Here is a 60948-nt window from a genome sequence, read left to right on the forward strand (position 1 = left end):
AGCCAGCTACTTAGGAAGCTAAGATGGGAGGATCACTTGAGCCCAGGAGGCAGAAGTTGCACTGAGCAGACATGGCACCACTGCAACCAAGTCTGGGTGATAGGGAGAGACTCCATCTCAAAAAAAAATTATGTACATAAAATGGTATATTTGAGGAAAAACTGATTGTGACTTAAACTAGGGACATAGCCTGCTGTTGAGCCGCATTGCCCAGTGCAGTAGCCACCCAAAGTGTGGTCATTGAGCAACTGAAATGTGCTGTAAGTATAAAATACACACTGCAATTTGAAAACTTAATGTGAAAAAAGATACATTTTATGAATGATTTTTATATTGATTAAATATTGAAATGATACTTTAGATATATCAGGTTAAATAAAACACACTACTAAAATTAATTTCACCTATTCTTTTTTTACTTTTTGAATGTGGCTACTAGGAAATTTAACATTACCTGTGGGGCTCATATTATTTATCTATGAGCCAGTGCTTGTTTAGAAATTAGAATACCATGGGCCAGATGCAGTGGCTCATGCCTGTAATCCCAGCACTTTGGGAGGCTGAGGTGGGTGGATCACCTGAGGTCAGGAGCCTGAGACCAGCCTGGCCAACATGGTGAAAACCCCCTCTCTACTTAAAATACAAAAATTAGCCCGTCATGGTGGTGTGCATCTGTAATCCCAGCTACTCGGGAGGCTGAGGCATGAGAATCGTTTGAACTTGAGAGGTGGAGGTTGCAGTGAACTGAGATCACACCACTGCACTCCAGCCTGTGCGACAGAGCAAGACTCTGTATCAAAAAAAAAAAAAAAAAAAAAAAAAAAAAAGAAAGAAATTAGAATACTGTGAATTTTAAGACAATCTATAGGCAGTGGGATCCTTGAGTATTTTTGAGCAAGTAACATGTGTTGTATCTTCAGATCAGTAAGAGCATGATTTCCATTTTTTGTGTACTTGGATCCACTATAGGCATTTAATACTTAACAAATGTCTTTGCTGAATATTTACACTTTATCCAAGTGATTATTGATCAAAATTACCCTGCAAAAGCTTTATTATAACCTTCACTTTAATGCATGTTCATTTCAGAAAACTCAGATATGCAAAATTAGGAAATAAAACTCACCCAGAATTCACCACCCCAGATAGTTACTAAAAATATTTTAATATGCACTCTTCTGGTATAGGAAGTATTGAAACATTGCTGAAATATTGGAGTATTGAAATATTGCTGAAATATTGTTCTTAAATGGCTACACTGAATTTATAGTATGATGTACAGTTTCTCATGAAAATAAATTTTGTCCTACACATGATTTTTGATGGCTGTATAGTATTTCATTGCATGGATGTAGCCATTTATTTAAGTAATCCCTTACTGTTGGACATTTGTTGCTAATTTTCACCATACTAAATTTACTCAGTTCTTTATTTCAGTTCGTTGAAGTCAAGGAGAGAAACAGCAAAGGTAAAGATGTTTACATTTCTCTAAAGACAGCTCATAAAACAAGTGCATAGAAATATCAACTCCCTTAAGACCCAAGGCTAAATTTGGCAATTAAGTTCTTTTTAAGTGTTCTCAGTGGGTACAGCAATCAAAGTAATTCCTGTTATTGGAACACATTGGGGTGTGTGTGTGTGTGTGTGTGTGTGTGAGAGAGAGAGAGAGAGAGAGACAGAGAGAGAGAGAGAGAGAGAGAGAGAGAGAGAGAGAGAGAGATTGTGGGCCATGCAAATAAACATAAGACAACTTTCCTTGGCTGAGTGACCTCTCCACTCTCTTCTTCTTCTTGTTTGAAAGACTCATACACCTTTATAGAAGTTAGAAGTACAGTACAAAGAACTTTTTTCCTGAACCATTGCGAAAAAATTGCTGCTTAGTGCTAAGTCATCACCAAATGGTTTAGTGTCTATTTCTGCAAAGACATTCTTCTATGTAAATAAAATCCAATCATCAAATTCAGGAAGTTAACCTTGATACACAACTACCATCTAATCTTCTGACTCTACCCAAGTGTCTCCAGTTGTCCCAGTAATGGCCTTTATAGTAAAAGAATCCAGTTCAGAATCACACGATGCATTTAGCTGTCATGTTTCTTTAGTTTTGTTTGATCCATAACAATTCCTCAGTCTGACTTTTCTTCATTTTCATGACCTCAACATTTTAAAGATTACAGGCTAGGTACTTTGTAGAATCTCCTTCAATTTTGATTTAATTTTCCTCATGATTACATTCAAGTTACATATCTTTGGCAGGAATATCATCAAAGTGATGCAGTATCCTCATTTCATCCTACTGGGTGATGCATAATTACAATTAGTCCCACTATCTTCACTCTGATCATTTGATTAAGAACGTATCTGTCCAGTCTTCTCTATGATACAGTTATTCTCTTCCCCTTTGTAATTAATAAGCGTTTGTGAGGAAGTACTTTGAAACTATGTAAATATTCTGTTCTTCCTCAAACTCTCAAAGCATTCATTGACTTATATCAACATGAAATCATTGTTTCCTCCTTTATTCATTTGGTTATAAACTCTTACATTATTATTTATTTTGATGTTGAAATTGTCTGTATGTGGCCAGTGGGAGCCTATTCAAGCTGGCTTCTGTGTTCTCTTAATGCCCACATCATTGAGCATTTCCTTGCTTTAAGGCACAATAAGCTACTTGAGGCTCAATTTGTACTTTCCCTGCCCTAGCTCTAGATTCAGCTTGTTTTAGTGGAACACGGTATCTAGTAGCCAGCGTCTGGGTACTAGGGGTGCTGATTGTTTCTGGGGTGTCGTGATCCCAGGTCCTTTCGGTGGACAGAGCTAGAGCATACACATATACACATACAATTGCCTCTGTGGTTATTTCATATACTGAAAACTATGACTTTATCCTGATACATCTAATTCCAATCTAACACCACACAGGGTTCATTTTATTCCTCCTTTCTGTATTTGTAATTCCCTTTTCTGACACTTAAGAAACCTGGCTCCCCTTATTCTTAATATTGCGTGCATGGTCAATCTCTCTGTATATACACAGTTTCCCATCACTGCTGCCCAATCCCATCCCATGCAGAGAGCTTCCTCTCCATGCTTGGGTTCGGAAACCTTACTCCAAATTCCCTTTGCCTTTGGAGACACCCATCTCACCCTCATTATTCTCTGACTTCTGATACTGGGCCACTTACCTCCCCACCTGATTTCATTCCACTTGGTTTCTACCACCATACCAGGTTTCCCATCTCTCTATTTAAGTTTTGACTCCCCACTCTGGGCTGCTGAGGCTCCCTTTCCCCTTCTGAAATAAACACCTGCATAATGGCTTTAGGAATGAATCATTCAAGAACAAAGAAAAAGGGAAGGGGAAGATGAAGAGCTCCAGTTATTGCTGACATAAAAAAATTCCCTGTTCCTTCTGATTCCAGTGGAAATTTAGTACCCAACTCAACATATGGAGAAAAAAAATCCCTTCTCAATTGACAGGCATAATAATAGTCCTTAAAACTGCCCTTTGAGACTCTGTACCTCTTTTCTCTGTCACTCATGATATACAATAAAATTTGTTAAATAAAATGCAGGGAGAAGGTTTAAATTCCCATGTGCTGATGACAGCAAAGGAGAGAAAATGTTCAGTCTAAACACACAAAAGAAAGGATAACGAGGCAAATACACTCCAGCCTTGAAGACAGCAGATCTAATATTTTCATTGATTATTGAGCAATCACAAAGGAACACTCATTGCTTGAAATCTTTGCAATTTGACTTAAAAAAAATAAAAAGAAAAATAAGAAGCCTCTTTGCAGGCTTTCAAGGGTTCCCAGAGCTATTCTAAAAGGCCTTTTCCACCTCAGATTCTGCAGGTCATAGACTTCTGGCTTTGGTTTTTTTGCTGTGGCTGTGCCAGCTGGAATGTGCTTTCTCACTCTCTTTCACGACAGTTGATAGCTCTTTTATCTCACAGGCACTGGCTGGTCAGAGGAAGACATTCTTGCATATTTCAGAGGAATTGGAGATCACTCTAAGCACAACCAATGCCATTTGTCATTCGCACCAAGGGTTGCAAGCACAGCCTCTTGCCCCCAAGTTCCCATCCCAGGCATTCCTTCTCAATGCTGAATTCAGAGGAGGTAGCCTGAAGCAGGCAGCCTTACAGCTCCCCACTATAACCAGGTCAATGTCTACAATGCAGGGCCTTTTAAAAATTGACTGTGGTCAAGTTCAAGCATCAATGGATATCAGTATGGGAATCTAAAAATAAATCAAGCACAGGAAGCTTCAAAGAATTCCTGGAAGTTAGAAGGAACTGGAGGTTACAGAGGGCAGTGGGATGACTTCTAATGACCTCATGGATGCCATTAGGAATTCTCAAATTGCCAGGAATGTCATTGAGTACTGCACCATGCTGTCTTAAATGGAGGCAGAACTGAACAGAATAAGTATAATAGGTCTTCAGTGTTCAGAACAGAAGTGGGTGGTGGGAGGCTGCCGTGGTGGTGTCTGCTTTCCCCTGAGGGCTTGATGTAGGCACATTTCAGGCCCTGATCCTTCAGAGGCCAATTTTTATAAAGAAATGGCATGCCCATTCATATCTGGTAAATGTAGGATGTCCGATGCAGCGTGCAATTCCACCTGCTTATTAGGGTTTTCCTTTCATCCCTTTATGTTAAATTCAGTATGTCTACACCACACTCATAGATTTTCCTTACAAAAACTGCATGGATTCTTGGTTATTCTTTTGGCAATGACAGTCATGCACACTTAAAACTCTGAGGCTCATGTTCTATTCTTCCTTCTCCCTTACTTCTCCTTCCCTGCCAAGGCCTCTCAGTTACCAAGTCCAGAAGATTCTTTTACAACATCTCTACCATCGATCCCTTAATTTTCTACTGCTTGGTTGGTAGTTCAGGTGCTAATTGCCTCACCCCGGTCTGCTCTATTTAGCCTCATTTTTTTTTTTTTTAGTGAAATGTTTTTTATTTCATGCATGAACAACTTCAAGTCTCTTTATTAGAGAAATTCTATATATTGGTAATATAAGCCATGGGTCACTGTGGGTTAGTTCTTTAAAAATTAGAACCAGGCCAGGCGTAGTGGCTCACACCTGTAATCCCAGCATTTTGGGAGGCTGAGGCGGGTGAAAACCTTGAGTCTAGTAGTTCGAGATTAGCCTGGGCAACATGGCAAACCCTGTCTCTACAAAAAATACAAAAATTAGCGAGGCATGGTGGCGTGTGCCTGTGGTCCCATCTACTCAGGAGGCTGAGGTGAGAGTATTGCTGGAGTCCGGAAGGCAGAGGTTGCAATAAGCCAAGACCACACCCCTGCACTCCAGCCTGGGTGACAGAATGAGACCCTTTCTCAAAAAAATAAATAAAAGTGAAAAATAAAAATCAGAACTACTAATTAGCATCAAACTCTTCTCTCTGTTATTTTGTGAAGTGTTGTGTGCAGTCATATTCTATTGCTGCAATGACAATTCATACAAATTTTAAGAAAATCATAAGATGCATAGGAATGCCAAGTTTTCCCACTCAGTGGCTTTCTTCATCATCTCACGCAGTCTGCATGGATGAACTGAACCATAAAAGGAGGTGGGAGGTGAGAGAGATTTCCAATGGTCACTGTTTCTTCATATGATCTTGACCCATATCTTTATATATGTGCCCACAGTTAAAGGTTGCTGCTGGACATTTTAGCCCAATGACCACGCCTTGCTTGGAGCCTGGTAATGTTTATCACAAACTACATAAAGATCAAAAGTTCTGATTGTAGGCCATGCCTAGTGGCTCATGCCTGTAATCCCAGCACTTTGGGAACCCAACGCGGGTGGATCACCTGGGGACAGGGGTTCAAGATCAATCTGGCCAACATGGTGAAACTTCGTATTTACTAAAAATACAAAAATTAGCTGGGCATGGTGTTGTGCACCTGTAGTCTCAGCTACTTGGGAGGCTGAAGCAGGAGAACTGCTTGAACCCGGGAGGCAGAGGTTGCAGTGAGCTGAGATCATGCCACTGCACTCAAGCCTGGGTGACAGAGCAAGATTCTGTCTCAAAAAAAAAAAAAAAAAATCTGATTGTAAAATATTACCTTTCCCTATATACTCTGCTTTAGCCTCACTAAGTAGCATATTTAGAAAAATATGGAGAGAATGGATTTTTGAAGGCAAGTCAGACTACCCTAAACACACAAGGAAAAAAATACAAGCTTCCTCCTCACACAGTGCTGAGCATCTAATATTGTTAAGAAATATTTAGGTGGCAAAATGATAGTGTGTGGAAATGGAATTGACTGGATAACACAACACAGAAATTATTTTTTTTAAATATTTTAACCTAAAAAACAATAGTGAATCATCATAAAAACAGAAACAAATTTGTCTGGAAATCAATCAACCCATCCAGGCAATTAAATGGTGTAATAGAGTAAAAAAATCTCATTCTTTCTAGCTCTGCCACTGTAAGTATCTTTGGAAACATGACTAATTTACCTTCCCATTTGAAGATTAGACATAACATATTCATATTTGTCACAGATATTTTTACAAAATTTTGTGGCCCCCTGTGGAAGTTCTAGTGAAGTACAAGAAATTAAACAGCCTGGAGTATACAAACAGAATGTCTAGACTATTTTAAAAAGTAACCATTTGACACACTTTAAAAATAGTCATCAATGCGTTTATTTCAAAAATTATAATAAGCTTTTTTAATAACAAAAAGATATTTTGTCCCTAGGTATGTAATATTCAAGAAATGTACCCTTTTATCTTTATGTAAAGACAGCATGTATAATGTAATGGAAATTTTATGTAGGTACTTTTTTAAAAAAAAGCTGTCTTTACATGTTAGCTAAATGTTTTTGAAGTTTAACTGGATGTTATTGTAAGCCTTAAAAATAAAAACTGCTTAAACATTTTGGAATGTTCTATTGAAATTAGTTATCACAGTGAACTTTAAGGGTATGATTTTGTTACCTATTATCAAACATTTCTTTCTTCCAGCCTCATAATAAAAAAGTAACAGTCCTTAGCTCCAATCACAAATAGAATAAATATGACTATAATTTCACAGAGAGAGAGAACATCAAGGTCAAATTTTCAAAGCCACACGGAGATTAGATTGGCACAAATGAATGTATGCATGTATTATAGTCAAGTGAATAAAGTGAAAGTACATATATTGTGTATTCATATCAACGGATACTGTAGGGAAGCTGTTCTCTTAGGCAGGAATTAGCTGTAGTTGACTGAGTTTGCAAAGTACAGCAAGGTTATTAAATAAACAATACAGTAAGACATTCCACTTAACCCAGATCATAAATGAAATCAATCGCAGGCTGTTCATGTCTGTGCTGTGGAAGGCATAAACTGCATTTCCTCTTTCTGTAAGTGGACTGATAAAGAGAAAGGGTGTGCAGTGGATACTGCTCAGCCTGCCCTTTAAAATTATTCTACAGAAAGAGAGAAAGAAACAGAGACCGAGATTGCAACTGACTAACAGTGTGCTGTTCATTGACTCAAGGCACCCAAATCACACGGGCTGCCTCAAAGGTTCCCCACAGGTGGCAAAAGAGACAAACGACCTTCTGGGGCTCTACTTCCAGCAGACAGCAGAGTACATGCAGAAAGAGAATCACTGCAGAGCAAGACCAGCCAGATCGCACTCCCTGCTCAGGCAGCCTCTCTGGGACTGTGGAAATGCTTTGAAACACCCAGCATTGAATAAATGAATGAGTGAGCCCCTGTGCAGTTCATTCACAGGACTTGCACTGAGATGGGGTTGTTTGAAGGAGCTGGGGCGCTCTTCACAAGGAGGAACCTGAATATACCAAATGGCCTGCCTAAGGCCTCCTGCAGTCCTTTGGTTACATGGTCTCTTGGGAGGAGTTTATTGAGATGAGCTTTGCGGCAGTCAAGTTTCCTTTTGTTTGTGGGAAGTAAAACGCAAGAGCTTGTTGAAGAGACCCCTGAGTCAACTTTCCTGAAGCCCACAGTGAGGGAGTGGGGTGGAGGAGGGGATCCCGATAATGGAAGCTCACATTCAATTGTCTGATTTGTGTGCCTCTCCTCAGTGTGGGAGCAAATCACCTTTCAGTTCAATAACAAATGCAATTCAGACCTAGGTGTCAAAGAAAGGCAGGACTTGTCAAATCCTCATCACAGAGATACTGAACACAAAGACCCAGCATCTAGGTCTAGCCACTTCCAGGTTTGCTCATGGCTGACTTCCGGTCCGGTTAGACTGCATCCAGATGAAAAGTCATTCTGATTGGTTGCAGGTTCTGTAGCGACCATAGTTCTTTTGAAGATGGCCTCTGTCTAAATTCTCAGCAGTCCACGGCATTTAAGGAGCCCAGGAAGTTCACAAGAAACAGCTGTAATTACAACAGAGAGAGGAAGGAGGGCAGGGAGGGATCCAAACATGCGAACAAGTTAGCCATCTTTTTTTCTGGATGGAAAATTAAGTGTTTTCTTTAACCCAGAGCCAAAGGCAAGAGGGAAAAAATTTGGAAGAAGCATTGTTCATACCACTCCTGAAGCTGCCCTAGGGAGGCATACTTTTTACTCTTTCTTCTGCCCTCATCTGTAAAACACTTTCCTTAGTTCTAGTCCTTTACTCCATTTCATATTATGCTTTACACTACTAGTCGTAGCTTTTACAATATGTGTGATCCTTGAAGGTAGAGAGGAAGCATATCACACTTTTTGTCACCTCTATTATACCTTGCATGTTGCATAGCTTTTCTTGGCCTGACGAATTAATGCAAATAAGTGTGGTCTTGCTCAGTGGGTTCAGTGCTGTCTACTCTAAACTAAGCAAGACTCTGGAATAATATGAGACTTTTATCCAGAGAAAAAATGATCTGCCTCAACCCACTCTTATTTCCTACTTTTTCAGAGAGGTGAAGACTCTGCCAGTGGCCTCAGTAGGCTCCAGTTGTATGTGAATGTGTGGGTGTGTGGTCCTGCATGGGTCAAACACAGCTCCCACTTCAGGGAGGATGTGGGGACAACAACATGGCTGCTGATTCATAGTTGCCCACAGGATGACTCTTCTTTCCAGGCAGAGAAGGGGGTGGATGAGTTATTCTTTGCTTAAACATCTCTGGGTGAAGAAAACGACTGACATTCTTCAGTGAGCTATTTCAGTTTTCCTTTATACAGAAAATTCTTTTCCATATTCACTCAAAATCCTTCTGCCACAAATTAAGCCAAATTTTCCTGGTTCTCTTCTTTCCAGAGATGGATCACAGGTAGACACCTTCCTGCATTCTGTAACTGGTTGTAGTTAAAAATGTTTTTGAAAACAATTTTTTAAAAAGGCATTTTTACCTATTTCAATGGGTAAAAAAGTGTTTATTTAATGAAATGTTATTAAAATGAATACATTACTAGGAATCCCATTTGAAGTCTACAGGGCTTAGAGAGGAGAGAGAGCTGACGTCTTGCTGTGAAAGTGTTTTGAATTCAAAGTGGAGACAGGGTGGTGTTATGGGACAATCTTTTCTTTGTACAAGGTCCTGGGTGCTCTGTTTTGTGTTGATTGGGTGGGTTGTGTGGGAGATAGGATGGATGTGTTCAGCTGGCTCAAGTGTTTGAGGTGGGAATGTAAGAGGAATTCATTGAGATTTCTATGTGGTGACAGACAAAGAATCTTAAAGCTCTTGCTTCCTTACCTACCTTTATTGAAAAATGCACCCAGTCAAACTCTGTCATCAAGGCAGGAATGATAGGAACTATTTACACAAGACTGTCTGTTGAGTGGGTTCTGTGGAAACCAGACCACCCTTCCTATGGATCATGTGCCAAACTCCTAAAATAACTCTGAGGGTCAGGGCCCTCCCATTATGGTATTTTGCTTTTCTCTGTTGCACAGAACTGCAGGGGTGGAGGGGCTGGGGCAACAGTTTCATTGTCATCGTGCTTCACTGCAGCCTCTCCCACTCCTAATTTATTACCATCCTTTTACTTCCTCTCACACCCTCTCACCTACTTAAAAACGGAAAGAGGAAAGGAGTTACAGGACAGCCCTTTGACTGAGAAGGCAGCTGCCTCTGTTGTGTGCTATCAACAAGTCCAAGCCTTCGTGGCCTATCCAAATACCTCTTCCAAATACTAACTGATACAGAAAATTCCATCTTATTCACTCCCAAGTTCAGATCTCTTCCATGGATTTTTGTATTCATTTTTTCATCTTTATGCAATTACTTTATTTTCTCCACATATCCCTCACACAGGCACAAAAACATTCTCCTAAAATAGTTTAACAATATTTTAGAATCATAACAGAAATGCACAACACATCAGTGTATACTCCTTAGGAATGTAAACACTAGCTGGGAATTTAGAGATCATCTAATCCAACCCTCTTACTTTTCAATGGAAAGGTCAGAGGGTTCAAATCACTGACAAATCAGACAGGTAATTAGTAAGGGAACCAAAATTAGAAATCAGTACAAATGCTTTGTGTAGGACTCTGCATAGGACATGTCACTTTCAGTCAGTCAATGCCCAATATAAATAACTGTGATGTGACTTTGAAATAAGGTATTAAAACTCTCTAATAATTAAGACGGATGAGGACTAAGATGAGGAAGAAAAGAGTTGCCAGAGGCTCAGGTATGCTCTGAAATGTTATATCTGTTGAAACCCAAAGGAATATTAATTAAGGGAGTTTTATTCTGGGGCAAAAGCACATAGATAGCTGTTGTAATTGTCAAGACAAACTCCTGACCTTTCCGTCTGTCAAGTGTCACTGCCATGATTTAAACATTATGGCGCTTGCATGAGCCATTATCTGCATTGCTCTTTGTTATAAATTATACTCAGAATGTTCTACAGCATTACAAGAAGAAAAAAGAGACAGTGCCAGTAGAACAGAGTCTTGTTGGGGCCCAGGGGGTTAGATAACAATGGATAAAAATTAATTCTCCCCCAAATCACATGTATCCCTGCTAGTGTGCCTTATTGCCTTCTGCCTACTCTTGCATTCAGTGGATTATCTACCAATGACAACTAGTAGTCAAGTTCAAATATGGCATGTTAAAAATCAGTCAGACTGTCTTACAGTTTTCATAAAATTGCATGTGATTTTGCAGAAATGCCAGATGATAAAGGAAATACCTATTGGTAGGTGCTTATTTCTTTAGAATGCTAATGAGAATTTTATTGCTAACAATATTTAAAATTAAAACAGTCCACTAATTTTTTAAAAATGCATGAGCAACAATGAGAGTCAGCGGATTCCTCTGACACCACAGCTGTATTAAGAAATACAGTAAGACAAAATTATACCGGGCTTCCTTCACCCTTTAAATGGTTCAGAAATCCTTGAACTTAAAAATCATAGAAAAATGTTCCAGTAATTTGGTTTTATCAGTGACCGTGCTGTCTTGTGGAATGTCTTTCATTTTGGATACAGTTTCTGCTTACTCAGTGTCATGAATGTTAAAGAACAAATTTTGAGTTTAACCACCATACTCTACTCTTCACAGATAACTGAAATTCACATTTTTTTCAACTTTCTTTTATGAAGTATGCAGGAAGTACTGTCAATGAATTAATGTATCTTCTGATCATCATATATTTCCCATTGCTTTAAATCAGTAGTTCTGACCAATGATAGTTTTTATATTCCTAAGCCACCTTACACACCTTTTGTCAGGTTCATAACAGCATAAAGAGGTTATTATTTAAAGAGCCAAGGCATGAGTTCAACCCTGAAATTTACTAGGGACCTCTGGCAAATCACTTAATCTCTGAGTCTTGATTCCTTCATCTGTAAGTGAAAGCATTAGATTAGACAAACTATAAAGTTTCTTCACGTTCTCAGGGTCATTGTATCTTAAATGGTAAAAAGAAGGCCAAGAGAAGGGAAGAAGAGGGTGGGAGGGGCCGTGTTCTCGATCTTAATGTCTGCAAAGTTAGCAGCCAGCAGCACCAGTGAATTCAAACCCTGCCTGCTGGAATCATTTAAAACAGTAGTGAGAGCACTCATTTCCTTGCTAGAACAAGATCTTATTTCATATCAAATGTTGCAGTTCCTTTAGAAGCCAAATTTGAATTAGTCATAATGCAAGAATCCCAAGGTATAATCAGGATTGGATCACAAATCAATTACAGAGTAAATCACTGTATCTGACTTCTTATAAGATCATTTTCTATACTTGCCCATGAATTCTTATCTCTCTTATTGTTCACTTTTAGACCATCACTTAACTAGGTTTTAAAGCAGAGATGAACAAACCTTCTGCAATTGCACATTGGAATATGAGAAACAATTTAGCCAAGGGCATTTTTTCTAATCACTTTGCACTCCAGTAAATTGTGCTCATGCATATTTATATATAAATGCTCAGTCATTCTACACTAAGAAATCCATACCTACCCATTTCCTTGGGGAATGTCTATGAAATCAATTTTTCACATTAGCTGTATTACTGGCAATGCAACCCATAATAGAATGCTCTTTTGCGGGATATGAAGGAAGAGATTAGGGCAGGTGGTATCTAATAGGAGCTCAAAATCATAACTGTTTAGGGGAAGCCCAAGAGAGAACTTGCCTTTGGCATTCAAGAAGAGAGAACACAGCACATTTCTGCCAGTGGCCCTGGGGCCTTTTTATTATGGAGCCCAAGAGGCTTCTGTGGAGAGGCTGTGATAATTAAAACAAGAGTCAGAATGTGGCCCACTCAATCCCGCTGACTAAACTCCCTTGGATGGGGTCTAAGTCAGGCCTGGCAAAGTTAATTTTGCTTGGCAGGAGGTCACATGCAGTGAAGCTCTAGTGAATTTGCCATGAAAGTTCTCAGCAGACCATTCCTACACCACTGGCAATTACGTTTTTGACAGCAGCACGATGTAGCAGTGCATATCTCGTTGCACCAAACCAGCCAACGTAATTGAGTACCTGTTTTGTATCAGGAAATGTGAAGGCCTTGAGGGTACTAAGTTAATCACACATTTTATATCCCTCAAGAGCACTGAGTTCAATCTGGGGTTCAAGGAAACCTTCCTGGAGCAACTGATGCCTGCAGTGAACTTTAACAGAGAGAGAAGAGTTAGCCTTGTGGAGAAGCAGGGAAACCAAGAAAAGAGTAGAGCCTTGGGAAAGCTTGATAACTGCAGTGAAAGGCAATCAGGGTGGTGTGAGCAAAGCACAGCTTGGCAGCCTTTTTCTGCAAGGACCAGATAGTAAATATTCCAGGCTTTGTGGCCCTCCAATACTTAACTCTGCTGCCATAAGATGAAAGCACCATATATGATTGGGCATTGCAGTGTTTTAAGAAGACTTTAATTTTAGACAAGTCAGGTGGTGATATTTGGCCCGTAAACCATAGCCTGCAGGCCCCTGGAGGAGAGCACACAGAGCAAAGCAACATGGTGACTGGGAAGGTCAAGGGCCTGTGACGCTGGGACTCCTTGGCCAGCCCAAGCAGCTTGTGCTTGTGAAACATGAGAGATTGCTAAGGCCTGGGCTGCCCGTATAAAGCCAAAGGCCAGATGGTCTTCACGTCACTTGCTAAAACTTAGGAAGGAAGACCTACTCCAAGCAAAGACATTGGCAGTTGTATCTCTTCTCACAGAATGCCCAGTGCTCCTCGGAGGCCTTGCCTAAACATATGCAAACCAGAGGTTCCCAGCTTGGCCCAGCTCCTCCCTGCACATCCCTGTGAGCATCAGTATCTCTTTCCAGTTCTATCCAAGGGCCTCTGGAGATGAGACCGCTTTTCACGGGCTTGTTCAGGAGCAGAGGAAAGGGACAGGGGCCCTAAAAAGCACCAGTGATTGTCTCAACAGAGTCCATGGGTTTTCTAAACCTACAGGAAGATTTGGGAAATTATACACATTTATGCAAATATATTTTCCATTTCATTACCATTTCCTGTCTCCTTTATTTCCAGACTCCCACCCCAACTGAATTTGTTATGAACCCAACTGAGAATAATTTGGCTCATTCCTCTCATTGTATGACAAATGGGCTGGCTCCCTGCCACACATCCAAAATGTGCCCTTAAGTGAAATGGTGTCTGTGCTCCTCTTGCAACTCCAGGTAAGAGACGAACCCAAGGGTTGCCACCACTCAGAGGAGCACAGCAGGATTAGCCCCACACAGGTGAAAAGAAAGTGAATGGTTCTTTCTGTGAGCAGATTTTCTTTCTAAAACAATGCCTCCTGCAGCTAAAGGAGGAAAAGAGGAAACCAACAATACCAACAGCTAGGGGAAGAGATAGGTGAGGTCTCTGTTTTCTGATGAGGAAGCTAAGCCTTGGAAGCCAGGCTTCAAACCTAGCGGGGGCATAATGATCTTTCCAGTGTACATTTTTGCTTTTGCAAATTAGAAGAGTTATTAAGTTTATGAGTCAGTATCATGAAGATCAAGATGATATCTAAAAGGTTACTGGCATGCAGTTTCCATAATATTGCTAGAAGACAAGACTGAATCATAGCCTCCCAGGAACAGAAGAAACCTCAAAAGTTATCGAGGCTGTTGTTTGGCAGCAACTGGAGCTACGTCCAAGCTGGTGGGTATGCAGCGATGGGCTGGGAACTCATCTCCTCTTGGAAGTGGTAAGTGGTGATATGGAGGCAGTCCAACTGACTCCGGGGTTTGAAAAACAGAAACATGGCTGAGTAAAGCCACCAATTAAAACAGACCCTTGTGAGCACTGCAGAAGATGGTAGTTTTCAGCACATGGTGCTTGTAAGTATCTGACAATTTCATAGCTTGAAACAATTGGGCAGTCAAATAATCAACTTGAAATCTCTGTGCAGTTCGCAAGGTTATTGCCCACAAAATATTAGCTCTAAGATGGTAAAAGGCTATCATGGTGACCTGACTCCAAAGTGAATTCTGTCTTCAGGAAAATCCCAAGTCTTCAAAGGAGCCAAACTGTTGTGGATAAATAGAAGGGAAGCATGAGTATTGTTGTGAAAGAAAACTCTAAAATACAACAGTGTCTATAAATAGTGAGGGCTCCCCAAAAGACTAGAAAATATTTCTTGGAACGAAGAACTGGCTACTTCCACAGAATTTGCCCTTAGACTTTGGATTTATACTGTGGCCACTGCAAGTTGAACATTTTCCCAAATACTCAGAGCAGATGCTCACAACTCATTCCCAAGGCAAAAGCTTCCTCAAATGTCGAGGATACTCTAACCCTTGTAAATTATAAAATGGTCTATGCATGAATATAATTAGATTCAACAATTACAAAATAAAGAAAAATGATGGCTGGGATAGATGCATAAGTTTAATGAAACCCCAAGCATCAAATAGAGGTCAAAAGTTTCTCTTTTTATTAATCTTTAAAGTATGAGTCAGCTGTTGAGTTCATTGTGACAGTTATGGAAATATTTAGTCATCAAACCAAAAATGCTTTATGGCAAACTCCAAATATTAAGTATTTATTTATTTATTTATTTATTTATTTATTTACTTATTTAGAGATAGGGTCTCTTTTGTTGCCCAGGCTGGAGTGAAGTGGTGCGATCATTGCTTACTGCAGCCTCTACCTTCTGGGCACAGATGAATCCTCCCACCTCAGCTTCCCAAGTAGCTGGGAGTACAGGTGTGCCCCATTATGCCCAGCTAATTTTTTGTACTTTTTGTAGAGATGGAGTTTCACTATGTTGCCCAGGCTGGTCTCGAACTCCGGGGCTCAAGAAATCTGCCCGCCTCAGCCTCTCAAAGTGCTGGGATTGCAGGTGTGAGCCACTGCACCCTGCCTAGTCACTGATTAATCTACTTTTAAAAGTCTGAATCAATTGGGGCAGATCAAAGAGGATAAACTGATGTTAAGAAATGTAAAAGATCAGCAGAAAAACTGGACCCTCTGCCAAACTACAGGTAGTGCTCTCTAGCCTTTCCTGAAGGGCCTTGGAATACAGATATGAGAAGCACGTCAGTGTGTTATTAGCAAGGTTCTTAGCAGGCTGTGCTTTGCCACTTCCTTGAGAGTCAGCTGTCCCAAGGCAGAGATCTTTACAATTCGACCCAGACACTGTCGGTCATACCAGGAACTCCAGCACAGAACTTTCTGGAAACTCAGATGTGAGCACTCTACTTTCACTTTGTCATACTCATTTTAGAAGTAAATAAAATATACTGTAAAATTTATATACCATATGTCAGCTATGGGCAAATGATGTTATTGGAAAAAAAATCAAATTATGAATACAACATTCTTCCAATTTCTGAAGATACTCAGCTTAGTTCTTTCTCAATGGTGGGATTATAGATGGCTTTTTTTTTCATGCTTTTCTATATTCAACAAATATTACTTTAATAGTTAGAAAACATTTTAAAATACTCTATTCTCAATAAAGCATGTAAAAGAAAATAAAGATGATAAGCATAAAAAGTATTTAAGCTGGCTAGAAATTATAAGATAAAAATTAAAATAATCACTTTATATTATCAGATGGGTTAACAGAAAGAAAACCTACTAAATCCAAATATCAGCAAGACTACCCAGGAACTGACCCATCAGACATTGCTGTCAACAGTTTAAATTGATAGCATAGTTTTAGAGAAGAATCTACAATAAGTGAAAATATTCTTCCCATTTGACTAATTATAATGATAGTAATTTATCCTAAGGAAGTACTTCAAAAATAGAAAAACAAACCATAAGCACAAGGCTTTTATTATTTTTAAAAGCAAAAAAAGTTTGTGAGAAAAACAATATAAAATAATAAATTGGCTAAGTAACTTGTGATATGTAAATTAATATGATTTTAAGTACCTATTAATATATGAAAACCATATGAGCATAAAATTGTTTATAGCAATGCTAAGTTTAAAAAGAAGGAAAAGTCTACATATAATATGATTAAAATGCATAAAAATATGTAAAATGTAACTAAAGACTAGAAGGAAGCCATGGAGAAATTAGAATAATTGTGCTTGAGTCATGAGATTTTGAACGAAATTTTCAAAAAAAGTACAAGATTTTATTTTTAATGGAAATTTCTTTGTAATAAAGTATTTTAACACAAAGTATTCTCTTCAGCAACATAAAATTATTCTAAATAGAGCAGATTATGTGTTTCTTCAGACGCAAACAGGGTTTTCACCTCCTTATTTTTACCCTCAATCAGATAGGTAGCATTGTGTGTGTATTCTTAGCATCTGTATTCTTACAATTCTTGCAGTTCAATCTCCCTAGTGTAAAAAGTTCCTTTTTTAGTTTCTCCCCCAAATATGAAAACAATCAAGAAGCTATAATAATCAAAACAGTGTGGTATTGACATAAGGATAGACATACAGATCAATGGAATGGAACTGAGAGCCCAGAAATAAAATCATACATCTGTGTTCAATTGATTTTTGACAAGAGTGCCACCAAGACCATTCAATGGGGAAAGGATAGTCATTTCAACAAATGGTGCTGAGACAATTAGATAACCACAAGCAATAGAATCAAGTTGGATCCCTAACTCACACCATCTACAAAAATGAACTCAAAATGAATCAAACACATAAATGGAGGAGCAAAGACTATAACTCTCCTAGAAGAAAACATAGGGGTAAGTCTTCATGGCCTTGGATTAGGCAATGATTTCTTAGATGTGACACCAAAAACCACAAATGCAAAAGAAACAATAGATAAATGAGACCTTTTATCACAATTAAAAACTCTGCTTCAAAGGACACCTGAGGTGGGCAGATCACCTGAGGTCAGGAGTTTGAAACCAGCCTGGCCAACATGGTGAAACCCTGTCTCTACTAAAAATATAAAAATTAGCTGGGCGTGGTGGCACGTGCCTGTAGTCCCAGCTACTCAGGAGGCTGAGGCAGGAGAATTGCTTGAACCCAGGAGGCAGAGGTTGCAGTGAGCCAAGATTGCATCACTGCACTCCAGCCTGGGTGACAGAGTGAGACTTTGTCTCAAAAAAAAAAAAAAAAAAAAGAATATAAAAAGATAACCCAGAAAATGGAAGAAAATACTTGCAAAGCATATATCTGCTAAGACACTTGTATCCAGAAGATTCATTTGGAACATTACTAATCTAAAATTTCAAAATCCGAAATTCTCCAAAATTCAAAGCTTTGAGTACTGATATGAGATAGTGACACCTTTGCATTCGAATGGGTCAGTGTAGACAAACTTTGTTTCATGCACAAAATTATTTTAAAATATTGTATAAATTACCTTCAGGCTATGTATATAAGGTGTATATGAAACATAAATAAATTTTGTGTTTAGACTTGTGTCCCATCCCCAAGACATCTCATTATGTATATGCAATTATTCCAAAAATCTGATAAAAATTTGAAATCTGAAACACTCCTGGTGCCAAGCATTTCAGATAAGGGATACTCAGACTGCATAAAGAACTATTACAACTCAACAACAAAAAGACAGATAATAAAATTTTAAAATGGGCAAAGAATTTGAATAGTAATTTCTCCAAGGAAGATACACAAATGGTCAATAAATACATGAAATAAATGCTCAGCACCACTAGTCATTAGGGAAGTACACATCAAAACCATAATGAGATACCACTTCATATCCACTAAGAGAGCTATAAAAATAATAATAATGAGAATAACAAGTGTTAGTGAGGATGTGGAGAAAGTGACTCCCTCATACATTGTTGGCAGAAATGTCAAACAGTAGTTCCGGTAGTTCCTCAAAAAGTTAAACATGAAGTTACAGTTAAGACCAAGCAATTCCACTCCACCTAGGAATATACACAAGAGAATTGATAACAGATATTCACACAGAAACTTGTACATAAATGTTTATAAGAGCATTATGCAAAACAGCCAAAAAGTTGAAACAACCAGCCGGGCGAGGTGGCTCACACCTGTAATCCCAGCACTTTGGGAAGCCGAGGTGGGCGCATCATGAGGTCAGGAGATTGAAACCATCCTGGCTAACACGGTGAAACCCTGTCTCTACTAAAAATACAAAAAAATTAGCTGGGCGTGGTGGCGGGTGCCTGTAGTCCCAGCTACTCGGGAGGCTGAGGCAGGAGAATGGCGTGAACCTGGGAGGTAGAGCTTGCAGTGAGCCGAGTTCATGCCACTGCACTCCAACCTGGGGGACAGAGCGAGACTCTGTTTCAAAAAAAAAAAAAAAAATTTGACACAACCCAAATGTTCAAAAGATAAATAAGGCCCTGGGCGCAGTGGCTCACGCCTGTAATCCCAGCACTTTGGGAGGCCAAGGCAGGCAGATTACTTGAGATCACGAGTTTGAGACCAGCCAGGCCAACATTGCGAAACTCCTTCTGTATTAAATTAGCCTTCTGTACAAAAATTGGCCAGGCATGGTAGTGTGTGCCTGTAGTCCCAGCTACTCGGGAGGCTGAGGCAGGAGAATGACTTGAACCCAGGAGGCAGAAGTTGCAATGAACCAAGATTGTGCCACTGCACTCCAGCCTGGATGACAGAGTGAGACCCTGTCTCAAAAAATAAAAAAGAAAATAAAAATAAAATCAGAAAAGATAAACAAAATGTGGTGTAAACGTAAAATGGAATATTTTTAGCAATAAAAATGAAGTGCTGATATACACACTACAATATGAATGAACCTTGAATATATTGTGCTAAGTGAAAGAAACCAGTCAGAAAAGACCTCAAAGTATCTGAGTCCATGTATATGAAATGTCCAGAACAGGAAAATCCACAATGAGAGAAAGCAGATTAGTGATTGCCAGGGGAAGGGAGGAGGAGGAATGGGGACTGACTGCTTAGGGGTAAAATATACCTTTTTGAAGTGATGAAAATGTCCTGGAATTGGATATTAGTAGTGGCTGCACCCCATTGTGAATAAAGATAACTGATTTGTACACTTTAAAATGGTTAAAATGGTAGATTTTATGTTATGTGAATTTTATCTCAATTTTTTAAAAAGCTTTCTAAGTATCTGAAGACTACAAGAGGTGCATATTTTTTATTCACAAAGAATTAGTAAGTCTTTCAATGACAGAATTTCCATCTTTGAGTATTGTGTTTGAAGGTTATTTTGTCTCACTGTTTTTCCCCCAGATACTTCTAAAGCTGCTGTGCTCATAACTAGGGAAGCAGAAGAGGAGATCGTCCTCCTGCCCTGGCAACCAGGGATGATGGCACGTGCCTAGGCTCAAGCATGGCAATTCTCCCATCCAGAACTTGGAATCTTCGGGGTATGTCACAAAGACCCAGGGTCAGTTTGCAAATTATTCCCAGAAGTTGTGGCAGCATCAAGAGTCAGGCAGGGGCAGCAGCCCACGTTCAGCTGGAATTCTGTGGCTTAACCCAGGGGTTTTCTATGTGTCATGAGAGATAACACAACACTCTCACCAACGAAGTTGAATAAATTATATTTAGGACTCACAAGCTGGTGAGTTCTAGGAGGGAACAGCTTATGTTGGAAGGCAACTAAGGTGGTTTAGGGGCGGCTTTGGGCTTTTATTATGGCTAGGGGATGAAGTTGGGCTGGGGCTGGCACATGGGCTAGACGGGGTACTATCTGAGGTTCCTGGACATTGACAGGGGCACAGAACATCCACGGTCTTCTTAACTTGGTTGCCCAGGTGTGGGGCAAGCAGGGAAGGGGAGTGGAAACCTACCAGCTGGCGATGGACAAATGTCGCAAATGGAGTGAGCTCCTTTATAACATGCCTTGTGTGTTATTCCAGGTTCTCACTTCACAGAGCTGATAGTGTGAGATCTCAAAGAAACTGCCATGAGAGTCCTTTTCATATTAAGTTAACCAGACTTGATTTCTGTAGCTTGCAATCAAGAATCTTAACTGATGCCAAAAGAGTGAGGAATTTTGAAAAACACTGACATGCCATTTCAGATTAAACAAACAGACATGCAAACAAGCACAGAAGAACTGTGAGCACAGTTCCAAAGCAATGAGACAGATTTTCACAAATGCGTATTCTTTCTGCAGTGAGGACTACAGCAAATCTCAGAGGTCACAATGTTGGGAGAGCTCTTAAGAGGTCATGTACTTTAGGCCCGGCGTGACGGCTCATGCCTATAATCCCAGCACTTTTGGAGGCCGAGGTGGGCTGATCATTTGAGTCCAGGTGTTCAAGACCAGCCTGGCCAACACGGCAAAACCCCATCTCTACAAAATATACAAAAATTAGCCAGGCATGGTGGCAGGTGCCCTGTAATCCCAGCTACTCAGGAGGCTGAGGCACAAGAATCGCCTGAACCCGGGAGGCGGAGGTTGCAGCGAGATGAGATCCTGCCACTGCACTCCAGCCTAGGTGACAGAGCCAGACTCTGTCTCAAAAAAAAAAAAAAAAAAAAAAATTGGTCATGTACTTCAGTCTTCGGTGCAAAGATTCTTCAGACACCTAGCATTTTAGAGTGTGAAAAGAAACAAGAAATCGTCAGGAAACAAATAAACAAAAAACCTTCATTTGCTGATAAGAAAACCTCTGCCGAGAACAAAGTTCTTTTCCCGATCATATCAGGAGTAATAAAGGATCAGAAAGCAGGCATTTAAACTTGCAGTCGAGGGACCCTTTTATCATAGCTGGCAGCTTCTTGGAATTCAGTTCAAGAGGCTTTCTCATGCCTTGGTTGTAGGAAGACCAGACTCTCCCTTCACAAGGTATAAAAGTTTTATCCTGTATCAATGCCACAGTGGTCTGAGGCTGTCTGGCTCATTTATTGAGACTAATGTATTGATGAAGCCAAGGTCATACACTTGAGTCAGGAAAGAGCTGTCCATTTGGCTCAGGATGCATGGTAGAGTGTGGAGATGTTGTCCAGCCATGCTGTAAAAATGGGACCCTGCCAGGGGTTGGGAGGGGCTGGGGAGGAGTATGTGAATATCTCCGTAAATCCATTACTGCTGCTCAGAACACAGGGCAGAAGCACGCTCCCAGCGGGGCTGAGATGAAGGCAATGGCGTCAGCTTTATGTAGAACAGCTGTAATTTAGACTCTGCTTTAGAAAACAAAGTGTATTTGGCCCCAAACAGTGAAGAATTCTATTTTGCTAAACAAAACAGCCTTGCCGTTTAGGAAACATCCTTTCTCTTAGGGTAAATGCCAGATGCTTCTTCACGTAAGAACTTTCCTATTCCCCCTCTGCTCTTCACTCCTGACCAGGCCTGACCTATGAAAGGGAGAAGGGGGCCAGCCCATGAATATTCCTTGCCATGGGCCACCAGTTGCCAATGCTCACTCACCAATTTCTTATTGTTGTAATAAATTTAGAGAGAAACTGCAGCCATAAAAAAGAATAAGCTCATGTCCTTTGCAGGGACATGGATGGAGCTGGAGGCCATTATCTTTAGCAAACTAATGCAGGAACAGAAAAACAAATATCACATGTTCTCACTTATAAGTGGGAGCTAAATAATGAGAACACATGGACACAGGGAGGGGAACAACACACACTGGGGCCTATTGGAGAGTGGAGGGTGGGAGGAGGGAGAGGATCAGGACAAATAACTATTGGGTACTAGGCTTAGTACCTGGGTGATAAAATAATCTGTATAACAAACCCTCATGACATGAGTTTACCTCTGTAACAAACCTGCACATGTACCCCTGAACTTAAAAGGAAAGTATTTTTTTAAAAAAGTTTGGAGAGAACCAGGAGCACTAAATGAATGCCTGAAACAGACAGTAAATTCAGAGCAGTGAAAGACATCCCTGTGGGCTGAATGAATTAAGAATTAGTTGGAGAAAGAGCTGACACTTGAAGAATGGGGAGGATTTCACGGGGAGAGGGGTGTGGGGGTATTGGAGGAATCATTCCTAAACAGAGACACCGGGGAAAAGGTGTTCTAGACACACTCTGAGCAACCTGGAAAGAGAATTGAGGGAAGAGGAAGGTTTATTTAGGAGGGACGGAGGGGAAGAGGGTGAAAAAGCAGCTTGAGGCCCTATTGTGTGGACTCGGGGACAGGTTGAGTAAGTGCGGTCTTCCTTCCTCTGTAGGTAGTGGGAACTATTTGCAGCTTTTTGAGCAGGGGAGGAATGACGATCAAAGCTGTATTTAAGGAAGAAGAATCTGACAGTGCTGCGTGGGCTTTGCTGGAACTGGGCAGTGAGAAGGCTAGAAATTGCATTTGTTCCGGTAAAAGTGATAAAAAAGAAATGATCAGAAGTGGAAAGGTGGGTTAGTGAACCAATGTTTCCACCTCTGAAGGGCCACGGAGCCAGGGAGGAGGATTTACTCTTCTCTGTTAAGAAGGAGCTCTGCTGTCCTGACCAAATGCCAGAAGATGTGACTTTGCTCAGACCAAGCTACCAAAGACCACTGCCCTTCGTTCCACGAGCCTGGCCCTGTCTACACAGACAGGCAACCCAGGAGCCTGATCCAGGAGCCGACAGGTAACTCTGGGCCACACAGCACTTGGCAACTGTACGTGCATAAGGAGTCTCTGTAGATGAGAGGTTCTATCGAAAACAGTGTGTTTAGCAGAGAACAGTGTGGAATTCCATGCATGGGTGATGTCATCTGCTTTGTTTGGTACCTGCCCAACCAGATACGAACTGAGGGCCATGAAAGCTGACTCACCTTCGCAGCAGAAGGTGAGCTGAGAGTCCCTGGCCCTGGCTCCCCAAAGCCTGACTTCAACCAACTCTATTTCCCTACTGATGAGAAGCTGAGTGCACCTGTCTCCAGGCCGCCAGGCCTGTGGGTCCTGTCCTAGAGCTCACCTTCCAAGCCCTCAGCCCCATCTCACACACTCACACACCTGGGAAAGGAAGAAAAAGACAGGAGAGATATTCACATTTTGTTGTAAAACCTTTTAACTAGACTACATATAGGTATTAAAAACCTGGGGCTGGGTGTGAAGGCTCATGCCTGTAATCCCAGCACTTCGGGAGGCGGAGGCAGGCAGATCATTTGAGGTCAAGGGTTCAAGAACAGCCTGATCAACATGGTGAAACCCCATCTCTACTAACAACGACAACAACAAAATAGCCAGACGTAGTGGCACATGCCTGTAGTCCCAGCCACTTGGGAGGCTGAGGCACTAGAATCGCTTGAACACAGGAGGCAGAGATTGCAGTGAGCCGAGATCACACCACTGCACTGCAGCCTGGGTGACAGAGTGAGACTCCGTCTCAAAAAAAAAAAAAAAGAAAAAAAGAAAAAGAAAACAACCTGGGCCATTGCCAGTCTGTGTTTATCCAGGGCTACTGGTCAGAATATTCTGCCTGAATTAAACAGCCTACCCAGTCAAAGAAGTCGTCTAATATCTATTTTACAGAACTGACCAAATGTGTGACTATACCGGCTGTTCAGTTCATATTCTCAAAAGGTACAAATATTCTACCATCCTAAAAGTGCATCAGAAGACTTACTCAGACCCTGGCATCTTATCACTACATTTTGAGTAATAATTTTTTTGTTTCTTTCCTGTTACCACCTACATCCAACACATTTATGTGTAGCAAATAAATTATCCTTGTCACAGATATTTACAACTGCTGATTTGTTGCTCCATAAGCCCAAAAGGAGAAAACAGGGGTCAGCCTGACACAATTGGTAAAGAAAAAAATGAGATAAAGGGGATGTAAACATGTCTGTGATGTGGGGATATAATTATGGCTGGTGCACGTGCTGGGGTCAGGACACAGAATGAGGAAGTCCTGGGTTCTTGGATCCCGGAGCCCAGAGCAGAAGCAGAGACCAGGCAAGCCAGGAAGATGAAGTTGCGCTCTGGAATTCCTTGGCCCTTAAATGTACAAGTGCGGCAGGAGCAGTAGTGGCAGCCTCTTTTGCTTGTCTCCTCCAGTTCCTGCTATGGAGGGTCCCAAGGAATCCTCTGTTCACTGGGGCGAGTTGATGAACTTGGCTCAATGGCTTAGATATGAAAGCATTTCTGGCACATGTGTGTAGTCAGGGGAAATCACGATCTGCTGGAGCTTTGCTGGAACGTTCAGAGGACGGTTTCATTTCATGAAAAACTCCATCGTGGTTGGGCCCGGTGACTCATGCCTGTAATCCCAGTGCTTTGGAAGGCCAAGGTGGGAGGATCACTTGAGATCGGGAGTTCAAGACTAGCCTGGGCAACATAGCAAGACCTCATCTCTACAAAAAAACTTTTAAAAAATTAACCGTGCATGGTGGCACCTGCCTGGACGCTGAGGTGGAAGGATCTCTTGAGCCCAGGAGTCTGAGGCTGCAGTGAGCTATGATTGCACCACTGCACTGCATCCCCGGCAACAAAGTGAGACCTTACCTCAAATAAATAAATAAATAAATAAAATTTAAAACTCCATCCTCCAAGAAAGAAGTCAGGTCGGGGAAGCCTGATTCCTAGCAGAATCCCACAGGGAAGGAGAAAGACAAGCAAAGGGTTTCTTACTAAGCAGCGCTGCAATTGGCTACAGGGAACATTGCGTTTTTCAGGCCCCAGTCCAGTCGTGGGTTCTGCGACTGTGCTCTGGGCACAACCCTGCAACCCTCCTGAAAGGCCAAGTGAGAAGAGACTGGAGAAGCTGAATCCTGGTGACTCTTTCTCAGGGGTGTTGTCAGGGAATGTGCTATGCACAGATCCAAGGAGGAACTGTGCTTGCTACTCTGTTATGGGACACAGCTGTTATATGCCCGGTCCATGGTTGGCACTCTGTTCTGCAAAGTCAAGGTGGGAACCATGGCAAGGGCATTTCACAAGGCTCTCTATCTGTTTTGCCCTGCTGCAAACAGAACAGATTCCTGGGCCCACCCAGCCCTTTGAAAGCCAGGTAAAATTGCTAGGATAAGGGGTTTTCAAGCCCAGGCCTTCAGCAAAGCAAAGTCTTCTCCAAGATGCTTTCAGATCCCTGGAGGGCTTACATTGTCATGGTTCTCTCTGCTGAGATGCTGCCTCCTTAAAAGTGCACATAGCTTTGCTGAAGATGGGAAACTTTCCTGATTTCCGTGAGAAAAAAAGAAACTAAACAGCTAGCATGAGACGCACATGTAAGTATAGTAAACTTTAAGAAAGCTGGAAATCACGGTTTCATAGTACACCCAACATGGCAAGAAATCCTAAAAGTCTGGATTAGACATTCCTGTTCCCCAGCACCTTTTCAGTGTCTGTTGCTGGGGGCTGCTCTTTTGGTCCTTCAGTGAGATGGGGGCAAATATTAAAAGTGATGGTAAAAACCGCACTTACTTTCACACCAACCTAATATGTCCCTTCCTACCTGTAGCTCCTCTCTCCTCCCTTTCTCTTCCTGTCTTTTCTTCTTTTCTTTCTCTACTTCATCCCTGTAGGAACAAACATTTCTGCCTACGCCCCTGGAGTTTCACCATCTAACTTAAGCTGCCATCCAGATATTTTTCCAAACAAAGACACAGTCGATTCTTATTATTCATAGTAGTTCTATTTTATAAAATCATAGCAAACACTGAATCAGAGAGTGCTGAACCATTGCGTCTCGGGGAAACAGAGGATTAGGTTCCTGCAAATCTCTGGTCATGACATTTTTATTAACTGATTAATGGATAACCTTGTTTTATGTGTTTTTCTTTTTAAAGACAGTGTGTTTTTTACGTATTTATTTTGAGATGGAGTCTCACTCTGTCACCCAGAGTGGAGTGCAGTAGCACAATCTCAACTCACTGCAACCTTCACCTCCTGGGTTCAAGTGATTCTCCTGCCTCAGCCTCCCAAGTAGGTGGGATTACAGGTGCCCACCACCACGCCTGACTAATTTTTTTGTATTTTTAGTAGAGACGGGGTTTCACCATGTTGGCCAGGCTGGTTTTGAACTCCTGACCTCGTGACCCACCTGCCTCAGCCTCCCAAAGTGCTAAGATTACAGGGGTGAGCCACCACGCCCAGCCAAGACACCATATTTAATATATACTGTTTACTCATTAACATTGAACTCCCGACCACTAGTGCTATAACTCATGCCCTAATGAAGCTTCTTGAACACACGTACTTCTCCGTAAGGCACATCACAGCCTTCTTGTACTTAGGACCACTAGACCGCTCTTCAGCACTATTTGAGGCCATTTTAAACGCAAAATCACTAACAAAAACCATAAAAATGTAAAACAAGTGCCACTAAATAGATTTCCAAAAGGACTCTTGTTTACTGTATAAGAGCTAAAACAAGAAGGCAGAGAGCCACCTTGTTCAGCCTCAGCTGGGAACAGGAGCCTCAGGTGACAATTTTTTCACTGCTCTGTGGATGTATGCTAGTGGTTACAAAAGCACCACAAGTACTGATTTGGAGGTTACAAATTAATTTTAGCAGGTAAGTGAAGTCAGAAATCTGAAATTAGTAAATAATTAGGATCAACTGTATGTCCTATTTTAAGAAGCATAATAGTGCCAACTGCGAAGGTCACAGTTTTTCCTTTGTCATGTATATATTGGCTTTTGTATGATTTTATTTGAAAAATTGGCTCTGCTGGTTGAAGGAGATTTGAAAATAATGGCTTTAGAAAACCTGATTCATAGCTCATTAAAGTTGTGGTTATTAGTCTTGTAACAAGGAACTGATGAAGCTTGTCAACTAAGTTGAATCTTATATCTAAAAAAGAGCAATATTTGTCCACATGAACAGAACAGAGGAGTCCAGAGATGGGAATGTGGTCTCTAAATGGGACCTTAAGAGTGAAACTTTTCCCTCCCTTCAGCCTGAGACACATTCTTCAGGCCTTTCAGAGTTTTCAAGAATATCCTGCAGATCACTGCAAACCTGGGGAATGTCCTGTTGTTTCAATTAAAAGACAAGAATGACTCTAATAAATTCAGGTGTTCGGGTTGAAAATCAGTACCAGTCTCTTCTGAAAAGTTTACCCTGAGGCTGTAGGATCAGCGCTGGGTGAAATGCAGTAAACTCAGACTGATGATAGGTTTACTGCAAGAGATTTTATGTTTTTTGGAGATTCACCAAGATTCCCAGGTATGGCGCCACTAACTGTTTTCACAGCTCTCCTCTGCTTGCTTTCAGCCGTCAGGCATCACTGAAGGATAGATGGGTGGGTATGTGCATGTGCATGTTATTTTCATTTTCGTTACTTGAGCAGCATTGACAAGCCTCAGTCTTTTGCGGTCCGCAGATCATGATTCTTGGCTATGCAAACCTGAGGCTGATGCATCCTCCAGCAGCTGACCACGGACATGTGCAGCATCACAGTGACAGATGGCATTTCAACCACTTGGTTTACACCTTCCTCCACTGTCACCACCATTCTGACAGAAATGAGTTCCATTTGCTCCATTTTACATAAGGGCAAAAGGCAGCATTGACTCACCAAGTTTACACAGTTAGGGAAAAGAGCAACCAGGTCAGGATCAGATACAACAAAGAAGTGATTGCAGATGTTAAATGGAACATAGCTCTGGTCGTTTGATAAATATTCAGTAATTTCTTCAGTTTGTTAAGAAAAATTATCCAAAATTTACAATTACAGAGGAAGCAAAATTTTACCTGTACCCTATTTTTTTTTTTCTGGGGCTAAGAATTAAATTGACTTAAGACAGACATAAGACAGATCAACAGCAGAAGAACAAATTTACTTAATACAAGTTTTACATGGCAGGAGAGACTACATAAGGAAATGCAGACCCAAAGGCACAGTTAGATTGAACACTTACATACAGAATTAAAGAGTCATGAATTGTGAAAATGTCACAAGGCCAAGAAGCTTGGGCTGAGTGGTTAATTGAGTGAAAAAGTGGCTCGGAAGGTAAGTTTAGTCTAACAAGGTTTGTTTGTACAAATTTCCCTTGGCCTCAACTTCCTATCCTTGATGATAAGAGTGATGCTTTCCTTCTGCTATAGGGAAGGGATCTTTCACAAGCGAATTTCATCTCCTACTTGTAAGAAACAGAAAGTCAGAGTGACCCTCTCACACCTGTTGTTTTTCAGGTGCCCTAAACTCAAAATAGTCAATATGTCAGAGCGGCCTATTTTGGGGTGGTGTGTAACCCCTGAAAACGTAGAGTTGTCCTCTCAATGGTATATTAAGGCATCATTTAAAGGTTATTTCATTATTTAGGAAAGCAGTTTTCAAACTTTGCTTCATAATTGGAAACACCTGGGATGTTCGAAAACTATGGCTGCCTGGCTCCCACCCCTAGACATCCTGATTTAATGGTGGGGGGTGATGTGATAGGCTAAACAATAACCTCCCAAAGATGCCCACCACCTAATCCTTAGACCCTATGAATATGTTCCCTTACATGTAAGAGACTTTGCAGATATGATTAAGTTAAGGCTCTGTAGATGGGGAAAATATCCTGGATTATCTGAATACGCCCAAGGTCATCACAATGGTGATTACCAAAAGAAGGCTGGAGGGTCAGAGTCAGAGAGATAAGGCTTAAAGATGGAGGCAGAGGTCAGAGAAGACCCTGTGCTGTTGCCTCACACGGTGAGGAAGGGGCCACAAGCCAAGAAATGCATGCAGCCTTTAGAAGGTAAAAAAGGCAAGGAATGGATTCTCCTCTAGAGCCTCTAGAAGGAAGCAGCTCTTTGGACCAATTTTCAACTCTGACCTCCAGAACTGTAAGAGAATAAAGCTGGATTGCATTAAGCCACGATGTTTGTGGTAGTTTGTAACAGCAGCAATAAAAAACTAATACATGTGGGATCTCGGGTGTCACGATCAAAAAAAAATTTCTCCAAGTGATTTTAACATGCAGAAAAGTTTGAGAACCCATCAATCTAAGGAAAGGTACTTGTGTTTGACTCTGTCATTAACTTGGTTCAGAGCTAGACACTACTGTGAGGTTACATGTTAGTTTGTAGATTTCTATTTGGTAGAGATGATAACCTCAATTTCAGATTGTATTGCCTGTAGGATGTTAACAGTTTTGCGTCTAATCCAGGAATCTTATTCTGGCATTTTTCCCCCTAAAATGCCTCTGAATATTCAGTTCCTCAAAATGCTTTTGGAACCAGCATTACCAACATACTGGTTCCCTCAATGAGTTGAATACATTTTTGATGCCTGTTCATTCTATATTTAGATGACAGTCACGTTTCTAACTCTTTGGATATACACTTTCACATGTTCAATAAGTATTTACAAGGAGGCAAAAACAAAATGACATGAGGATACCAATATTTTCCCATTGAAATAGATTGAAGTAAGATGGAAGAACTTTTTCTGAAGTTAGGGAGATGAGGTCAGATCAATCACTGTCAGTGAGGCCACACAGATTGGCACTGGGGTAAACCCATCTTCTGCAGCCACCTTCCTAATTCTCAGGCCCTGCTGTTGGGCAGGACAGGCTTGAAATCCTTCTCCTCCTTCATAGCTGTATAATCTTGAGAGTATCTTCTTATGGCCTCAATTTCTTCATCTGAAAAATTCTAATGGTATATGTCAGAGCATCGGGAGAGGAATTTCAAGAAATTGCATAGAAAGCATACAGCCGGGCACCAAGGTAGTAGTCCTCAATTTAAACATTACACAGACAACTGAGCAGAATTGCTCACGAGTGGCTGCCGGCAGCAATCCCCACTTTTGTTACCTCTGGAAGTGATGATGATACCACTGACAGTTGCAGGGGCAGGTAGATTCCATTAAACGGCTGAAAGAGTAAATTTGCTTCCAAGAAGATCTAACTTTTGGCTGGGTAGAAATTTCAACACAAAGGAGAGCCTGACCCCATTTACTGTGCACTCAGGCAGCCTGCAGGACTTTGGAGCTGATGGTCTACATATCACACTGGGGATAGGATGCCATTACCGACCTGCTTTCCCTTTGACATTTCTGCCATTTAGGTACTTTCCTCTTACTGATAGGCTGCACCTGGTTTCATGTTACATGTGTGGCAGCTAAATGGGAATTCATGAGCTTGGCATGTCTTCCCATAGCTAGCCCTCAACAAGACTGAAAGAGTGGGCACTATTTGTAAATGAAAAGACTGTGGGCAGACAGGCAGTCAGCAGCAGAAACTACATTCGTTTACAAATCTCCTTTGCTTGGCTCCAAGGGACTACGTGTCCACACACATAAATACACAGAGGTCCTCATCAGGGCCAAAGACGCATGTGCCTCTCAGCCACCTCTAGGAAATTCTCCCCTGGGCTGCTGAGATTGAGATAACCTTACAAAGGCTCATACGTAGAACTGGAAGGAAGTCAAACCCAGCAAAGACAAATGATTGAGAATCCGGAGAGATTGATTTCAGGGATTAAATACCTACTCGGTCGATTGATCCAACCGTGAATCAAGATAGATAGGAGTGACAACCATGCAAGGAATTTTGACAAGATAAAGTGCCAGATAGGTAAGGCCTCATTTAAGGTCACCCAGAGGTTATGTGGGAAGTAAGTAAAGCAAGAAAATTGCATCTATCACTAGACTAGGAGAAAACAAAAGAGAATGTATAACATTGCTAAACATGAAGGACAGCTGCAGCCCTTCATTTGGGTAAATTATGTAGATGAATCAGATATTTTTATTTATAAGTATGCAAAGTTCATTAATTCCATTGATCAGTTGTATAACAAATATTTACTGGCGTTCCACAATTACTAGGCATGCTAAGTATACATGAGAAGTACAACCAGGGCTGGGCACAATGGCTCATGCCTATAATCCCAACACTTTGGGAGGCTGAGGTGGGCAGATCACTGAGGTCAGGAGCTCAAGACCAGTCTTCTGGTCAATATGGTGAAACCCTTTTTGTACTGTAAATAAAAATATTAGCCAGGAGTGATGGTGCACGTTTGTACTCCCAGCTACTCAGGAGGGTGAGGCAGAAGAACCACTTGAACCCGGGAGGCACAGGTTGCAGTGAGTCGAGATTGCACCACTGCACTCCAGCCTGGGCAACAGAGCTTGACCATGTTCAAAAAAAAAAAAAAAGAAAAGAAGAGTACACTCAGCCTCAAGGAATGCATATTATCTCAACGCCACTGTGCAGATATATAGCTAGTAGAATTGTGTCATAGGAATGAGCAGTTCATATAGCTTGGATTTTCTGTCCCTACCAAACCTCACGTCAAATTGTAATACCCAGTGTTGGAGGTGGGGCCTGGTGAGAGATGACTGGATCATGTAGCCAGCTTGCTCATGAATGGTTTAGCACCATTCTTCTTGATACTGTCCTGCTGATAGTGAGTGAGCTCTTGTGAGATCTGGCTGTTTAAAAGTGCATAGTACCTCCTCCCTCGATCACTCTTGCTCCTACTCTGGCCATGTAAGATGTGCCTGCTCCTCCTTCACCTTCTGCCATGATTGTAAGTTTCCTGAGACCCCCCCAGAAACCCAGCAGATGCCAACAACATGTTTCCTGCACAGCCTGCAGAACTGTGAACCAATTAAACCTCTATTATTTATAAATTACCCCATCTCAGGTATTTCTTTATAGCAATGCAAGAATGGACTAATACAGTGAGATATGAGGGATATTTAAAATTAGGATTATTTTATGTAATTTAGTATCTACTTCTATATGGTTAGGTAGTCCTGCTTCGGACATCTGGAAATAAGCTCTTTTCTCTATTTCAATTTTAGGAGACTTTAACAAATCTAGTGTAGTTCACTTCTTAACCAATTAATTGATGTGTGAGTATTTATTTGTCACAGGCAAAATACCACATAAGGAACATTTTCTCTTCTTCCGCCAAAGGTATCTCCGCCCTATGAAGGCCTTGATGGGGAGCAACTCAGGCCTTGAAGGTAAATGTCCTGTCCCACAGGTGCCATGAGCTCCGGGAAGTAGAGACGTGATCAGACTCCCCTGCTACAGCCTTGTACTTGTCACCGAAGGGAGATGTGCAGGTGCAAGCCCGACCAAGGGACACCTCCGTGGCCATGACAGCTTTTCTTCTTAAAAGAAAAAACCGGACCGTGGGTTCAGAAATCCAAATCCATTTGTTTATACTCGATTCATACCAAAGACTACAAAATATACTTGTTAATCTATATTTAATATAGCTACTTAATACATTTAGTCATCTCATTTTTAATATTTTTTATTATTCATTTTAATCTCTTTTCTTATTTACTTAACAGCAAGCTTATCCTTAAAGATCATCTCATTTTTAAATTTTCATTCTATACTTCAGATATAGTTTCAAATTATCTTTTTTAATTGAAAATCGCAATTTGAGAACTACGGAAAGGTATCATTGAACCAGAAACTCCTGAACCTGAGTATAGCTGAGAATGCCTGAATGTAGCTGGGTGTACCTGAGTTTACCTTAGTTTACCTGAGTCAACCTGTGTTCCTGCACAGACCATATAAATTTTCTCCCAGATAAGAATGAAGATGCGGCTAACAGACATAACCTGTGAGGGGCAGCAGTGTCAGCCCTGGTCTTTCCATTAGCTGCAAAGGAAGTCTGAAGCAGGCTAGACTGTGCCAGAACGAACCGTTTCAGAAACTGCTCAGGCCTGAGTGTGAAATGGGCATCGGATGTAAACAGAACCATGACACAGACTTAGGAATGTTTACTAAATGGCATCTCACCCCCGTAATAGAGATGGAGGCAGCCTTGAACCCCAAACCTCCCAGGAGGTGGAAAGATCAGGTAGGAAGGGGAAGGAAGATACCAAAGTCTTTAGCAAGGTGACTCTTCCGCATTACAAATGCAGTTTCAGAATTCATATTCCCGCTGCAAGGGAAAGAGTAGGACGCGGACAGAGAGATTGTGTGTATTTCATCCTGGCTACCTTAGGAATGGCTTCTGGAACATGTTTTATGCTCTAATGAGTCGTGTTAGGCTTCTCACATGGCACCAAATAGAATTTGTCAGTTTGCTACTGATGTATTAGCAAATTCTGAATTCGCCCCCACCCCCTCACACTACTGTTTTTAGGACTTTTATTTTCAGATGCTTTAGTAATGATAAAAGATGAAACATGCTTAATACTATGAAGAATCAGTTACATTAACAAACTCTCACATCCCTGTGTTTGGAAACGTAACTCAGCATAGGGGCACAGTCTGTCAGTAAGACCCAGGTTAACCCTCTTTCTCCCTTCCCTTGTTAGCTGCACAATCATCTGTTGAAAGCCTCTTGTAGTCTCTGCCTCAGTTCTCCGGTGCTAAATGGTTGTTCTTCTCAGAAGAACATAATAAAAATTAAGCAAGACAAAAATAGAACAGTTTCAATGCGAAATCATTTAGTTAGAAAAATATACCTAATTTTTCTGCTTATATTTGCAAAGAAATCCTGCAATAAATATTTTGAAAGGAATGAAGATGAGTCCAATAAATTTATATTTTATTTTTATAATGGACTTTAGAATATAGAGGGACTCAGTTATGTTAGTAAATGCAATACTTTGCAAAACACTTTGCAAATGTGAAGAACTTTAGTCCAACTATTTATACGTCATATCACTTTTCTATTGCTGCATTAAAAAGCTCCAAACCTAGGAACTTGAAATAACAAACACTTTGTTTCACATAGTTACTAAGGTTCAAGAATCTAGGAATGGGGTGGCTGCATGGTTCCGGCTCAGGATGTCTCACTAAGTTGCAGCTGAACTGTCATCAGCGGCTGTAGTCTCTGAAAACTTAGCTTCTGGGGCTGGAGGCCCCATTTCCAAGTTCAGTCATGTAGCTGCTGGCAGGAGGCTTCTGTTCCTTCCTATGTGGGACGCTCCATGAAACTGGTCACAACATGGCTTCCTCCAGAGTGAAACTGATTACAACATGGCTTCCCCCACCCCCAGAATGAAACTGATCACACAACATGGCTTCTCCCCAGAATGAAACTGATCGTAACATGGCTTCCCTGAGGGCAAATATCTACATGAGACAAGGAGCAAGTGTGATGAAATCAAAATATTTTATAATCTAATCTTGGAAGTAACATCTCATTACTTCTCTGTATTCTACTGATCAAACAGACCAGCAACCCTGAGCCAGTATGGATTTCGTCACACTACACAAAGATATGAATCCCAGGGGGCAGGGACCATCTTGGAGGCTTGGCTACCACAGAAAACAAGTTAAACAGATGATCCTTTTTAAAATCCTTGTCCTGTGGCTTTTAACATACTCATATTAAGATTAATAAGCCTATTTTACTAGTAGGGTCTCCATTTAGCCATAGAATCAGAGCCATCAACCTGGGACAAAAAGTAAGATTTTATCAACTAGTATAAAAATATACTAAACTACTCAACTGAGGCACTAAGGTATCCAATATTGAAATTCGTTGTGAGACAAGCATCAATTTTTCAAAAGAAATATCTGAAAAGTGGTTAGACAAGTCTTAGGCTTTGCACCCAAGGGCTATTCCCACATACCAGAAGTATAAAAAGGTCAAGAGAGAGGGAAATCAGAAAGAATGTGTGAGGGGAGTTGGTTTGGAAGGGGTAATTGATTGCTATGAGTTCTATCTAAAGGTGACGAGTGAGAGTAGCTTTAATTGAATTGTTTGGAGGGCTTCAAATGTGTTCTTTGTGGCTGAGGCTGCAGAATGGATGGACATCTGACTCTGTCCAGGAAATCTGGAAGTTAGGAGAGATGTGTTGCTGAGCTCATTGACACTCTGTAAAGAAGAGTCACTGGCTTGATAAAATCATGTCATTTGCAGCAACATGGATGAAACTGGAGGACATTATGTCAAATGAAATTAGACAAGCACAGAAAGACAAATATTGCATGTTCTCACTCACATGTAGGAGCTAAAAAATATTGATCTCACGGAGGTAGAGAATGGAATCATAGATACCAGAGGGCAGAAAGGGTATGTGGTGGGGAGAAGGGGGTTGGATAAAAATAAGCTGGTTAATCAGTACAAACATATAGTTAGATAGAAGGAATAGGTTTTAATGTTTGACAGCAGACTACGGTGACTATAGTTAACATGAATATATTGTATATTTCAAAATAATTGAAAGAGAGGACTTAAAATGTTCCCAACACAAAGAAATGATAAATATTCCAGGTGATGGATATTCTAAATACCTTGATGTGATCATTACACATTCTATGCATGTAACAAAATATCACATGTACCCTGTAAATATGTACAAATATGATGTATCAATAAATAAAAATTTAAAAATATATTTCTTAAATTAACTTTATCTGAAAGACATTCTACATACTGTACTCAGTCAATTGGATGTCATCATTTCATTCCAGGATCCTCTGCTAATTCCTGAGTTTACTGATTGGGATCTCTGCACTAATTTGAAATGATTTCCTAACATGCTCCTGCCCGGGATGATTGGAAAGGTTAACTACTATCTGACTGTTAAGCACCCTATAAATAAAAACAGCATGAGTAATACTAGCTATATAGTAGAAGATTAGTAACTGTGACCTTTTTAGCATAAAAAAGATACTTTATATTTTAAATGCCTTTTACCCCAGTGGGAAATACACAGAGGTGGTGTTGTGGGTTTTTAAAGGGTTGTAATAGGTAGCAGAGTAAGAGCATAGTTATGATAAATAATAGCTGTCAACTGAAGCATTCATGTAAAATTTATGATGTAGTCAAGTAACAATGACCCACTTTTCATCTCTATCACATTCAGCTGGAAACAATGAAGAATCAGTCTTTTGAGCTTTTGCATGTATTCTTTGATTTTTTTTAAAGACAATATACCAAATAAACAACAGTATAATAAAATCTCTCTAATGTGCATTCTGTTGATATGGGACTTGAACTTGACTAAAGTTTACGTTTGTACCACCTATACAAAAGTTATTTGCTCCGTTTAAAGAAAGAAAAGCTGGGAGTAAGAGTGTGTCTAAAAGGAAATAATTATTTTCAAATCTTCAATGTGTTGGTAACTGAACTCAGGTTACTATATTAATTTGGAAATAAAATTATTTAAATACTTTTTAAAAGCCAGGTATTATGGCAAATGCTTGTAGTCCCATCTACTTGGGAGACTAAAGCAGGAGGATCGCTTGAGCCCAGGAGTTGGAGTCCATAGTAAGCTATGATTGCACCAACACACTCCAGCCTGGGCAACAGAGTGAGACTCCATCTCAAAAAAAAAAAAAAAAGAAAAAAAAGAAAAACTTTTTTGAAAAGAGTCGCTGCTTGAGATTTCCTAGAATATGCAGAGTCAGCCTGGGCAGAGAATGCATAAATGTTTCCTATAGAACCAAAAAGGATCCTGGGTGAGAATGAGCTATCCTGGATCCATTTACAATCCAGGTAGAGGCCAACATGAAGGAGGAGAGACCAATGGAGAAATTCTTCATGGCCTAAACCAACGAAAAAACAAGGTCTGAACCTGGAGCGGCCATTGATGAAAGGGAATTGACCACATCTCAAGATCTGCGGTCTGAGGAGCACCGCTAGGAGAGTCTCCAAATATCCCACAAAATGGCTGATGAGAGAAAAAGTTGGTTTTAAAAATCTAGAGATCCCAAGAGAGTGAGTCACCTCAGACCAGTAGCAGTTGAGCAAGAACTTTCCAACATCCCCTTACTCCCTGCCCTCTCCCCTGCCTGCCTGGGTCCCAGTTGGCAAACTATGAGGGTAAGAGGACCTCCACCCCCCGCCATACCACACCCCAGCAACCAGGCAGCTCTCAGTGGGGTCCAGCAGGGGGAGGCAAGAGTTAACGTTAACTCAAGTTTAAAGTGTATTACCTGGGGCTGGACTTTTTTTGTTGTGTTGTGTTGTGTTTTGCTTTGTTTTGTTTTTGAGACCAAGTTTTACTCTGTCTCCCAGGCTGGAGTGCAGTGGCATTATCTCAGCTCATTGCCACCTCTGCCTCCCAGGTTCAAGCAATTTTCCTGTCTCAGCCTCCTGAGTAGCTGAGATTATAGACGTGTACCTGCCACGCCCGGCTAATTTTTTTTGTATTTTTAGTAGAGACGGGGTTTCACCGTGTTGGTCAGGCTGGTCTCAAACTTCTGGCCTCAAGTGATCAGCCCGCCTAGGCCTCCGGAAGTGCTGGGATTACAGACGTTAGTCGCCGTACCCAGCCTGGACGTTTATATTATTGGAATGACACCATGTGTCTTGAAATGTTTGAAGAACTTTTACCAAAGAGTTACCAAACCATGTTGTCAGAGAGTAGTCAACCCAGGGGCAGGGTTATGATGACACACTGTGAGACAAAATAAGGCTACTTATCTGATTATATCATATGATTTCTTGTTCGATTTATAAAGTTTACTAGCAGTGGCCTCTGTGTTTGATATTAGGGCCATTTTTACCAGGAGGATTCTGATGGCTCCAGAGGTGAATTACAGCTAGAACAGCCCATATTGTTACAGGGGAGAGATGGACAGAAAAACAAGTAAACTGGATGATCAATGGAGCCAAAATGTCCATCTTGTTCAAGGCCTGCAGGGTTAAGGCTGTAAGGGCAGTTTTTTCTCAAGGCCTCTGATAGGTCCTTAACCCACCCACATCAGGGTGAAAAACTTAGAAGCCCTTCAACCTTTGGTGCTTCATTTGTTTGTTCATTAAATCACTTATTCATTCAACGGTATTTTCCAGAGGCTCTACCACATGCCTGGAGCCCTTTTACTCTTAGAAAAACTGTCTCACTATCTTTTGTATGGAGCTGTTTTCTCTATCACCAAGACTTCTGAGTGTCATCAGCTGCGTTTAGCCGGGTGACAGCTTTCCTGTAAGGAATATGTGGACGGGGTTTAGAGAAAGTGGGTATTATATGTAAGTGTGATATCAAACAGGGACCCTGGAAACATCTGATACTTTTCTTTCATATATATTATATATTTATATATTTTATATATGTATGGATATATACACACATATCATATGTTCATATTTACATGTATATGTGTAGATATTCTTGGTAGTGCAGTTAGAAAAGACTTGGAATCTGGAAAGTTTACAGGAAAAATAGTATGTTCTATTTTTATAATACTTTGTGGAATGCTACCTGTTTTTTTCTCTTAAAAAAGTCATTCCTTTACAGCCCAACCCTCTCACATGCAAAAGATCCATTATCCATCTTGGCGAGTACCACAAAGGCAGAGTCGTTTTATTCTTAAAAAACACTAAAGTCTTCTGCTGCGTACAACATTTTCTTTCTTTCTTTCTTTTTTTTTTTTTTTTTTAGACGGAGTCTTGCTCTGTCACCAGGCTGGAGTGCAGTGGCGCGATCTTGGCTCACTGCAACCCCCGCCTTCCAGGTTGAAGCGATTCCCCTGCCTCAGCCTCCAGAGTAGCTGGGACTACAGGGACGCGCCACCATGCCCGGCTAATTTTTTATATTTTAGTAGAGATGGCATTTCACCACGTTGGCCAGGATGGTCTCGATCTCCTGACCTCGTGATCCGCCCGCCTCTGCCTCCCAAAGTGCCAAGATTACAGGCGTGAGCCACCGTGCCTAGCCTGTGTACGACATTTTAAATAACATTTTTGGGGTCTTATGTCTTTTGGGGGAAGATTTTTATATATATTTATAAATTATAACATTTAGATCCTTAATATATCTGAACTTAATTTGGGTGCATAGTGGTAGATAACAATGCATTGAATTGTCACTTCAAACAAATAAACAGCCAAATTTCCAAATACCGTATATGAATAATTCATAGCTGCCTACTTATTGGAAAAGAAATCTCTAACATATACTTAATTTCCATGTCTCTGTTTCTGTATTCTATTCAATCTGTATTCATGCTGGTATAAAAATATTTTAATATTGTAGTGTTAAAGTAAAAATTTTTTTAGAGATCGAGGTCTCACTATATTGCCCAAGCTGGTCTCAAACTCTTGGGCTCAAGGCATCCTCTGCTTCAGCTTCCCAAGTAGCTGGGACTACAGGGGTGCACCACCGTGCCTGACTGAAAGTAAATTTTGATATCTGGCAGCTCCTCAGTTCACTGAACACCTGGACTGCTCCAACCTGCCCCCAATCCAAACACCTTCACTTGATCTCCACATCTGCCCCTCTCGACATTCTGCTCAAGCAGGGGACACCTGTCTCAGCAGCAAGTTTAAGTGGAAAAGACTGAAGAGTTTTTTTTTTTTGGTTGATCATAGGTTTGCCACTTACAGTGTGGTAGCTAAAACCCAAGGCAACGTTAGGCTGTATGGATAGGAGAATCATGTTTAGAGAATGATAAATAATGGTTGTAGAATCATCTATCAGAATATATCTGGAGGTGGAGCGTGGTGGATCATGCCTGTAATCCCAGGACTTTGGGAGGCTGAGGCGAGTGGATCACCTGAGGTCAGGAGTTCGAGCCCAGCCTGGCCAACATGGTGAAACCCCATCTCTACTAAAGATACAAAAATTAGCTGGGCATGGTGGCACACGCCTGTAATCCCAGCTACTCAGGAGGCTGAGGCAGGAGAATCGCTTGAACCCAGGAGGCAAAGGTTGCAGTGAGCTGAGATCATGCCACTGCACTCCAGCCTGGGCGACAGAGTGAGACTCGATCTAAAAAAAAAGAAAAAAAAATCACATCTGGAGTCCTAGGCTCATGGCTGGGCACCCCCTGGGGACAGGAGAATTTCCATACTAGAATGAGGCCAGAGGACAGCTAGATTCCCAACCATATGAGGGAAACAGGGAGGGGTGCTTTGTCCTGAGAGGAGAGGACCCGGGAACTGCTGGAGATTGTCCTCAAGTTTAAAGAGGGGCTGTGCAAAACTATCTTGCCTAGAAGGAAAAAAGAAGGGAGTAGAAGAGTTAAAGAAAGCTAGTCCTCAGCTCTGTGTTGAGAATTTTCTAGAAAAAAAATAACATTCTCAAAACAAAAGGGCTGGACTTGAGGAGGTAATGGATGCCTGTAATCAAAAATACTTCAAAAGAAGCTGTGTGCTGCAGAAAGGATTCTGTTTGGATAGGAAAGTGAACTTGGTGCCTCTGTGGATCTTTTCCATTTCCTTATATTCACTTTCCCTTCCTTGAAACTTTTCAGCTCACAGTGCTTGCACCCTGTGCTAGATGATTATAGAACTTCTAGCCTGTACCTGACATTCATCTTGCAACGTTTCTTGAGCTGTTTTTTTTCTTACATTGTTATTTAAATTTCTACACTTTGTCTCTCTTGAGTTCAAGAACTATTCCTTGAAAGTCTTCCCCGCAAACCCCTTTCACAGCACCTAGTCCAGTTCCTTGCATTTAAAACTAGCTTGATACATATTATTTTTTTGTTCAGCAACATGCTGACTAATGTGCCACTCCTCCAAACTCCAGTCACCAAGAAATTCACAATGTGCTTTTTAAGGGTTCTCTTTCAGAAATGCCCACCTTCTTCTTTGATATCTCTAAAACTTTCATCCTCATTCATTTCCCCTTCTCCATTTCCTTTTCTGTTATTTTTTTCTATAATTTTTTTTTTCTCTTTAGAGACGGGGTCTCACTATGTTGCCCAAGCTGGAGTGCAGTGGCTATTCACAGGCGTGATCCCATTACTGATCAGCATGGGAGTTTGAACCTGCTCAATTCCCGGCCCGGGTGGTTTCACTCATCCTTAGGCAATGTGGTGGTCCCCCACTGCTGGGAGGTCACATGGATGCTGAACTTAGTGTGGACACTCTATTGGCATGGTGCACTACAGCCCAGAAGTCCTGGCCTCAAGCGATCCTCCCATCTCAGGCCTCCCACGCCCCTAGTAGCTGGGACTACAGGCACGTGCCACCGTGCCTGGCTCCTTTTCCATTATTTTTAAAGGAAAGAATAGTCTTTTCCTGAAATTAAGCCCCTTTTTTGCGGTCGGAATATAGACAGGAGGGGAACAGATGGCTGACTTTTGAGGAGACAATTCCAGGCTGCTGAGGCTTAACAAAGAGAATAAAGGGTAATTTACCAAAGACTTAGAAAGCCACAGGGCATTTGAGATTGTTTAAAGCCCCAGACCCACTGCCCTTGCCAACTCCTCCACACTGCCTCTCCCCCAGCCCCTCCAGCCTTCAGAAAAACGTGAGGTTGCCAGGCTGCCACCAACATAGCCACTCGGAGGCTGTGGCTCTCCCAAGCACATGCGCGAGGCTGCACTGGCTAAAGGCTGGGTGCCATTGTCTTTCAGCAAATAGCCTTGGTTTGTGCACCTGGCTGCAATCCCAGGACCCCTGCTGTGAGAGCTAAACAGACAGTGTAATGGAGCATTGGGGTCTTTATTTCACTGTAGGGGGAATGCCTTGTTCGGGTTCTCATTTCTTTTTTTTTCCTCCCGAAAAACTCAGCTTGATGCTTCCTGCATCTGCTCTGTTGCGTGAGCCTGTGCGTCCAAAACCCCTTTTTATTCTATTCCTGATTTTCTTTAAGTAGAAAGCTTGCAAAATGGCCCCATCTGCTTCTTTCAGACTTGGGCCACAAAGGGAACCTCCGTTCGCCACAAAGACATGTCCCTTGGTCACTCTGTTGGGCTATCTCCACTGCCATACTAACCCTACACAGAGAAGTCACCAGGACTGCCAGGAGAAAACGCTGTCTGTGCTTTTGTTTCCTTATATTCTGGAGAGAAATGTAAAATGTACAAGATTCACTGCAGAAATACCCAAGGGGCATGTGGGCCCCCTGGAACCCAGGGTGGCTGAAGCAATGCGGAGAGAACCTGAAGTGGGATGGAGGGAAAGTCATTAGCCACATGAGGCACTACACTGACTTCATCTGACCTCTGGGTTTTCGGGGATAAAAGGTAATGCTAGTCCGGGCGCAGTGGCTCAGGCCTGTAATCCCAGCAATTTGGGAGGCCAAGATGGGTGGGTCACCTGAGGTCAGGAGTTCGAGAACAGCCTGGCCAATATGATGAAACCCCGTATCTACCAAAAAATACAAAAATTAGCCAGGTGTGGTGCTGCACACCTGTAATCCCAGCTACTTCGGAGATTGAGGCAGGAGAATCGCTGGAACCTGGGAGGCGGAGGTTGCAGTGAGCAGAGATCATGCCACTGCACTCCAGCCTGGGTGACAGAGTGAGACTTCATCTAAAAAAAAAAAAAAAGGTAATGCTATATTCTGAGTTGCAACCAAAAGCCCTGTGGACTGGGGAGGGATTTGGCTTCATTTAGATTCATGAAGACCCAGACTCCGCACATACAAACCAGAGCAGCAGACATTCATGGAATTCTTTCCACAGTTGAACCTTGAACAGTGTGGGAGTTGAGGACATACCCTGGTGCAGTCGGAAATCCTCGTATAACTTTTGACTCCCGCAAAACTTAACTGTGAACAGCCCACTGTTGACTAGAAGCCTTACTGATAACATAAACAATCGATTAATACATATTTTTTGTGTGATATGTATCATGTACTGTTTCTTAGAATAAAGCAACCTAGAGAAAAGAATATGTTACTAAGTAAATCATAAAAAAGAGAAAATGTACTTTATTTATTTATTTATTGAGAAGGAATCTTCCTCTGTCGTTTAGGTTGGAGTACAGTGGTGTGATCTTGGCTCACTGCAGCCTCTGCCTCCTGGGTTCAAGCTATTCTCGTGCCTCAGCCTCCTGAGTAGCTGGGATTACAGGCACACACCACCACACCCAGCTAATTTTTGTATTTTTAGTAGAGACAGGGTATCGTCAGGTTGGCCAGGCTGGTCTCCAACTCCTGACCTCAGGATCTGCTTGCCTCGGCCTCCCAAAGTGCTCGGATTACAGGCGTGAGCCACTGCACCCAGCCAAGAAAATGTATTTAGTATTCATTCAGTGAACATCAATTATCATAAAGGTCTTCATCTTTGTCGTCTTCAGGTTGAGTAGACGAAGGAGGAGGAGGAAGAGAAGGGGTTGGTCTTGCTATCTCGGGGCGGCAGAGGTGGAAGAAAATTTGGATATAAGTGAATCTCTGAAGTTCCAATCTGTGTTGTCCAAGGGTCAGTTTTACTTTTTGTGCCCAGTAATGTGCCAAGTACTTGCAGGTGAGGGGAGTGAGGAACTTATATTCAGTCCCAAAAGAAACAGACACATTTTAATGTGATGCAATGATTGTTATGGCAGGTGTGCACCAGGAACAGTGGGTACCCACGGGTGGTGGCCAGTCCAGCTTCTAAAGAATGCTCAGAGTCTGGGTCTTTGTGAATCTAAATTAAGCCAAATCCCTCCCCAGTCCACAGGGCTCCAGGTTGCAACTCAGGATACAGCATTACTTTTTTTTTTTTTTTTTTTTTTTTTTTAAGATTGAGTCTGGCTCTGTTGCCCAGGCTGGAGTGCAGTGGTGTGATCTCGGCTCACTGCAACCTCCACTTCCCCGGTTAAATGTCTGATATTGTAGTACAAATAGAATTCCCAACAATTGGGCAAATCAGCAGAAAAGAGAGTTTCAGGAACAAGGTATCACACAAGCAAACTAGGAAAACATAAAACACCATTGTCTAAGAGGCAAAATCATAATCCCTCCTGGAAGTGCAGGCAGGCCCCTGCAGATGGTTTGGAGTACAAGGTACAGAAGCGGGAAACGAAGATGGTGAGGCAGGGCCACCTCAGAGATGGCATCTTGTAACAAATGAAGGGGCTCTAGGGAAAGAGATTCTGCTGAAGTTTTTAAGCAAGGAGAGACAGGTCCAGATTTGCCCCATAGAAGGATTGCCCTGGAAGTAGCAGGGGGCCAGGTGTGTTGGTTCATGTCTGTAATTCCAACATCTTGGGAGGCTGAGGCAGGTGGATCACCTGAGGTCACAGTTCAAGGCCAGCCTGGCCAACATGGTGAAACCCCTTCTCTACTAAAAATACAAAAAAAAAAGAAAATTAGCCCAGCATTGTGGCATGTGCCTGTAATCCCAGCTACTCAGGAGGCTGAGGCAGGAGAATCGCTTGAACTCAGGAAGTGGTTGCAGTGAGCCAGGATCGCACCACTGCACTCCAGCCTAAATGACAGAGTGAGACACCGTCAAAAAAAAAAAAAAAAAAAAAAGGAGGGAAGATGAATTTCGCAGAGGAAGTACTGCTGCACCGGGAGAAGCCATGGGCAGGTAAACCCTTTGGGTCACTAAACTCCCTATCCTTGGCTCCTGTACTTCTCTCACACTGCAACCCAGTATTTCCAGAAACTCTGTTGTCTTTACTTTCAAAATATTTCTACAACCTGCCTTTTCTCACCACCTCCACTGCTACCACCCTGTCTCAGCCACCAATATCTCTCACCTGGATTGTGGCTACAGCTGCCAGCCTTGTCTCCCGGTTTGTCTCTGGTTTCTTAAGTTTGTTCTCAAGGCAGCAGGCAGAGTGACCTTCTTAAAACAAACATCAGGTCCCATGATTCCTCTGCTCAAAACTCCACAATGCCTCTTCGTCCTGTTCAGCTGAAGTTCACATAGTGAACCCTCATCGCACTTCTAATCACTCTCTCCTGGCTCCTGCGCCTCCAGCTGTGTTGTTTCACTTGCACACTAGCAGCCACGTTCCCAATTGAAGGCCCCTTCCCTCTGTCTGCCATGTTTTCCCCCAGGGAACACGTGGCTTTTCTCCTTCAAGCCTTTCATAAAATGTTATCTTCTCAAAAAGGCTTACTCCAATTATCCTATTTAAAAAGGCAAACTACAGCTTCTCCACCCAAATTCCTCCTAGCACCTATGTCCTATGCATAGTAGTTATTATTATCATTTCTTTTTTGAGACGGAGTTTCACTCTTGTTGCCCAAGCTGGAGTGCAATGGCATGATCTTGGCTCACTGCAACCTCTGCCTCCCAGGTTCAAGCGATCCTCCTGCCTCAGCCTCCCGAGTAGCTGGGATTACAGGCATGTGTCACTACACCTGGCTAATTTTTGCATTTTTAGTAGAGATGGGGTTTCACCATGTTGGTCAGGCTGGTCTCGAACTCCTGACCTCAGGTGATCTGCCCACCCTGGCCTCCCAAAGAGCTGGGATTACAGGCGTGAGCCATCGCACCCAGCCAGCAGTTATTTTTTAAATTTACTACATAATTTCTTAAAATTCATTATATTTTTTAAATTTGCTGTACAATTTACCCATTCATTATGTTTTTATTTTCTGCCCTCTTTTTTCCCCTAAATATTCTAGGGCAGGGATCTTTGTACATTTGGTTTACTAATTGTATCCCACTTTCCTAGAATGGTGCCTGGCATGCAATATATCCCCAACAAATATTTTTTGAATAAGTAGCAGTAGTTCAGATAAGCTATAAGGGACTGAATTAGAACTATGATACTGCAAAGAAAAGGAGAAAGACTTCAGATATAGTCATAAGATTTCCCAATTACTCAAAAGTGCTGGGTGACAGAAGGGGAATGGTGTGGAATGAATGTCAGGCTTGGATGACTAACTGGGACAGAGGACAACTTGGTATGGAGGACAGGGAAGATAATGACGAGCTCTGTTCGGGACATTTTTGGTTGGACTTGGCTTTGGAATACTCAAGTGGAGACTCCGCAGGAAGTTAGAATTCAATTTTAAAGCTCACTAGAGAGATTAGAACAGATGCTGTACAATTAGAAGCCATCAGCAAACTGACTTGCAAATAAGCTATTGGCACCCTAACTCAAGGGACTAGATATCAGTAGCCAGCAAGAACTCTATATTATGTTATATTCATACAGAGAAAATATAATGCATATAATGCATACAGAGAAAAGAGAATTTCCAGGCACATTCTACAAGAGATGGCAATATTTGTCTATAATTTCAAATTTTATTCTCCAAGGCTGGTTTTTCCTATGAGATATGAGCTATAACATCCCAAGATGAAACAAAGATTTTCAAAAGTCAAGGTGAAACCATTCATGGGGTGATTACATTTTGTTCAACTGAAAAGTATTAAACACATACACACATACACACACACACAAACTTAATTACGTTGTTTATCTCAGATAATCATCTAAGTGTTGGTGAAAGGGCAAAATATGACTTTTCCCTCTAAACTAAAACACAACATTTCCCCCTCCCCCAGGAATCTCATAGATTTTTAAAAGGCATCGTATGAAGGCAGGTAATATTATCTTGCTTTACAAAGGGGTCAGTTCACAAAAAGGTTAAGGTAATTCCCAAGGACTGTATAAAGAGTCAGAGGGCGACTCCTGGAACAAATCTTCAAAATCTTGGATCTCAGGCCCAGGGTCCCCAAACTGAGGTCATCCTTCTGGTCACAAAGGCTTAGGCAGATTTATGAGATAAGCAGGAGTCACAGCAGTAACGTTAGATTTCGTGGTTTGAATGCTAATAGTTCACTCTTTCTCTGCTCTTTGAAAACTCGTCTCCTTTAATTTCTGCCTATTTTTTAAGCCTGGATGCTTTAGAGCCTAAAGCATCTGTATGTTTTTTGTACCTCTTCTGTCTGTATCTTCTGGTCCTGAATCCTGCTGACCCAGAGATGGGGCTAGGAGTTGCAGGGGCTTCCTTCTTTCTCTGTGGTGGGGAAAGGGCTCCTGATTTTGTCTCATGATGCAAAGAAGTGGTATCAAAATCCAGAAACTTGAAATTCTGAGTAAGGCTCTGTCCTAAAGATCCCAGTGAGGTTGGAAATATTGCCCCTGGTTTCTTGTTCTGCAAAATGAGGAGGTTGGACTTCATCCTTTGGGGTTGTTTTTTGCTCCATAGGTCCATAACTGTATGTTAAGTGAATAAGTCCATTTGAATGGTAGCATCAAAAGGTAGCCAATTCCATTCAAATAAACCAAAATGAATAAACAGTTATATGTCTGTGCTATTTTTGTTCACCAGAATTCTGGGGGCCCCACTGGACAGACTGTCCCACCACATGGAGTGGCTCCTCAATGGAGGAACAGTGTGATCTGGGGGTCAGGGCGTGGGGGTGATGGCAGAGCCAGCATGCAGTGGGGAAGGTGTTTATCTGGAAAATGAGAAAGGCCGTATAACACATGATGGGGTTTTTCCCTATGACACCTCAGATCTTCAATTAAGCACAAAACACAGTGAGATTGCATTGCCTGTGGGAAATAGAGAAAGGCAAGCTCTGCGTTTGGCTTTACATCCAAATCGGACTTAAGGTGACACAGTGAAGAATCTATGGGATCAGAAATAAAAACAGGGAAAAATGAAAGGAAAATGTAGAATTTGTGGGGGGAGGGTGGGACTCTGAACTCCTCCAACCTAGAATAACAGCTAGAGCCTAATGTTACCTAAACTCATGAGAGAAAGCATGGCCCCGAATGATACATCATAATATTTGGGTTACATAAAAAATATTTTAGGCCAAATGTCAGAATTATTTCCCCAAATATTAATATGAATATTACACCAAAAGAACCCTGAATCTTCATTGCAAAACAAAATTAAGCAAAATAATTAATATTAATGACTGTAACTTCATTCAAACCCAATGCTGAAACAACGATACGTACCACTTAACATAAAACATTCCTAAAATCATATTCATGAAGCCACTGCAAATGTTTATATATATCTACACTCATTGACAGGGAAGTACTACACAAGGTAATGTGTTTTTAAAAAAAGAAAAACAGGCCAGGCACGGTGGCCCATGCCGGTAATCCCAGCACTTTGGGAGGTCAAGGTGCACAGATGGCTTGAGCTCAGGAGTTCAAGATCAGCCTGGGAAACATGGTGAAACCCCACCCCTACAAAAAAAAAATACAAAAATTAGCTGGGCATGATAGCATGCACCTGCAGTCCCAACTACTGGAAAGGCTGAAGCAAGACAATCGCTTGAGCACAGGAGGTAGAGGTTGCAGTGATTTGGGATCGTGCCACTGCACTCCGGCCTGGATGACAAAGTGAGACTGTCTCAAACAAGTGAATAAATAATAAAAAAAGAAAAACAAAACCCAGATGGCTGAGCAATTAGTATGAATATATTTTTTAAATATATGTGTGTGTATATTTGCTTGGCAAAAATATCTAGAAGGATCTACCTGATATGTATATAATACTATTTTTGCATTATAATATTTAAATTTTTATTTTAAAATGTTTATCAATATATTCTAGCTTTTCTTTTTTTTTTTTTACTATGTTTATGTTTACTTTCAAAAAGTTAATCACAGCCTTAAATCAGAAAGGTAGAAACCCAGTTGACAGTAATTCCTCTGCATTGACTTCTTCCCGTGGAGGCAGGGAAAACCTTGTCTTAGAAAAGAATTGTTTCAGAACCACTGTCCTGATTAAAACCCGGACTTGGTTCCTGAAGCCCAAAGGCTACATCCTGAAGCATTGTCCAGAAACAGTGAGGAGAGGTGGCCTCTCTGGCTCAGATTCTTCTCTTCCTGCTCTGTTCCCTAGGACGGTCATTCCTTGCCAAGGACTAAAAGGAGTTCCGCATTCCTCACAGGCTCCAATGAACATATTGGCTTAAATGGTCTCCTACCTAAGAATCTGCTCTTCACAATGGAAGAAGAGGAAACCAACGGAGTGGAAAAACTGGATGAAGATTAGGAATAAAATAAGCATGTGACCTGCAAGGCCTGTGAAAACATGAAAAATAACCTGAAGAGCCTTTCTCATCAAATTTAGGATCCACTCATGTCCAAATGAAGTGTCTAATGTGCAGTCAAGGGGTCCAGGGCTGGGGTATCAAAGATATTGGAAGCCCACTGATACTGTTTGGCTGTGTCCCCCACTAAATCTATCTTGAATTGTAATTCCCATAATCCCCATGTGTCATGGTATGGACCTGGTGGGAAGTAATTGAGTCATGGAGGCAGTTTTCCCCATGCTATTCTCATGATTGTGGTAAGTTCTCATGAGATCTGACAGTTTTATAAGGCGCTTCCCCCTTCACTTGTTTCTCATTCTCCCTCCTGCCGCCTTGTGAAGAAGGACATATTTGCTTCCCCTTCTGCCATGATCATAAGTTTCCTGAGGCTCCCCAGCCATGCAAAACTGGGAGTCAATTAACCTCTTTTATTTATAAATTACCCAGTCTCAGGTATGTCTTTACTGGCAGCGTGAGAATGGACTCATACACTCACGGTTTATCAAACAAACAAACAAAAAACAAATGCAATTCCAGGTCATCTCTGAACTGCAGGAGGGCTAGAAGTCATCTTAGATGGAAGTTCCATATGGCTCTCACATCAAGCAGAGCTAATCCATTTGAAATAGTCAGGGGCATTTATTAGCAATTCATCAGTGAATATTTATTGAGCATATTGGACAGATACTGGCTCTCTTGCTTAAAACAGTAATGAAACACATCACAGTTTTATCCGAGAAGAGTTCCAGAAGGAAATCTCTAGGTAATGAGAGAGAAATGTAAAAGCAACCTCAACTCCCCCAAATTCCTCTGACCCATCGATATTTACTTTTCCCTTAAGAATTTCAATTTCTCCTACTATCATAAAACCCAACTCTTCTTCCTTTAAAACCCCATTCAACCTTAGAAAAAAATGTTCTTTCCTAGGTTCCTCCAGTGATGCCTAGAAAGCCCGACATTTGCAAGAACAACCTTATCAAATATTAAGACACAGCAAAAATAATATTTTGTAGACAGTTCCCCAAAGGAAAAATGGTCATGACTCCAAAGTTGTTGAGTTGTTGATAACTCTGCAGTAGTCACAGGCAACAGGGCAGGTCGTTAACCACCACTAAGCTTCCAGCTCATTCTGCTTCCCAGACAATTCCTAAGACCCACAGCTCTCTTACACCTCCCATATTTTATTTCCTAAGGTAGCACAGCACCTATTTAACTGAGGGCCATGACAAGTATATGATGCTTTAAAGTTGAAGAGTATTAAGGAACATCAGTGCTGCTCCTAGCACGATGGATCATACGTGTAATTCCAGGACTTTGGGAGACAGAGGTGTGAGGATTGGTTGAGGCCAGGAGTTAGAGACAAGAGTGAGCAACATTGCAAGACCCAATTTCTACAAAAAACTGAACAAACAAACAAACAAAAAAAACAAAAATTAGCCAGGTGTGGTGGCATGCACACGTAGTCCCAGCTACTCAGGACGCTAAGGCAGGAGGATCACGTGTTCCCAGGGGTTTGAGGCTGCAGTGAGCAATGATTTTGCCACTGCATTCCAGCCTAGGTGGCAGAGTGAGACCCTGTCTCAAATAAATAAATTAATTCATTAAATAGCAGTCCTATCTTCTGGCCTTTCCCTTTTTTTTTTTTTTTTTTTTTTTTTTTTAGATGGAGTTTTGCTCCTGTTGCCCAGGCTGGAGTGCAATGGCACAGTCTCGGCTCACTGCAGCCTCTGCCTCCCAGCTTGAAGCAATTCTCCTGCTTCAGCCTCCCAAGTAGCTGGGATTACAGGCGCACACCACCACACCCGGGTAATTTTTTTGTATTTTTAGTAGAGTCGGGGTTTCACCATGTTGGGCAGGCTGGTCTCAAACTCCTGGTTTCAGGTGATCTGCCTGCCTCGGCCTCCCAAAGTGCAGGGATTACAAGCATGAGCCACAGCACCCAGCCCTTTCCCTTCATTTTTAATGTGTCATACCAACTGAAGACCACAATAGATTATTTGGAAAGTGAGAGCTAACACTAATCCTAACCTATGTAGTATAAATACAAATTTTAAGTAGTAGGAATTAAATTGAAGTCAACTCATAGTTTTTAAAGGACTACTATGTGTTAAGTACTGTATAAAATATAGACGGGCTTACAAAGATAAGCCAAACATGGCTCTGGCCTTCAAGGAGTTTATAATCTAATAGTGGAAATAAGACAAAAGTAGACTTTACTATAAGACAGAAAGTACGTTCATAAGATTTTCTTCCAATGTACTAAGACGCTTAGAGGAGGAAGAGAACACATCCAATTAGAAGTTCAGGGAAGACTTCGTAAAGGAATTAGCACTGGAATGAGCATTAAAGAATGAAATGGACAGAGACGAAAGACACTCCAAAAAAGAGAAATATTATTAGCCAAGGCCCAGAGTTGAAAAAGCATGGCAGGAAATCAGGCAACTGAAGCTGTGGGGGAGAGTCAGAGTAGAGAAAACTGATTCAGAGAAGAGTTTGTGCTTAATTCCATAAGTGATGGTAGCCCACTGAAGATGTGGTGATATGGAAATCTGGTGATCTGAGCTGGACATTGGGTCAAATAAGTGGACATACCTTTGCAGGATAGGTTGGACAGGGACAGGGACTAGAGGTTAGGAAGTCAGTTCAGGTCAACTGCAATGGTCTAGGGAAGAAGAAAAAATGGTCTAAACAGGGGAGGTGTTACTGGGCATGAGCGTGGATGGATGTGTTGGGCCTGAAAGAGGAAGCCTCTGCAGGAGTTGGAGACCATCATCATCTGCGGAGGGCAAGGAAGAGTGAGGAATCAAAGTGAGTCCAAGGTGTCCAGTCTGAAAGGTAGGGAGGGTACGGTAGCCTCAACCTTGATGGAGAACCATGAGGGAAAACCTATTCGGAATATTAAACTATAAGGAACAGTCAAGTGAAGCCAGTTGAGGAAGACCTTTTAAAAGGAACCGTTCTGGCCCAGCGTGGTGACTCATGCCTGTAATCCCAGCACTTTGGGAAGCCGAGGCGGGCCAATCACTTGAGGTCAGGATTTCGAGACCAACCTGGCCAACATGGTGAAACTCCATTTCTATTAAAAATACAAAAATTAGCTGGGTGTGGTGGGGCATGCCTGTAGTCCCAGCTACTCTGGAGGCTGAGGCAGGAGAATCGCTTGAACCCGGGAGGTGGAGGTTGCAGTGAGCTGAGATTGCTCCACTGCACTCTAGCTTGGGTGACAGAGGAAGACTCCATCTCAAAAAAAAAAAAAAAAAAAAAGAACAGTTACAAGACAGGAGATCCCTTTGCTTTTCTCTTTTTTCTTCTATGTGGTGTTGAAACACCAGCAACTTTCTGGTTTATCCCTTCTGTATAAGGAATGATGCCAGAATGGGAACTAGCACTTGGTAGTTCCCAAATATTCTTTCCATCTGTGAACCAATTTTGAGGCTCTCAAGAGATTTGATTTTCTCTGTTCAGCTCCAAGGATCCTTTAATTAAAGAAAAAGCTGAAATGCAGCCTAGAGATTAGGTAATCAAAGCATGTTAAAGAAGCCATTGATTCAGCGTCTCTCAGAAAAACAACTCCGCTGAGCAGAAATCTCACTTTGCAAACAGAGTCCTTCAAGTACAAATCCAAGCGGAGAAAAAGGCTGCATACGGATGCTTCAGGATTATACACCAGCTCTCTTTCTAAAGTTCCTGATCCAGAAAATCAGCCCCAGGGCCAATATGACAGAAAAAAACTGCCCTTCCAGCACTCTGGGTCCCAGTGGCAAGCAGGGACCAGATGGTCAGGCGTTTAGGGACCTCTAGTTTTTGCAATTACAACGGAGAAAATAGTTTCCAGGGCAGACCCAGGTCAGAGCAGACCTGTGTCATCAGTGTCTTCTGCTTCAGTTAGCTCTTCAATCACTGTCTCCATTCTTTGTACTTGGGGATCAGGAAAGGAGGCTATTTTCTGCTCAATGACCAGCTAGTTTTTTCGTTACTTCTTCCTAAGAAACAGGGACTCCTTTGTCACTTTGCCAGCTTGCACTGGAAACCTCCAGACTTAAGTGACAATATATCTCAGTTTCCCTGGGACTGCCCAGGTTTACATATTGATTCCATGTAGGTTTTTTGTTTGTTTGTTTTTTGTTTGTTTGTTTTTTTAGGCAGAGTTTCATTCTCGTTGTCCAGGCTGGAGTGCAATGGCGCGATCTTGGCTCACTGCAACCTCTGCCTCCCAGGTTCAAGCGAGTCTCTTGCCTCAGCCTCCTGAGTAGTTGGGATTACGCACATGCACTACTACACCCGGCTAATTTTGTATTTTTAGTAGAGATAGGGTTTCTCTACCACGTTGGTCAGGCTGGTCTCCAACTCCCGACCTCAGGTGATCCACCCGCCTCGGCCTCCCAAAGTGGTGGGATTACAGGCATGAGCCACCGCGCCTGGCCGGTTCCATGTAGTTTTTATCAAGTTAAAACTTACAAATTGGGAGCAGTGGAGGATGCCTATGGTCCCAGCTACTTGAGAGGCTGAGGTGGGAGAATTCCTTGAGCCCAGGAGTTCGAGGCTACAGTGAGCTGTGATCATGCCCCTGTACTCTAGCCTGGGTGACACAGCAAGACCCCAACTCTCTGAAAATATAAGTTACTTATAGTTAAAATTATAGCTCTTAAGAGTACAATTCTATAGGTTTTGACAAGTAGATCCACCTGTATAAGCAACAACTCAAGATATACTCCATTTCTATGACCCCAGGTTTCCTCATACTGTCACCCCTCAAACCCCTCTCACCCTCATACACAGGTAACTACTATTCTGATTTCTATCACCATAGATTATCCTTTCCAAATCTTGAACTTCATATAAATGAACTCATACATTTGAACTCTTATAAGTTTGGATTATTTCACCCAACATAATGTTTCTGAGATTCAGCCATACTATTGCATGTTTATTTTTTTTTATTGCTGAGTATATTTCACTGTTAATGGATACGTGGGTTGTTTCCAGTTTGAAGAATTGTGTACAGAGCTGCTATAAACATTCTTTTTTTTTTTTTTTTTTTTTTTTTTGAGACAGAGTCTGGCTCTGTTGCCCAGGCTGGAGTGCCGTGGCATGATCTCGTCTCACTGCAAGCTCTGCCTCCTGGGTTCACGCCATTCTCCTGCCTCAGCCTCCCCAGTAGCTGGGACTACAGGCGCCCGCCACCACGCCCGGCTCATTTTTTGTATTTTTAGTAGAGACGGGATTTCACCGTGTTAGCCAGGATGGTCTCGATCTCCTGACCTTGTGATCCACCCACCTCGGCCTCCCAAAGTGCTGGGATTACAGGTGTGAGCCACTGCCCCCAGCTACTATAAACATTCTTACACAGCCTTTCCATTGGCATAGCTTTGATTTCTCCTGGATATATAACTAAGAGTGAACTCACTGGATTATAAGATTGGTGTAGGTTTAACTCTAAAAAACAAAAAGCTGCCAAAGAGATTTCCAAAATGAGTGTTTCATTTTATACACTTACCAGCAATATATGACAGTCATAGTTCCTCCACATCTTAGCTAATATTTGGTGGTTATCAGTCTTTTAAATGTTAGCCATTCTAGTGTGTGTGAAGTGGCATCTCAGTACAGTTTCAATCTGCATGTCCCTGGTCAAGGGTGATGGTTCATGCCTATAATCCCAGCATTTTGGGAGTCCGAGACAGGAGGACTATTTGAGCCCAGGAGTTTGAGACCAGCCTGAGGAACACGATGAGACCCAGTCTCTACAAACACACACACAAAAAAATCTTAAAATTAGCTGGGTATGGTGGTGCATGCTTGTAGTCCCAGCTACTCAGGAGGCTGAGACAGGAGAATCACTTGAGCCTAGGAGGTTGAGGCTGCAGGGAACCGTCATCATACCACTACACTCCAGTCCAGATGACAGAGCAAAACTGTCTCAAAAAAAAAATTGCATATCCCCAATGATTAATGATGTTAATTAAGTATGTTTTTGTGTGCTTATCGATCATTCACACATCTTCTTCTGTAAAATATCTATTCCATCTTTTGCCTGTTTTTTTATTGGACTGTTTGTCCTTATTTTGGATATATAGAAGTCCATTACATATCCCTGACTCTAGTCCCTTATGGCGATTAACGTATTGAAAATACCTTCCCGACTGGGCGCGGTGGCTCATATCTGCAATCCCAGCACTTTGGGAGCCCGAGGTGGGTGTATTGCCTTAGCTCAGGAGTTCATGACCAGCCTGGGCAACACGGTGAAACCCTGTCTCTATTAAAATACAAAAATATATATATATATATCAGCCAGACGTGCCACGTGAGCCTGTAGTCCCAGCTCCTTGGGAGGCTGAGGCAGCAGAATTGCTTGAACCCAGGAGGCGGAGGTTGCAGTGAGCCGAGATCGCACCACTCCACTTCAGCCTGGGCAACAAAGCTAGACTCCATCTCAAAAAAAAAAAAAAAAAAAGGGAAAAAGAAAGAAGAAAATACCTTCCCATAATATGTGTCTTGAGCTTTCATTTTCTTTATATTGTCTTTCCAGAGGCAGAAGGTTGTTTTTTTGTTTTGTTTTGTTTCTTTGATCATCTTTGGAATAATTGACATCTTGGCAATATTGAGTCTTCCAAATATCATGTATTTCTTCATTTATTAGGCCTTATTTAATTTTTCTCAGCAATATTTTGGTTTTCACCATAGTGGTATAGCTTTTGTTAAATTTATTCCTAAACTTTTTCGTTTTGGTGCTATTGTGAATGGAATTGTTATTTTCTAATTGTTTGCTACTATTTGTATTTAGAAATACAAATGACTTTTGTATATTCTCCTTGTATCCTGCAACCTTATTAAATACACGAACTGTTTTGTTGATTTCTTGAGGTTTTATACACAAATAATATTGTCTGCCATTTTAATTGTCTTATTTTTTTCCTTTACAATTTTTGTGACTTTTCTTTCTTTTCTGGCTTCATTGCACCAGCTAGGACCTCTAATAAAACCTCGCATAGAAGAGGTGCTAGCAGACATCCTTATCTTTTATCTTAGGGAGAAAGTATTCAATATGTCACCATTAAGTATGATATTATCAGCATACTTTCTTTAATAATATTCTTTATGATATTGAGGAAATTTCCTTCTATTCCTGATTTGCTGAGAGTTTTGATCATAAATGGATGTTGAATTTTGTCGAATACTTTTTCTGCATTTATGGGGAGGGCCATATGTTTTTTCTCTTTGATGGTGAATTACATCGATTTTCAAAGGCTGTCACAAGCATATTTACTAAGAGTTGTCTTTTCACTCTCAAAGGTGATCCATATTTTACAACAACTTAAATAGTTACTCATTCTAGATTCCCCTCTCAGTTTTACATAACCACTGAGCCTCTTTCAACTTGCAGCTTTAAGAATCTGCTTCTCCTGGTGACTTGGACTTGCCTGCCTCCATCAGAAAGCCTAAGATTAGGAGGCTTCCCTGGTATTAGCGAGTAGGCTAGAAACACGGGAACCTAAAGAATCTCTTAGGTGGTAAGATATTTTTTAAAAACAGAGTTCTAAATCCTTTCTACCTCTCCAAGTGCCACCCGCTGGGTGGTGTTTGGCCCGCAGGGAAAACCCAGAGTGTGGACCACTGACAGGAGTTAGTATTCATACTTTGGTCACCCATTGCTCCCCATCCTGTATATTAAAAAGCCAGATCTTTAACGATTGCAGCCACCTGGAGATTTAAAGCTAAAGTGAAAATGTTAAGTGATAAAAGAATGGTCTTTTATATTTATATAATCAGTAAATATATGTACACTTTTTTATAGCTTTAGAGGATACAAGCACAGTTTTGTGACACGGATATATTGTATAGTGTTGAAGTCAGGACTTCTGGTATAATCATCACTCAAATAGTGTACATTGTCCTTATTAGATAATTTCTCATCCCTCAGCACCCCCCGCCAACCCTCCTACCTTTCTGGGTTCCCAATGTCTATTACTCCACTCACTATGTCCACATGTCCATTTAGCTCCCACTTATAAGTGAGAACATAGGGTATTTGGATTTGTTTCCAATTTCTTTCATGTAAGGTAATTACCTCCAGTTTCATTCATGCAAATATATTTAAGGGAATACTCCAAACCTGGAGTGAGAAGCGTCTCCTAGGAATTTGCACTGCGGCCTGGAGATACTCCAGTGGAGAAGTCAAAGTCTTTGAGAATTCCTGCTAAATGCTATCTAAAATAAACAGGAACAGGAACTGATTTCATTGAGTAAAGGTAGATGGCATTTTGGTACCATCTTTTTTTTTTTTTTTTTTTAGACGGAGTCTCACTCTGTTGCCCAGGCTGGAATGCAATGGCACGATCTCAGCTCACCATAACCTGCGCTAACCACGTTCAAGCGATTATCCTTCCTCAGCCTCCCAAGTAGCTGGGACTACAGGCACATGCCACCATGCCCGGCTAATTTTTGTATTTTTAGTAGAGACAGGGTTTCACTATGTTGGCCAGGCTGGTCTCGAACTCCTGACCTCATGATCCACCCGCCTCAGCCTCCCAAAGTGCTGGGATTACAGGCATGAGCCACCGTGCCCGGACTTGGTACCATCTTTAAATGAAATCTTCTATAGGCTGGGATTTCAGAGGCCTGGTTTTTAACTTCAGCTTTGTCGTGAACTCTCTGAGTAATCTGAGGCAAGCTATGCCAAATATACTACTACGACTACGACCGTTACTACTGCTAATAATAATAATAACGACTGCTAATATTCATATAGAACTACGCCAGATATTTAACATATATTATTTCACTCTTATAAAAGGGGAAAGATTGGCTGGGCGTGGTGGCTCATGTCTGCAGTCTCAACACTTTGGGAGGTTAACGTAGGAGAATCATTGGAGCCCTGGAGTTTGAGAGCAGCCTGGGCAACATGGTGAGACCCCCATCTCTACCATTTTTTTTAAATAACAAAAAAATGAAAAAGGAAATTCAAGAGTAGAAACAAGAAATATTCAAAAATAATAATACCTGTCACTGTGAAAAAGGCTTGTCACCAAGTATCTCATTGAAACTTTACAACTTCCCTAGGAGGTGCGTTCTATCACCTTAGGAAAGTGAGACTCAAACAGGTTACCTTGACCAAGGTCAGATAGCTGGCAAATGGCAGCGCTGAAACTCAAATCCAGGCAATCCAACTCTAAAACGCTTGTTTTAATCCTAATGGGGAAATACCCTGTCCTAACGTGGAAACTAGGTAGGCAGAAAAAAAATACGGTTTTTCAAAGGAGCATGATTACAAAGACAGAAGAACGGTCTAGAACTCTCTTACTTTAAACATTAACCTTACAGCTACCATTTTTTGAGTGCTTATCCACAAAAACTTTTCCTAAAGCACTTTTCACACATTTCTTTTTTTAACCCATGGAACTGCCTTTTGCCATCGTCTGGCCTCAGATCTGCAGCTCTTGTGACAGTGCTTCAGTGCCGTCTCTGCCACCTTGGTGTGGATGCCCCTTTTCAGGCTCAACCACTTCAGATTCTGCATATTTGCAACGTTTCCCTGCTTTCCTCACTACTGAGTTTCCTGGAACCAACTCCCTTCATGGAAAACAAAACAATCCAATGCAATCCTTGGCCCCAGGACACATGACCGGCTTACTGGCCAACTTCCAGCCCTCACCAACTGTTGGTAGAGAATAGGATTAGATGGCTGGCCCTGCATCCACAGGAGTGCATGATGCAATGTTTTTAAACCTGGACTAGGCCATCTGAACGGTTTGCAACTAGCTTGTTTTCCTCCTGTTCCAGCTTTGGAATGGAACTGAGTGAAAGCCAACCCTAGGTCTCTACCAGATAGGGCAGCAGCCAAAGCAAGGCAAAGAGAGCAGAGTGCACAAAAATAATATCACGCACTGCAGGGCAGGACAAGATAGTCAGGAGCCACGTGGAGAGAGGGTCAGATTCTGAGGTTTAAACAAGAGCCAAAATTCAGGTCTTGTGTTCGAGTCTTGGCTGATTTAGTTTTGTATTGGTCAAGGTCGTGTGAGCACCCAACGCCTGAAGCATGGCCCGGCAGGAAACCAGTGCAGTGGTTGTGACTGGGGAGTAACCTCATATTTTTAAATTAACCGCTTCCCTCAGTGGGTGGCAAAATAAGAGAGAACATGAAATCACTCAGTGTGCACCGAAAGGGAGAACGCTTGGGCTTGGACTTTAGCACCATTTTGTCCCTGATGTAAAGTGTACAATCTTGCCATGGTATATAATTCTGAATCCTTGGAGGTCCCTGAATTGTCTGTGAATACTCCCTGTAAACTAAAGCTGTGAGTGGAATACTACTTTCAAAGCAGATAACATTATGATTTCTGGATATTCGTTCAGGATTCTTCAGTCTCTGGTTCTCCAATCAGACTGCCTGGGCCTCATTTCCAGAGGGAATTGTCTCTGTGGTGTTTGCAGATTCCTTGTGAGCTGATAGCACTGAAACAGCATGAGAAACTACTCCCGTGACTTAGTCATCTTTAGACCCAGAGACTGTGGAAATGTCTGCCTTCCTGGGGCTTGAAGGGGTCGAGGGGTGGGTCGAATACCAGACCCACCCCCATCCTCTGGGCAGAAGCTATTTCCCACATTCTCCTGGCCCAGACACAACGTCTTTAGAACAGAGCCAGGAATGTTTCCTGGAGTTTAATGCTGCCCGGAGGTCATGGGAGCGACGTTGCACAATGATTAATGACAGGGAACGCTTAGTCAAGATTATATTTAATTTATACTTAGGTGTTGGCAATTTCTCATAGACAATTATTTCTCCAGGATGTCTCCTGATTCCCTCTGAGCTGTATGACTATCACTGTTAGATGTGTATTTGGGAATCCCAGAACTTCATGAATAGCTAATGGCAGACACAGGACTGCCCACGTGTTCCTATCTGTCTCCTATTGTTCCATATTTATCTCTATTATATTTCCTAAAATGATGATACTTCCTTCTATTTATAGAACTGTTCAGCTAGTTGCATACTGCCAGAAAAAAAGAGAGAGAGAGGAAAAAAGCAAAACAAAGGGAAAAAAATGAGTGTCCTTGTATTCTGGTGTATTTGCATTCCAAAGTCCATGAAGTAAGACGTATTCTATAATTGTTACTTTATTTTAAATAGCCATACTTAATCACATTCTTTGACAATTTTTGACTCAGCTCAAAATATAGATAGTAATCTCAATCCCTTATATTTACTTTTGATGTAAAATCTGAATCTCTGGGATGTGTTTTTTACAGGAAATGAGGTTTTGCATAATTTCCTGAGGAAATTGAAAATTTAACTACTTCAGTAAATAAGAAGCAAACAAACAAAAGTTGCATCATGATCGTGGGAAGGGGAGGCAGAATCACTTTGACATGATCATATTGCCTTGGTGGGCTGAGATCCGGAGATCTCTAGGAAAATATCTGATGAACACCTGTTTCTATTGCTTCATCAGCCTTCATTACTACGATGTTACTATTCTCAGGTGAGAAGCCCAGGTTAGCCTCACTTCTGTGGCCTGGTCCTGACTGAGCATGTTTTGGGGAGAACCCGACTTCCACATTCATGTGGGTCAATCAGCTACGTCAGCTCCAGTTTCCTCACGACGCTGTGGTCAAACAATGTCCACAACAAGAATACAGTCACAATACATTCTCTCTTTGATCTACATGAGCTCAAGTCATCACTTTATTCTTTTAATATAATGAGGGTAATTTGGTATCAAACTATACTTGACCTGTTTCCTTCCCCTTTGTCAGCTAACTTATCAGTTGAGGGGAAAAAAATCAGTTTCTAGA

The 60948-nt window shown here is 41.6% G+C and overlaps 1 long non-coding RNA gene and 1 pseudogene across 1 annotated transcript, besides 4 other annotated features; one reads left to right on the forward strand and one right to left on the reverse strand.

Moving 5' to 3' along the window:
- Window positions 8854–8933: an enhancer, noted in NCBI's record as "active region_26967". NCBI's record gives its function as "activates an Ori minimal core promoter by ATAC-STARR-seq in GM12878 lymphoblastoid cells {active_cell/tissue: GM12878}" and the evidence as "EXISTENCE:reporter gene assay evidence [ECO:0000049][PMID:35858748]".
- Window positions 8954–9093: an enhancer, noted in NCBI's record as "active region_26968". NCBI's record gives its function as "activates an Ori minimal core promoter by ATAC-STARR-seq in GM12878 lymphoblastoid cells {active_cell/tissue: GM12878}" and the evidence as "EXISTENCE:reporter gene assay evidence [ECO:0000049][PMID:35858748]".
- On the forward strand, window positions 20161–32841 carry LOC105379224 (uncharacterized). The gene is made up of 3 exons (NR_188124.1): window positions 20161–20334; window positions 27987–28616; window positions 32518–32841. It is a non-coding gene; the product is annotated as an uncharacterized LOC105379224 (long non-coding RNA).
- Window positions 28058–28157: an enhancer, noted in NCBI's record as "active region_26969". NCBI's record gives its function as "activates an Ori minimal core promoter by ATAC-STARR-seq in GM12878 lymphoblastoid cells {active_cell/tissue: GM12878}" and the evidence as "EXISTENCE:reporter gene assay evidence [ECO:0000049][PMID:35858748]".
- RN7SL178P (RNA, 7SL, cytoplasmic 178, pseudogene) lies at window positions 41152–41455 on the reverse strand (annotated as a pseudogene).
- Window positions 41623–42122: an enhancer, noted in NCBI's record as "H3K4me1 hESC enhancer chr8:8440333-8440832 (GRCh37/hg19 assembly coordinates)". NCBI's record gives its function as "activates a minimal SCP1, AML or CMV promoter by ChIP-STARR-seq in naive H9 embryonic stem cells {active_cell/tissue: H9 hESC(naive)}" and the evidence as "EXISTENCE:reporter gene assay evidence [ECO:0000049][PMID:30033119]".

The sequence above is a fragment of the Homo sapiens genome, chromosome 8, assembly GCF_000001405.40.
Source record: "Homo sapiens chromosome 8, GRCh38.p14 Primary Assembly".
NCBI lineage: Eukaryota > Metazoa > Chordata > Mammalia > Primates > Hominidae > Homo > Homo sapiens.